This window comes from Canis lupus, chromosome 10 (genome assembly GCF_011100685.1).
Source record: "Canis lupus familiaris isolate Mischka breed German Shepherd chromosome 10, alternate assembly UU_Cfam_GSD_1.0, whole genome shotgun sequence".
Taxonomy (NCBI): Eukaryota; Metazoa; Chordata; class Mammalia; order Carnivora; family Canidae; genus Canis; species Canis lupus.
Window position 1 is genome coordinate 10686480 of NC_049231.1, and position 72089 is coordinate 10758568.

A 72089-nucleotide genomic window follows, 5' to 3' on the forward strand; every position below is an offset into this window, starting at 1 on the left:
GAGAAATATTAAAAACCTAACAGCCCCTCCCAAATTATAAAAATATTCTAACTTCTGGTAACTTGCAGTTTCATTTCACATATTTCAATGTTGATTTTCTTTGTTTTGTTTTGTTTTGTTTTAAGATTTTATTTATTTATTCATGAGAGAGAGAGAGAGAAAGAGAGAGAGAAGCAGAGACACAGGCGGAGGGAGAAGCAGGTTCCATGCAGGGAGCCCGATGTGGGACTCGATCCCAGGACTCCAGGATCACTCCCTGGGCCAAAGGCAGGTGGCTAAACCGCTGAGCCACCAGGGATCCCCCTCAATGTTGATTTTCAATGATTTTCAGTGTTTTATTTGGTGTATAAGAGTGAGACATGGATTCAATTTTTTCCTCACAAATGGCTCTCCAATTGCCAGAAGCTCATTTCTAGAAAAAACAAACAAACAAACAAACAAAAAACAAAAAAACACTTTATCCCCTGTGACTTGAAATCTTGGTGGGGTCAGAAGTGAAGACAAAGACATTTTATTCCTATTTTATAATTAGGAAATCCAAAGGCCAAAAGAATTAAATGATTTAAGATTACTAAAAACTACTAGGGAAGCTAGAGCTAAATTTTTGGTCAAAGTTCCCGCTCTCTCTCTCTCTCTCTCCCCCTGTGGGAGAAAAGAAAGTGTTTCTGTAGTTTGTTTCTAGTAACGAGTGGGTCATTGCACCCAGGAAAAATCTATAGGAAAAAAAAAAATGAACGGAAGATGATGACGTGGCCTGATATTTCACACTGATCATCCATCTTGGAGCAAAACACACCATCAGTAGCACTTTCTCCTTCCTACAGATTCTCAGAACCAATTCCGAAGTGATTTTGTGCCTTTTTCCTTATCTATACACTGTTTTGCCCAATGGTAAAATCTTAGAAAATCTGTAAATATATAAATAAACCATGATACCTTTTTAAACATTAAAGAAGAAAACTGCTGTCAAAAACCTTGACTTGTATATATAAAAAATAAGCAATCAAAAAAAATTAACCTATGAATTATTTTTTTTCTCCCAAGGACCATTATTCAAAACTCCCTAAGAAAAAAGAATTTTCCCCATGACCAACTTCTTACAGTCACAAACACATTACTGTCTTATTGTTAATCCTTAAAAATGTGTGTAGTAAGTCTGATGAGTTTGTTTACATCATTTACTTCAGGATCCCGGGCAGACTTCAATTGAAATGGTTAAAAAAAAAAAAAAAAAGCATCTTGAAAATGACCCTGCCCCAAGCTGAATGCAAAGTTTGTAGGGGCCACCAACTGAGCAGAAACTCAGATATTTGTGTATTTAGAAATACCACAGGCAGCTGAATTCACTGGCCATAGAACTGTGGCTGTGTGAAGATCATCATCTATTTGCACCTCTGTCCTCTGACTTAACTTTAAATCACAAAATGCAGGCATGCCTGGTGAGTTTTTGCTTGCTTTTTCTATTTGTTTAAACAACTTTCAAACCACATAAAAAATATTAAATTTAAAAGAAAAACTGCATATATACCACCACCCTTATAACATCACATTTTTATTTCTTTTTGTTTTTAATTCATTCAACCAATATCATGGAACACATTTTGTTTCGTATTCATTTCATAAAATTGTAATTATAGAATAAATAAATGTTTTGCTCATTTTCATTTAACGTTACTTTGAACATTACATTTTCTGCAGAGTTGTATTTTTTATTTGATCATAAATTCAGTGGTGATTAAGTAGTCCATTTCATTATAAGGTATAATTTGCTTAACTGTTTCCCTTTTCTGTTCATTTACATTGCTCTTAGGTTTTTGCTAATGTAAGAAATATCACAGTATGCATTAAGATATTGGCCCATACAAGTCATTTTTTGAATACTTAATTTAGAATGAATCTTTAGAAAGGCTATCAAAGGATTAAAAGTCATGCACATTTTCATAGCTCTCTTCCAAATTATTTCCCAAGGATAGATAGTAATTTGCAGAGCCACCACCAGAGTATGAGTATACCCATTCCCCTGGTAAATCCCGGACTTTGAATTTTAATATGAACTCTTGAAATTTTCATAAAATTCTTCATCAGCTGAGTTAATCATTTTTAATTACTGGCAGATTTGAATACCTTCCCAAATATTTATTTTCTAAACTTCTTCTTGAGTGAACTGTTGATGCCCTTTTTTCCATGTATCTATTGGAATATGACTGCAGTTCTTTAGTTGTGGGAGCTCTGCACACACCACAGAGCAGTTTCTCATGCATAGCCCTATTGATATCTTGGGCCAATTATTTCTATGGATCTGTCCTGTAATTATAGGATGCTGAGTAGGTCTCTATCAACTAGATGACAGTAGCAGTTTGTGACACTCAAAAATGTCTCCAGAAATCGCCAAATGTCCCCAGAAGGCAATTGCCCTAAGAACACTGTCATAGATCATGACAGGTATCACTGTCAATTACTAACCAGTCACTACAAGTCTAACACGGCTCCAAGTGTCTGTTCTTATGCACTCATGAGAACTCATGTTCTCATGCACACTCATGCATCCGCATCTCCAACATTGCTACAAGTCGGATACTATTAGCCTCAAGAAAAAGAAACTGAGACACTGATGAATTAAATACCTTGAACATGTTTACACATGGAGTAAAGGCAGGATATGGACCCAATGGTCTGACGTTAAAGCCCCTGCTTTACCCACCCCTCCTGGACCTTCTTCTTTCCCATTATCTACTGCCATTTTTCCATTTTAGCAAATTCTTTTTTTGTTGTTAGTTTGAATTTTATACCCAATTTTACTTAATCAAAATTGTCCATCTTTTTCTCTATGATTTCTTCTATTGCTTTAATTCTCTCAAAAGCATCTATCTCTTTGACATATCTGGGAATTATTCTCTTTAAAAAAAATTTAATGTTTTACTCTCCTATGTTGCATTTTGGCATATACCTCTAAACTTAATTTTTCTCCATATTGCTATCTACTTATTAGAACATTTAATAAAGTTTTCTATAATTTAAACTTGAGCACACATCTACTATTATAAACTAAATTGATTAGAATTTCTACTACATTCACTCAACAGATAATTTTAGCACTGATACACTGTTTAACTATTATTATTATAACATAATCTACTATCTGTTAGGATTGGTCTTTCCCATTATTTTTCATTGTCTTTGAAATATGCCTTGATGTTTTTCTTGCTAATTTCCAATGCAATTTAAAAACCATTTGGTCTAGTTCTGAAAAAAACGGTTAAAAATTTTGTTTGATGTTAAAGCTATTAACCTGATGAAAAATTGTCATCTTTACAGGATGAGGTCTTATCCAAATGTACTGGATTATTTTACAAAATAAAGAGAATAAATTAATGGTATTCACATAATACATGAACTGAAAATACGTATTATTCTACCCAGAAATTTAACGTCCAAAGTGAGTCAATACATAAATGCCATGACTTCAAAATTTGAGTTCCGAACTCTCATTTGCAAGTTGATATTTTAGACATCAAAATTTTTGTTATGAAGAAACAGCATTATATAAATGTTAATTGACTGGGTTGTTGGGTAGCCCCCCCAAAATAAATAAATAAAACAAAAACTCTCTTATTGTAAGGAAATACCCAAAGAAGACCATTACTCTATGAAAAGGGCACTCACTGAAATGAGTATTTAGAGGTTTCCAGAAATGAAAGTCACATTTTGAGACAGGGGAGCAGCTGGGATTCGGCTTCTATTGGCCCTGAAAACTCCGTGAACACGGCCTTAACCGGACATTTTAGAAACCTTCTCCCTCCAGAATCAAATCAAGGAGCAGAGTCCAATAAGGCTTCTGTTATACTCTCAGACTTTATTACCCCAGGGCACATACCTGGAGGTGTCTGTTATTCATAAGCTTTTTAATTGACTCGTATTGTATCTGTTATTCTCCAACTTCTCACCATTATGATTAGAGTAAATCCTTAAAATGAAGAGAGATTTTTACTGGAGCAACTATATCCCCCTTCACAGCCTGGTGAGAAGGGGCTGAGGGGCAGGTGAAGAACCTCTGGGGGCCGAGTGAAGAGTCGTCTCACAAAGATGGAAAAGTTGATGTGCCTCCTGGACCTGTGGCAAGCAAGAATAATAATACTTTCTAGGGTTGGGGCGAAGAGCAAACTAGTTAATATATGCAAACAACATGTAGAACAGAGCCTGGCACGTTAACTGGATCTTCATAAAGTTAGCTGGAGTTAATTAGGAGTAATTATGATGCCTTGAGGGAAGAAATATCTTCCTAATTCTCCCCCCTAATGTAACTGAAATTTGTACTCACCCTTTAAGCTGACCCAGAGGAACTGTGGCTTCTTAAGCTAGAGGAAAAGAAAGGCAAGATGAAGTCACACGTATTAATGTGCCCAGCTCTGTAGTAGGCACGGATAGTAGCTCATTAATTTTCTAGGTCTTTACCTCCCTAGAGTGCCTCATTTGATCTGATCTCTGAAACTTAGTGGGATCAGTCCTGACTGGCCTTTGATGGGGACTCAATCTTACAGGAAGGCTATATGGCTTAGTGGTTAAGTGCAGCTGCGTGGTCATCAGTAACTTGCTAAACCTCTCTGTCTAAATTTCTTCATCTGAAAAGTAGGGCTAACAATGGTCCCCACTTTATGGAGCTCTTGTTAGCAGTAAGTGAAACAATATATATGCCTCACCTACAGTCTGTAGCCATTAGGTTAGCTACTATTTTCAATATCATCATTCTTATAATTCCAGGAGTTGGAAATCATTACTTTCATTTTAAGAAAACAGAATAGGCACAGAAAAGTTAGATAAACTAGGTCACACAGCCATTAGGAAGATAAAGCTTGTATTTTATCCTTAGACTGATTTTAGAATCCAGGTTTTGCATTTTTATATTTTTCTTTTCTTTACTTGACATTTCCTTAAGAGAAGACTTGGAGGAAGACATGAGAGCTGTCTGCGGCTATTTTAAGGGTAAGCTCGCAGATGGGCAGGACTAGACTTTCCTTGTTGCCTTCAAAATCAGATCTGAATCCCAAGAGTATAGGCTGCAGAGAAGCTCTTTGGGGCTGACTATAAAGAGAAACGTTTTGCCAAGAGGGAAGAAATGCAAAAGCAGAGTGGTCTCTCTAAAGGGCTAGTAAATTCTGCTACTACCTCAACGTCTTAGCCTCTGGTGGCACGCAGACAGGTTAGATGTCAGCTTGTTGAGGATATGCCAGAAAAGATTCCTGTAACTATCTCCAGGGCACCCTGACCTCCTGTCCTCAGCACTATTTTGGGGACCAACATTCTACTACATGAATATATCCTCTTTCTTTTGTTACGGGGCAGATGGACTTCTTAGCCAGCCTCTAGAACCAAGGATGAATGAGGCTTCCCTGGCATCTGCAGGAAGAGACCAGCATTTATCCTTTGCTCACCTGGGATTATTTTCACACGCCTCCTACCAGATGACTGACCTATTATATCCAAATGTCTAAAGATCCTCTAGGTCATGCACAGAAGTTTTTTATTTATAGCTCTATCTCATCAGCACAGCTTCAGAACCCTTCCTGTCAGCTACTCTAGCTTTGACAAGATCTTAACTCCAGGGAACTCTCTGGAAGGATTCCACAGCTCGCAGGACCTGTCTACTCCTATACTTGGCTCTCTCTCAGCTCCTGCTCGCAGCAGACTCTGCTGTAGGTGCAGAAAACACTACTGGGGTGGGCAGAGCTGTTTTCAGGGAATGACCATCCCGAACCAAATGGGGCAGGAAGAGAATGACCCAGAGCACAGGTCATTTGCCCCCCAAAGCAACAAATAGTGCTTGAGCCTAGCCTCTCAGAAGGCATTTTATTGTTCACAGAATGTTTCCAGATATTTTCTCTCTTATTCCTCTGTACCTATCTATTATGATTAGATCAGACATATGTAAGAGAAAATTCAACCAACAATAACTTAATCAAAATAGGATAGTATTTTTATCTCAAGTAAATAGAAGCCTGCAAAGGCAAGGCTGAACTGGTGGCTCCACTGGTACCAGGAACCCAGGCTCTTCTTTTTCTGCTTCATCATTTACAATGAGTGGTTTCCATCCTCAAGGTGACCTCACAGCAACCTTAGGTCTCAGGAGTTCCGGTTATCATGAGATTGCTCAGGGTAGGAAGAAGAAGAAGGGTCTATCTCCCACTGAGCTACTTTCATTTAGAGATTTCCCATTGGCCACTCTAATCTGCAAAGAAAGCTAGGAAATGTATTTTGAATTTTTTTTTTCTTAATCTGGACACAAATCTAGCCTCATCAGCATACAGATCTATCGCTAAGGAAGTAGGGGAAAATGACAGCTGGGTAGAAAAACAATAACCTTCAATCAAAGAAATTAAGGCTAATTGAGATTAAATGACTTTGCCAAAGTAAAACGACTTGCTTCTTATATAGGTTTGTTGCTATACAACCCCCAGGGACCCAGTGGCATCATATTCTCTGTGAATGGAACCCTCCACACTTTACAGTGCAGTGATGAAGGGCACGACTTGTGCCTTCACATACAGTGACCTGACTCCTCCTCCTGCGCTTGGTGAAGTTTTATGTGTAAGACCTCTCACTGCCACCCCCCCGGAATCTCGCCTTCCCTACCCTAATCAGTGGGAGCTAATATTTATTGCTGCATATTCTCCTGGAGAAGTAAGGTCACTGTCCATCTCATGGAGGCCCTCTTCCTGCCCAGAGGCAGAGAGTCCTCCTCAAGTTTCTGCCTATCTGATCAGGGCCTTCCCTGATTAGGCGTGGAAATGGGAAGAGGATGCCGTCTTTTCACTTCTTCTAGTCGGGGAGTTTGCACTGCAGGCCTATTTTCATCAATATGTAGGAAAGTAAGTATATATTAAACACCAGTTTTTGAGGACCTCACTTGTTTATGAGAAGCTACCCTACTTTAGGCAGTACAGGGCTTTTGCTAATATTAATAAAGTAACACTTTGACTTTTATCCAAGTATGATCCTTGGGTGTATGTTCCATATGTAGAACCTTGAAGGATGGGAGGAAATAACTAAGAATACCACTTTATTACAAATAAAAGGAACTAAGTTTGGAATCATATATATTTTTTTTACTTAACGATTATATTGAACGGCTAACATAATAGAAAACTTTAAAGGTAAATAAATACATCCCCCAAACAGTTGTTATTCTGTCTTTTTTCCCTAAAAGTCAAATTGGGGAAAACAAGGGGGTGGGGGTACACTGGTTAATTAAAAATTTGGGTTTGGTTTATTGGAGGTTTCAGTGTAATAAGTTATAAATGCAATAAGCTGGGATCTCGCTTCCCCGATAGAATAGTGCATGGTATACTTCCCTAAATCTAGATTCCTACTTTCAAAGACATGATCACTACAGTCTGAAGTCAGAAAATGAGACCAGCAGATTGTCCTCGGGCCATCCGGGGGTCTGTCAGTAAACTGAAAGTAACTGAATGAGAGAGGAATCTCCAAGAGAGGCCAGGGGAGTGCCACCAGCCCACCACTACAGAGAATTTCAGAGCTAAGCCACTCACAGAAAGAAAAAAAGAAAAAAGAAAAAAAAAAAAAAAAAGCTCAACCACAGGGCGGATGTGATGCTTTTCACACCCAAGTCATTTATTTGAAAAGCAAAGGCAGTAAATTCTTGAAGCCTCCGCTATGTTAGGATTGCTCCAGAGGAAAAGAAAAAAAAAAAAAAATCAAGAAACACTGAGCTTCCCTTTCCAGTGTCTTCCTTGCTCACTTTTTCTCATAGGGAAACTCTTTATACCTTATTTCTTTTTGGCAACAGAAACCTATAAAATAAGACAGTTATTTTTAGCCTTTAGGAGTCTGCATTTAATTACGTTCACTGTTACCTCTACTGTGTGAAACCAGAACTCCCAAGGACATGAGTGTAAGTTCCACGTGGACCAATGGCAAGAGTATTAAATGGCCAACCTACCACTAAGGCTTGAGTTCTAGTAGCCTGTTAAATAAATGAAGAATAAGAGGTTCTAAGAAGAATTAGGCTAAGGCCCCTCAAAAGCTAATTTCAAATGAAAAACCAGAAATAGCCAAGTGTTCTTTGGTATGCCAATGCCATCAGGGTTTTACTGTGCCTCTTACCCTACTGCCTAAGAATTACTATGAAAAATCTTTAAGGTCATCCCAACCCTGGATCTTGTTTAGCAAGAGCAGAAGTTTGCTTACTTAACCAGTCTGAATAAGGGGTTAAACCTACTCAAAATATTTCTATTGAAAGCCGACTCGAATGAGAAGGCACTGGAAAAAGTTGTCCGGACAGGCTGTTTACCTGTCAAACTGTCACTGGACAGTTTTGAAACCATTCAACTCCTGCTGTAACCACACTGATGGGAATGGAAATTCTATACATTCAGTTAAATAATTTGCATACTGGAGCAGTAAGCAAATACTGGAACAGAGGTCCCGAGCTTAGGTCTCTTGCATTTCTCACACTCTTCTCTGAACCTGTCTCACTTATGGTCAATACCTCACAGCTTACTGCTTACTCATGCGGCCTCTACTGTTTGGGCCCCCAAGCCGACTGGAAGCTCCATACATGACAGGGACCATTGTTACAGCTGTCACAGATCCCCCACAATTCCAGAAGTGGCCATGCTTGCGAGCATTTATTCATCCATTTATTCAACTAATGTGCATTGGGTGCCGACTGTCAGGATCCATTGCACATACAGGCTATGGTCTGTATGAAGTCTCTACTCTTGTAGGGCTGAAATCTGAATGAGATGACAATATTTGTCACTGCTGAAAAAGACCAGCAGTGACAAATATGAGAGTCATGTGAAAGAGGAACTGAGTGGCTACACTGAACTGGGTGGTCAAGACCTCTATGAGGAGGTGACATCTAGATGGGGATCTGGTGAGCTGGGCATGTACAAAGGAACTAGCAGAGGCCCCTCGCGGCCAGGGCATACTGAGAGAGGAGGATGTGATAAGAGAGGAGGTGAGAGAACAGTAGGGAAGACTTTTCAGGGCTTGGGAACACAGACATGTGGATTTTATCCTTAGATGCAGCACAAGGTTTTACCCAAGAAAATTACATGATCTGATTTATTTTTTTAAGGAGAACTTACTATTTTTATGTTCACAAAATACACAACAGCACATACCTCACCCAGTCTGATAGCCAGTTCTTTAGCCTTTACCTTTTCCAACTTGGCAACGTGAGCCACAGACTTTGGACCTTGGACATTGCCTCCTCAGTAACAGCAGATCTCATCACATCTGTCACTGTAATCAATGATTACAATTGATTGTAATCAATGATTACAATTGAAGTTCTGATAGCTTCCACCTGCTTATGCAGCGCTCCCTTTTCCTCTGAGTTAGCCTGTGTAAAGGCAGCAGTGGTACAGGTCTCCCTGGGTACTAGGTGCCCCAGCCTGGTCTTTCCCTCGATAATGCAGGAAGGAATCCCCATCTTAGGACACAAGGGAAGGAGGCAGACACCAACTCAATGGGATCCGCAGCATGTGCAGTCCCTACCAGCTGAGCCTTTTGGGTTTCCACCATCCTACCATGGTGGTGACAGTACTATCCCGAGCCCAAAGGACAGGCGGCCTCTTTGGGAGAGACATTCTATTCTCTTTGCCAGCAGTTTTCTACTCAGCCCGGGCCAACAACCTCTGCTTCTTCTTCTTGGTCTGTATCTGTGAGTCCACTTAAGCGGCTGAGTAGCTCTTTGACAGTCCAAGGCCTGGGCGAATTGGCTAATCACAGGAGGTGCTTCTATATTATTTCCATTTTTTACTTAAATTCTAGGTAGTAGAGAGGTCAGGGCAACATTCTTCCCCTCAGCCTTCTTTCCTTTCAGCATCTTCGATGGCTGGAGTGCTGATTTACATTTTTTAAATGCTCTAGCTATTGTGTGTGAGGGAAAGCAAAAAATGAAACAAGGAGAGTAGGTTATTGTAATAATGGAATACGACATGGGTATACATGGGTATAGTCTAGAAGATTATGCTCAAAGGCAGCATTAACAGAGATGGAGAAATACAGATTGAGAAGTTTTAAGGGTATCATCAAGATGATTTTCTGATGCATCAGGCGTGAGGGAATGATGGAAGAAGGAAATCAAGGATTACTAAGATTTGTGGCTTAAGCAAATGAATAAATGACAATGTCTTTTACTGATGGATGAGGAACAGGAGTGTAGGAAGTGAGGCTGGAGGGGGAATCTAGAGTTTCCTTTAGTAGTGAGATGCTAACTGAAGATGTCCAGGATGAAAGTTCAACCAAGCAGTTGAATACAGGATTTTTTTTTAAGTTTTTTTTTTAATTTATTCATGAGAGACAGAGAGAGATAGAGATGCAGAGACACAGGCAGAGGGAGAAACAGGCTCCATGCAGGGAGCCTGATGTGGGACTCAATCCTGGAACCCCGGGGTCATGCCCTGAGCCAAAGGCAGACACTCAACTGCTGAGCCACCTAGGCATATTGAATACAGAATTCTTGAAAAAGGTCAAAGTGAAGTTGTATGTTCAGCCCAACCAGGGTACCTAAAACCATGGGACTGGATGAGATCTCACCTAATGGTTAAGTAGAGAAGCATGAGGGACCTGTTTAAAGGCTGAAGTCTCTTCTCGTTTCCGTTATTAATAGATAAACAAGTTAAATAAGAGGCCAAGGCAATGAGTTTTCACAACATCTACATTAAAAGGTAGAGTACGAGTATCCGATTTCCTACTCCTTTTAACAGAAAAGGACACTAATTAATGGGTGGCTGTTTGCTATCTTCATCAAGGCATTCAACATCAGAAACTCTGATCAAAGTCACTAAGTATGAGAAGAATGAAATTGTATATTCATTGGATTTCTGTTTCATTAAACATATGCATATGTTGCTCACAGTTCATAATTGGTCTTGAATAATCACATTATTTTAAATAGAAAACTGAGGGATCCCTGGGTGGCGCAGCGGTTTGGCGCCTGCCTTTGGCCCAGGGCGCGATCCTGGAGACCCGGGATCGAATCCCACGTCGGGCTCCCGGTGCATGGAGCCTGCTTCTCCCTCTGCCTGTGTCTCTGCCTCTCTCTCTCTCTGTGACTATCATAAATAAATAAAAATTTAAAAAAAAAATAAATAAATAAATAGAAAACTGAGGGGATCCCTGGGGAGCTCAGCGGTTTAGTGCCTGCCTCCAGCTCAGGGCATGATCCCGGGGTCCTGGGATCAAGTCCCACATCGGGCTCCCTGCATGGAGCCTGCTTCTCCCTCTGTGTCTCTGCCTCTCTCTCTCTCTCTGCCTCTCATGAATAAATAAAATCTTTAAATAAATAGAAAACTGAAATGACATCTGCCTAAGAAAAGCTAGTTCTGTAATTATCTTGACTTATGAAATACAATATTAAAAAGTTCACTGGAATTTTAATGTGGTTCCCTCAAATAAACTCTATTTGTACTAAGTATAAAAATGAAAGGAAGGCTTGAAAGAGTGGGATAATGGAGTCCTTCCTATGTGAGAAAGTAAAATGCTTCTTTTTAAAAAGCTTATTTTCTAATTGCATAATATAACATATTGTAATTATTTAAAAAACAAATATAAAACTAAAGTCCATCTTGATAACACCCCTCAACCTCAAGCCTGTCTAGAAGTCACCATTTCACCAGTTTTGTGTGAATTCCTTGAGTCTTCTGCTTGTGTGTGTGTTTGCACTCGTGTAGGTGTGTATGTGTATACGTGTGCATGTGTGGTAGAGGCAGTTGCTGCCCCACCCAGGTCCCCTTTTCTGCTGTTGCCAGAGCTAATAGGAACTCAGCCTCCCTTTTCTCTGGAGAATTGCCTGTAGCCAACCGATGCTGTGACTACTCCCCGTATCCCTTGCAGATGGAGGCACGTCACATTTGCTCAATAATGGACAGACACGAGGATGTAAGCGGCCTCAAGGTAGGACCCACTTTGGTGCAATCAGTGCTCCAGAGCATCCCTGCAGAATCACACAGTGGTCTCCACACAGGACCACAGTCACCTCCCCGTGTCCTAACCTGCATCGTTCACTCCTGGGAGCATTTTCTCCATGAGTTGCTTGAAGAAGAATCATTTCAGCCTCGGCTTCTACAACTAAAATAGCGTATGTCTATATATCCATATGTGAGTATGAGAGTAACTTTTACATAACGTCAAGATAATATCATTAGTTTTCTGAAGCAATAGTTTTCCTGAAAGGTTGTTGTGTCAATATGCATAGATTTATGGTTATCTTTCAACTGCATTATATTACATTGTGAAAAAAAGATTAACTTAGCAAAAACTTCAAAAATGTTTCAATGTGGTAAGTGAATGTTATCAGTTGCATTTCCTTGATTACCAGTAGTAGAGTCATCTATGTCATCATAGACATAGTCATAGACATAGACATAGTCATAGTCATCAGAGTCATCTATGTTTATACTCCACTTGCAACTCCTCCTCTGTGAATTATTTTCATATTCTTTCATTTAGATTGTCCTTTCCTTATAGATGACCATTGGCTCTTTATAAATTCTGAGTATTTTTCATTTGTCTATGGTATGTTAAAAATACTTCTTCTTACTTATCACAGTTTATTACGGACTTTTTGATATGGCCTTTTGTATTATTCAGAAGTTTGCTAATGTACTAAAAATTATATTTTATTCTTGACTCATTAATATATTTATTTTAAGAGGATCACTGTACCACAAAGACAAAAACACATCCTCCTAGATTTTCTTCTAATATTTTATAATTTTCAGCATTATTTAATTCACCTGAATTTTTTAATGAATGGTATTAGGTATTGATATGAAATTATGTCAATGAAATTATTGAATTTTCTTTTTTTTTTAAAGATTTTATTTATTTATTCATGAGAGACACAGAGACAGGCAGAGGGAGAAGCAGGCTCCTTGCAGGGAGCCCAACGTGGGATTCGATGCCGGGTCTCCAGGATCACGCCCTGGGCTGAAGGCGGTGCTAAACCCCTGGGCTGCCTCATTGTATTTTCTAAAATGGATAGTTAATTGTCCTTTATATACACAGGCTCATTACTAGACTCTCAATCCTATTCTATTGATATTTTGGTTTTTTTTTTTCCTACTTGAATATCATACTATTTTTACTACCACAGATTTGCTATGTATTTTGATTCCTGGTGGGAACCAAAATATGATCTCCTTTTTTTTGTTCATTTATGTTTCCATATTAATTTTAGAATTAGCTTATGACATTTCTTTTAGGATTTTGTGATTTTCTTGAATTCACAATGTAGTTGGGGTAGAAGTGATATCTTTTCCCACACACAGACACTGTGTATGTTTTTTATGTTTAATAAAAAACAGGTCTTCTTCAGTAATTTTATTAGTTTTTCCATAAATATATATTCATTATTGGGCTTATTCCTAGATATTTTATATTTTTTTTCTGTAACTGCAAATATTTTTTCTAATACATTTTTAATTGGTCATTGCTGGAATTTTTATATGTTGATTCATACCCCTTCTTAATCTCTCCAGTTTATTCTAGTAATGTTTTCACTGGTTCCCTAAGAGTTTCTATATAGACTATCAAACATATATAAATAATAATGTCTTGTATCTTTCTTGGTAACAATTTTGTCCCTTATCTATTTTTACCTTGTATTAGATTGCATAGGTCCTCCAGTACACTATCAACCAGTAACTATGATGCCTGGTATCTTGACATTGTTCTCACTATAACAGAAATGAGTTGAATGTGGTGTCCTTAAGCTTATGCTAATTGTAGGGTTTTAGTGTATTCTCTAAGAATTTTCTTCTGTTTCTAGTTGCTACGGAGTTTTTACTTAGAAAAATTGGATCAGTATTGAAGTTTAACAAATACTTATTTAATATTGATTAGATGGTTTTCCTTTTCTCATCTAGTTAACGTAAGGAATTTCTTTGGTAATTTTTTTCTTTTGATAAAAACGTTAATATAATTATTTATCAGCAATTTTTTTCAAGTCCTTACCATGGCATTTATGGTCTTTAAGTGATTACCCAAAACACTGCATTCCTAAAATGGTAATTATCTAACCCATGTAGATATGTATGTATGGGTCATTACTTGCCTTTTCTTATTTATTGCCTTATAGGAATTTTCCAAATTCCCTCTTGGAATAGGCACGAAGTTTACCACATGAAATGACTTCCCTGCAGGCAAGTGATCTGAAGAGAGCTTAAGTTATTAAGTTAACATTTTTACATAAAAATTTTAGTTTTAAATTTCCCATCAATTTATTAAAAAAAAATCTGTAAATTATATTTGCTTATTTGAGTAATGCTAACAAGTAATAACACCTAGAAGCAGCATAAACATGTTGCTAATCATGCTGAAGACAGCAAGAGAGGATTAATTTCAAGATCACTTAGAAATCTACATTCTTGGGGTGCCTACATGGCTCATCAGTTAAGCACCTGACTTCAGCTCAGGTCATGATTTAGGGTCCTGAGATCAAGCCCCATGTTGGGGCTCCCTCCTCAACAGGGAGCCTGCTTCTCCCTCTCCCTCCGCCATTCCCCTCACTTGTGCTCTCTGGCTCTCTCTCTCTCTGTCAAATAAATAAAATCTTTAAAAAAAAAAAAAGAAAGAAAGAAAGAAATCTACATTCCCAGCAGCTTAGCCTCTGGGAATGAGCAATTCTGATATACCTGGTAAACAATTTCCAATTTCATCCAAATGGGTTAGTGTCTACAATATCATTGTTAAGACATATGCCAGCCATACCGGAGTCTTTCTTCATTCCCCATCCACTGTATTGTTTTTCATTTCAGACGTTCTTTCTAAGAAACACCATTTTCTTACATCCTGAAATGCATCCTTTAGATATTTACTTAAGAGTGGTCTATTGGTGGTAAACTCTCTCGGCTTTTCTTTTTCACCTTTAGTATAAAACTATAATTTTGCTTTCTTTCTTGCATCACCTTAAAGATAATACTCCATTTCTCCTGGCTTCCATTGTTGCTCTTGAAAAGTCATCTTTAAGTCCAATTGTTGATAATTTGCAGGTAACTTGTCTTTTCTATTTGCCTTTAAGATATTTACATTAAACACTGGAATGCTCAGGCCCCTTCTCCTGTCACCCCCTTTTATGGATATTTCAGCCAGTCTCATGTCTATAAATACCACTTATGATGACCCCAAAATCATACCTCCAATCGAGACTTCTCTCTAGCTCCACAATGGCATACCCAACTGTCTAATGAACACCTCCTCTTGAAACATCTCAAACATAAAAATGCCTAAATCTGAGCACATGGATTTCACTCCTTTCCCCAAACATGTTCTTCCCTATCTCACTAAATGACAACACTACTTTTCCATTATCTTAAGAAAAAAAGTAATCATTTTCCTTAGACTCCTCCTTCAGTTCTTCAGAAATTTCATCAGCTCTACATTCAAAAATAATTTTTTTAAAGCTGTCCTTTCTTAAGATTTTATTTATTTATTCATGAGAGACACGCACAGAGAGAGGCAGAGACACAGCAGAGGGAGAAGTAGGCTCCATGCAGGGAGCCCAACGTGGGACTCAATCCCGGGTCTCCAGGGTCACACCCTGCACCGAAGGCAGGTGCTAAACCGCTGAGCTACCCAGGGATGCCCTCTACATTCAAAATTTATACAAAATTCAATCCCTTCTTGCCACCCACACTGCTCCAAGCAACCACCATGTTTTGCTTGGATCATCACAATAGCTTCCTAGATGTTCTCCCTGCTTTTATACTTGGCCTTCCTCCAATTCATCTATTCTTAACATAGTAACAAGAAAAATGTTGTTACCCTGTTATCTCTGAATCAGATAATAGCACATATCTACTTAAAAGCCTTCAATGGCTTTTCGTTTGTCTCTGAGTAAAAGCAAAGTCATTTCAATGGTCTACACAACACTTACATGATCTGGCCCTCTCTACCTCTCTGATTTTATCTTTATCTCTCTTCCTCTTAATCATTTGGATCTAACCACACTAACTTTCTTGCTATCCCTTCAGCACACAAAGCATATTTATGCCTTGGGGCCTCTGCATATGCATTTGTCTCTCAGATAAATCAAATGACTCACTCACCTCTTCCAGGCCTTTGCTCAATTTTCAGGCTCTCAGGGCCACTTCACCTGATAGCTAAATTTAAGATAACAATGACTACCCCTCCAAGCATTCTCTACCTCCCTTCTCTGCTTAGAGTCTTACATAGCATTTATCACCATCAGATATACTATACCTTTTATTTATTTTGTGTCTAATGCCCTCCCCTACCACACAAACACCAGAATATAAGATCCATGCAGGGAGGGTTTTGCTTTTCTTTCTATCTTTTGATTATTGTATCCTTAATACTATAAAATTGTCTGGCACATGGTAAGTATCCAACTCAGTAAGTATTTGTCCAAGGAATGAATGAATGTTTTGCAGTTTCTCTAAAATGTCTAATTATGTATTTTTAAAACTTAATCTTTTCTTGAATTCTGAATGCAAATATGTATTTTATCAACATTACCAGATGATTTGTATGAATATTAAAACATACATAGCACTTCTCTAAGATGTATGCCTATGAGTATTTAGTCCTGGGCCACAGAATATACATGCTTTATAAAACGATGCTGAACTGCTTTTCAAAGTCATTATGTTGCTTCCTCCAATAAAGTATTAATAAACATTCTAAGAGTATCATCAGACCTCTTCAATTTTGTCAAATTAGTTGTGAAATGGTATTTCATTATACTTCTAACTTGCCTTTTCAGATTACTGATGAGGTTAAGCACACTCTTTTTTCATAGGCTTATTCACCCCTTATGTCAAATACCTACTTTTTTATTGTGTTAATTTACTAAATGAGTAGTTATCTCCTTATCAATTTTAGTGCTTTATACATTTGAGATACTAATGTATTGTTGGTAATACTGTGGTTAGCAGCTGCTCCCCTGTTATAGTCTATCCTTTTACTTTCTTATAGACTCTCTGATGAACAGTTCTTAATTTTAATGTAGTTACACATATCATTCTCATCCTTAATATTTCATGTTTTTATTTTAGAAATTTAAGATTTTAAAAATTCTCCCATATCACACAGTGATAAAAGTTTCTCCTAACATTTTAAATCGATTTTTCATATTTAAGCCCTTAATTCATACAAGAAAAAAACATTATGTATAGTGTGAGCTAGGAATCCAACTTCTTTTGTAAGCAATAGTCCCAGCACCATTTCTTAAGCAACTCTATCTCTCCCCAATGATCTGAAATGCCAACTCTGTAATACCAAGTTTCCATATATTGCTGAATTTGTGGCTGGCCTCTCTTCACTGGCATTGGTCTTTTTGTTTTAGTATACACAAATCCTACACTGTCTTAATTATTATATGTTTATAAGTTATGAACTCTTATAACCCACCTCGCTGTTGTTCTTCAGCAGTGCTGTGATTTTTCTTGGCCCTAATTTTCCATGTTGTTCATTTTAGAATCTATTTGTCAAGGTCCATTGGAAAAAAAAATCTGTGAGATTTCAATTAATATTTTATTGATTCTATAGATTAATTTGGAAAAGATTGGTATCTCTAAAATGGTGAGTCTTCTTATCTATAAATGTTAAAAAACACAGTATATAATATCTCCATTTATTTAGGTCTAATATTTTTCAATATGAAAGTTTATAATTTGGGCAGCCTCAGCGGTCTAGCACCGCCTTCAGCCCAGGGCGTGATCCTGGAGAACCAGGATCAAGTCCCACATTGGGCAGCCTGCATGGAGCCTGCTTCTCCCTCTGCCTGCGTCTCTGCCTCTCTCTTTCTCTCTCTCTCTCCCTCTGTGTGTGTCTCTCATGAATAAATAAAATCTTTAAAAAAAAAAGAAAGTTTATAATTTTCTCACATAGGTTTTATGGATCTTTTTAATGGTCTTCATACCTCTTACTCATCTTTATCTTTCCTGGCCATCAATATCCAACAACTATAAAGTGAGTTTTACCACATTAAACCCGAGGCTCAAAAATCTGTGGTAACTACCTATTGCCTATAGGATCAAATGCAAACTTCACAGGCTGGGATTTAACTGGCTCTGTTTACCCAGCCATCATCACAACTTGCTAGGACTCTACATCATTTGTTTACTTATGGTGGAATTAGTGTAGGAATGAAGAGCCCATTTACATAATATAAATAAAATTAGAATCAAGCCTTGACTCCATTACTTACTAACTTATGGCTTAGACAGAGTGATTTAGTTCTTGGGGTCCTCTTTTATAAAACAAGGAAAGTATGGATACTCACAGCATAGGACATTGTAAACAATAAAAGAGACAGTGAATGGAAGTTATGTGGCACTTGTAACTTACTAGAATTGCTATTATTGTGTTAATGTTATTATTGACTAATTAAAAATTAACAGATAATAGCATGTCTTCTCTAAGTAAATAACCATCATCATACCTATATTAAACTATCTTTTGCTTATTAAAGTGTCTTTCTGCTTTTTTTCTTTCCATACATTTTTAAACTTAGAGCAGAATCTGGAAGAGGAAATGGTCATACTCTAGATGGTGTGTCCCCCACACTGGGCTAGTGGTGAAGAGAGGAAACTAGAAATATGTAGGCCTAGGGTTTGGAGACCAAGCTAGCTTATAAATAACTCCTGATATACAGGCAACCAGCATCCCAAAATCATAATTACAAAAGCACACGCATAACAAATGCAGATGCAGTCCAAGCTGATTTCAACATGTAAAGGAAGCCAAGAGTAACCCATTGGTCACCAGAATGCAGGAATCACCTGACAATCATAATGCTAAGAGCCAGGTAAGTGGTGATATTGCTAGGACCTTCTTGAGTGCTTTATCCAGTGTTGAGGGCTGCTAATGGCCAGCCAAGTTGCTAAACTCCCTTCCAAAAAGGGCTGGGTTCAGAGTAGGGCTCCCAAAAAAGGAAATCGGTGTACCATCTTTCTTTAAAGTGACAAGAATTCAGCCATTCAGATCAAACAATCCTAGCAAGGGTAGACAAAAGACTGCAGCTTCTGTAAGTACTAAAGTTTGTTATTCTCTTGCTTAGCATTTGACTATGAAAAAAAAAATGATTAGTGAAGCCCCAACACTATTTTCTTTTTAATAATAACTTTAGCCACATAGTAGTAAACTCCCTATTTTGATGATATATGACATGACATATCATGTGAAATTATGTCAGTCTGACAATGGTATGCCTTAGGAAATCCGTCCATTTGTAATAGGAATTCCTACCAGATGCAAAACTTGAATCCTAAGGAAAGAGGACTTGTAAGAGCTAATCAAGCTCCTGGAGTTCTGGATCACCAGTCATAGAAGGAACCTTGAGCCATGTGGCAGGGAGGCAAGGCAGACTAGGATCAAGGAAGAAGCTTCAGTGTGCCGTCTGGGTTCACTTACCATGAGGTCAAGTAAACTTATTACTCAAAGACTATGAAAGTATGCAGGGCTCATCTCTGATACACGGATATACTAGTACAGTGGATACAGGGTCTGCTTAGCAAAATAAAAACATTCTTTTAATAGATAATGATGAAGTCACTGGTTTTGACATTTAAGACAGATACTATTAACAGGGTAAGTGAAAACTTGTAGGTGGATATTTGTTCATTTGCTTTTTCTCTCTATTGCTTAAGATTGTTTAAGAGGACACTGAGCACAATGGAGGATCAGAGGAATGATTTGTAGAGAATCCTGAGGAGGCCAGAGATGGAACTAAGGGCACACAGAAGAGGATGAGCCCTAAACAGAAGGGAAGAAACCCCAATGTCACAAGGGCTAATTAAGCATCACTTTATAAATCATTCTCACCACTAAGACTAGGGACGAAAAGTAGCTGATCAAGAATTGCAGCAGTATTATACAATGATGGCATTCTATCTTGGGTATAGATGGTGATAATTTCTCCTATTTGTCTGGAATTCAGCAGACAAACTCAACCAGAAATGCATTCTTGGTCCTTAGTTGATAACTTAAAACCACGTATGAATAGTGCTGGGGCAACAGGTCAGCCACGTGCAACAGGATGAAACAAGACCACTATTTTACACCAAACACAAAAATTAACTCAAGATCTGAATGTAAGATCTGAAATTATAAATTTCCTACAAGGAAACATGGGCAGTAACCTCCTTGACATTGGTCTTAGTGATGTGTTTGTGAATCTGACTCCAAAGGCAAGGAAAACAAAAACAAACAAACAGCTCATCAAACTAGAAAGTTTCTGCACAGTGATGGCAACTATAAGCAAAACGAAGATGGAACCTACTGAATGAGAGAAGATATTTCCAAATCATATATCTGGTAAGTAGTTAATATCCTGCATATATAAAGAACTTATGCAATTAAAAAATTAAAAAAAAACAATAAACAATTAAAAATAGGCAGAAGATCTGAATAGAGATATCTTTAAAGAAGACATACAGATGGCCAACAGACAAATGAGAAGACATTCATCTTCACTAATTATCAGGGAAGTGCAAATCTAAACCATAATGAGATATCACCTCATACCCGTTAGAATGGCTATAATAAAAAAGACAAGAACTAACAAGTGTTGGAGAGATTGTGAGAAAAGAGAACCCTCACACACTGTTGATGGGAATGTCAATTGGTGCAGCCTCTATGGAAAACAGTATTCAGATTCCTCACACAGATCTACCATATGATCCAACTATTCCACTTCTGGGTATTTATACAATGAAGAATGCATAAATATTAATTCCAAATGGTACATGCAAGCCCTACATTTATCGCAGCATGGTTTACGATAGCCAAGATATGAAAACAACCTAAATGTCCCTGAACAGATGAATGGATAAAGAGGATCTGGTATATATATATATATATATATATATATATATATATATATATAATGAAATACTATTCATTCTTTAAAAAGAATGAAATCTTGCCATTTGTGACATGAATGGACCTTGAGTATATTATACTAAGTGAAATAAGTCAGATGGAGAAAGACAAATATTGCATATTCTCACTTATATGTGGAATCTAAACAAACAAATAATACAATACAGAAACAAGCTCACGGACACAGAAAACAGGTTGATGGTTACCAGAGGGGAAGCAGATTGGTGGGGAGTGGGCAAAATGGGTGAAGAGGCTCAATTATATGGCAGTGGATGGTAACCAGACTTTTGGTAATGACTATTTTATAATGCACACAGATACCAAATTATGTTATACACTTGAAATTATATAATGTTATATGACAATTTTATCTCAATTTTAAACAACATACATTTGAAAAACAGATGAGTTTCATAACATTCTTGCTAAAATATCTGTAAACAGAGTCAAAGTCAACGGTCTAACCCCACCACAGAGGTTAGGGATTTTCCTCTGTACCTTACTTTGACCATTTATCAGTAACATGATAACCTCAAGAAAAAAAAAAAAAAAAGGAGAGTGAGTTTAAAAATCCCACCAGAACTTTGGTTTTCTTCATAGTTTACCTGACCTCCGTATTATTTCAATGACAGCCATTTAGTGACAATAGCCAGGGTGGTGGCTGATAATTTTTCCCTCCTGCAAGTTAAAGCCAAAGCACTGTGGTGGGACCCACTGAGAAGTTTGCTTCCTGTCAGTGCACAGTTTGCTATGAGCAACCCTTGCTCTGGGCTGCCCGGGCCTGTGGTCTGAACTGTGTGACACTAACATTCAATTACGGTAAAAAGTCTATTTAATAACTGACATTTCCAGTAACTTCTTGTGCATTCAATAAGCCTTGAGGCTAATTAGAAAAGTTCCAGAGGATACTAAGAAATACTTTATTGACAAATAATTTACACTCCTTTCCTGATTTATTCTGACCAAAAATATTAAGGATTCTCCTTGTAGTTACTTAAGACATAGCTGGGATAGATGTGGTGGGGCTTTAGTATTTAAACCCTGGGAATTAAGGAACCTAGAACTATTTTTGTTGGGCAGAAAATACTTTGGGCTGCTGAATCCAGGTCTAGAGAAGCATGAGAACACCCTTTAGGTTTCCCATGGTCTAGTGACAAATATACATCCTCTGGTCCTTATATGCACTTTAATCGAACCACAATGGTTCCTAGTAACATTCTGATCTCCAGTCATAGGCATAGCTCAAAACAAAGAGAATTTGAGGAGCTCCCAGTTAAGGTAATCACTAGGATTTGCTTCTTTTGGGAACCAAGGTAAGTTTTTCCACAACCTTATCAGGTTCTAGATATAAGTATTCATCTGGTTAACAAAACAATTAGATATACCTTTCCTGATACTCTGAGTTTTCTTAGAAAGTTTGAATCATTTTTCTTTTCTTTTAAAGATCTTAGGGTGGGGGGAATATCTCTTCTCTTTCAGTTTTGATGGAGTTAGTCAGGGCGTAAAGATTAAATCAGAACTGGCCACAGGAACCCAGGGTTCTTGGTTTCAAAAATCAAGTGTCAAGCTGGAAGACTGGGTGGGAGAAATTTAACACATGCTCATCCACTTTTCTATTCTTCTCCAGAGATATAGAGCTAATAACTTTAAATGAAAACACCCACTAGATGCATAAAATTTTGTGGATAAATCTGTGGAGTTTAAATATTACTTTTGCCTGATAGGTTGGGAATAGCGTATTATATTACATCACTTCACAGTTCACTATCAAATATATTGCTTCATTTGATGTGCAAACATTCCTATTAGGTAACCAAGGTACATATTTCCAAATTCATTCACAGATTGGGAAAAAAAACAAAACAACAAAAACGAAAGAGTTTAGTGACCCGACCAAGGTTAGGAGTTGGAAACTAAGCAATAAGGAGTGTATCATAAGATTTAGTCTCTTCTGACTATTCCAAAAATGGGAGATGTAATCTTAGGGATTATGTAATTTTTAAAAACTTGAAATATCTTTTCAGTAAACCATCTTTTGTATCAAGAAAAATCTCCAAATCTAACTTCTTAAAAGGACAGGCTAAACTGGTCTATGCTCTACATGGGTACAGCTATCCTCAGCACAACCCCTATACTACACTGAAATTTTCTCAACAAAATCTGTGATGACCTTCTAGTTGCCCAATTCAATAAATCACCTGACTTTACTCACAATTTTCTGACCTAACCTTCAGTTGAACCCATGGTACCATGTTCACATTCACGAAATTTCCTTCTTCTCTTTTTCTCAGCACCATTGTCTCTGTGTTTTCCTAGGCTAGGTATGCTGGAGCAACTGAAAAATCATTGGATTTGGAGTATTATCTGGGTTACAAATCCAGTCCTTCCACCTCCTAGCTTGGGGTCTCGGGAAAATAGACCTTAACAAGCCTTAATAAAAAATAATTAGTATTACCACTACGAAAGGGCAGTTTAGAGATCAGAGATAGCCTATGAAAGCAGGCAGAGCCCAGCCCATTAGAAAGCCCTCAGTGGATGGAGGCACCTCCTCAGACTCTTTTTGTTGAGCTCTTTCAGTGACCACACAGTAATACCAGGGTGCTGATACATTTCACATCTCTGCTCTTTTCACTCTGTATACCAGAGCTGCTCAATGGGACTTTCTCTGAAGACTAAACTTTCTATAGTCTATGTGTGTCTAATACAGTAGCCACAAGCCACAGGCAGTCTTTGAACACTTGAAGCATGGCTAGTACAACTGAGAAGCTGAATTTTTAATTTTATTTATTTTGAACTAATTCAAGATCAAATTTAAATAATCACATGTGACTAGTGGCTCCCATATTGGACAATGCAGCTGTATACTTTTTCCCTTAGTAGCTTCATTCCACTCCATGACTTCGGCCACTACCCCATACACAAAAGAGTTCCAGCTTGCTGTATTTATTTTGGGGGTGGGGAGGCAGAGGGAGAGAGAGAACCTTAAGTAGGCTCCATGCCTAGTGTGTAGCCTGAAGTAGGGCTCTATCTCACAACTCTAAGATCATGACCTGAGCCGAAATCAAGAGTCAGACACTTAACTGACTGAGCCACCCAGGTGCCCCGATTGCCAGCTTTCTTCCAGCCTTCCAGCCTTTCTGCCATAACAGGGCATCTCAGAGGCACTTACTATTCATCATGTTCACAATGGAATTCATCAAATCTTCCTTCAAACTTGATCCTCCTCTTGGGTCCCAAATTCAAATCAATAGCACCACAGTCCAGCATCCAGTTCAGTCCAGATAAGTGTTGCAGTCATGAGCCAGGAGTTACTATATGGAGTCCTTTTCTCCACCCAAATTCTATGCCTATCAGCCCATAATCATCTGTACATGTTAAATATCCTTCTCTCTCCATCTGTGCTGTCAGAGGCTTAATACAAGCCCTCATTATTTCTGACTGAGATATTATGATGGAGTTCTAATTAGTTGACTTGTTTCCAGTCACACCCTTCACCCCGCACTCAATCAGCTTGGTTGTGAGAGTGTTCATTCACTCACTTGATCTTGTCTGGAATTTACCCAAAATCTTCCAGTGGTCCGTCACAGATTCACAGTGGTCTGACCCCTGGAAGTTCTCCAGGTTCATGTCCGATTACACATCCCAAAAGGAAAAGAGAGAGAAAGGGGCTGAAAGCCTATTCAAAGAAATAATGGTTAGACACTGGGAACATATAGTTTTACAGGTAAATCCTATCATAATTTTAAGAAAAAGTAACTAGAATACTAATTAAACTATGCCAGAGCACAGAGAAGGAAGAAAAGCTTCTAAATTATTTCTGTAAAAATCAGCAAAGTGAAGCCAAATCTAACAAAACTCCTATAGACAAAAACAAAAACAAAAACAAAAAAACTAGACGCAATATTACTTATGGCTATTAGGCAAAAAAAATAGTGAATGTTGGAAAATATTCTGCAGCACATTAAATAATATACCACAAAAAAGTGATCATTATTATTATAACACTACAGTTCTAAACATCAATGGGTGTAGGAAAGAATGGTTCTACTCCACGACTCCACATATTGATCAAACTGTGGTCACTTCATTGTGGTCCAATCTCAATGAGAGAAATAACTGCATTGTTATTCTATCTGTTCTCAGCCCATTATTATTAAAAAATAACTTTTGGATGGGGTCCCCCGCAGTGGAGTGGCTAAGAGCACTGCTCAGGATTCAGAGACTAACATCATGGTCTGTGTAACCTCTGGCTATTATGTCCCTAATATACTTTCCACTCAAACTCCTGATACAAAGTCCTCCTATCTCCCTTCCATAAGAATTACAGTTTGGTTACTATGGGCAACTTCTCCTCACCTACTATTCACACACAATTGATGATTAGAATGTAAGAGCTGCTATCTTAGCCTGAAACTTCATTTTCTGGATTGAGAAAAGGAAAAGTATAGGTATTTTTAACAGTATGAGAGAAAAGAAGGCATAAACTCTTTTTCTTACCTTCCCCTCAACCTTCCTTATTTCTTTTTGTTTCTCTCTCTACCTCCGTGTTTTTCCTTTTTTCTATCACTCTGACAGGTGATACAAATGTTATCATTTTTCAAGGTCACTTGTGGAATAAAATTTCTAGAGAGAAATCAAACCATGTTTTATGCCTAGACTCAATGAGATCAGCACTGGTAGAAACTCAGTATGCACGTGAGGCTAGCCAAATCTGCTAAAATGATATATAGAGGTTTTTTTACTTATGATCCAAGCTCCCTCCCTCAAAGTCACAGACAGCCTTGGTGCTGCCCAACCTTAGAAAGGACAGACTAAAAGTCTTGTACAAGGAAATTTATAAAACTTCCTACTGGTGTTCCAAGTATAAACATTATATCAAGTGTTCTCTCAGATAGGGATTTATGACAGGATTTTGTTAATCTTGAAATATTATGGTATTTCCATGAGCCTATCACCCTTGCTTGTTGAGCCAAACTGATATTTATGAATTAAATTCTTTAGATTATATTGTAGTTGAAGATCAGACTGGTATATATAAAACTTTAAAATACTTTTTATTGGAAGCAATCTTAAAATGCTAAAGAAATAAGTAGACATTTAAAAAATGTTTATTGAAAGTGGAAGGAACAAGGAACTCATGTTTGTGCCAATAATAATGCCTAACATTTATTTAAGCACATTACATAGATTATCTTATTTGATCTCATAGGTCTGATTGGGGTAAAACCTTAGCATCCAAAATTTGCAGGTAAGAAAGCTGAAATTGAGAGAAGTTAAGAAACTCACCTGAAGTCACCCAATTGGGAAGTGATGGGCTGGAATCCAAACCCATGCACACTTATCCGTGGCACAGCTTATGAGCTCAGGTTTGAATTCTTGGGTTGGAGGAGATGCTAATGCCATCTACATCATAGAAGACATGCAGCCTGGCAAGCTTTAGCTTCCTTATCTTTGTCATATCACCCTTAAATGTATCTATGTATGTGCTTACTGATCATGTACGCACCTCCTTCTCCACTGCTGTCCATGGAGCTAATCCTTAAATATGTGCACTTGACCCATCTCCTCCTCTACTTGGTATTTCTCCATAACCTCCTATACCTTTATCTTCACTGTCTTCTTTTCCAATGACTCTCCCTTGAATTATAAAGTGTGAGTTATAGTCATTTTGAAGGGAAACAGGCTTCTCTCTCTATTGACTGTATAATCTCTTCCATTCTATTTATGGCCACACTTCAAGAAATAATAGCTTGCATTCCTTTTCTCTACTTTTTGACTACCGACCCACTCTCAACTCTTCTTCGGTATCAGCCTTTACAAGTCCTCTAAAATTGTTCTTAATAAAATCTAACATTATCTTCTATTCACTTTCATAGTCCAATAGATTTCAGGCCTTATCTCATGTCTGTAGAAATACCTGACACCATCCTTCCTTCTTGACATCTTCTCATCTCTTTCCTTCAATGACACCTCTCATTCTTCCCTTCTCTGCCTCCTTAGCTGTCCATTCTTCTCAGATGTTAGAGTCTCTAGGGTTCTTTTTTTTCTGAAAAAAAAATTATTGAGGAATAATTGACATACAATATCCTGTTAGTTTCATATGCACAACATAGTGATTCCACATTTATATACATTATGAACTGATCACCACAATAAGTGTAGTTATCATCCATAGCCAAAGTTAATATATTACTGACTGTATTCCCCATGCTGTACATCCCACCCCCTATTATTTATTATTAATCTAGAATTCTATTCTTAAACACCTCTTCCTAATCAACATGTTCTCCAAGGATGACTTCTTTCTCATGGAAAATTTCCAATGGTCTCTGGCCTCACTGCCATAATGTTCCAAGAGCTACTCAAACAACATGGATCAAACTAAATTAATTGTCCCCTGGATCAATTTCTCATACATTCTCTATAGTTTAATTATATAATAATCCTCTATTAGAAGCCAAAAACTGGAGTCAACATTGATTTTTTTTTCTCTTTTACTCCCTAGTCCATATGGGAATTTTGTATGCCTCTTTCTCTCCCCAATGACGCATTTTGCCTCAAGGCTTTATCTGCACTACTGCAAAAGCCCATTGTTTATTTTCCTGAACTTCTATGTCACGCTTCTTAAATCAACTCTGCATGTGATCAGAAGTGATACTTCTAAAACATAAATATTACTGTGTGTAATAGGTTGAATAATGGCATCCCCAAAGTTGTCCACATTCTAATCCCTAATGCCCATAAATATTTTTTGGGTTTTGTTTTGTTGTTGTTGTTGTTTTGTTTTGTTTTGTTTGAGAAAGAGTGTGCACATGAGGGGTGGGGGAAGGGCAGAGGGAGAAGGAGAGAGAATCCTAAGCAGGCTCCATGCTCAGAGCAGAGCTAGACGTGGGACTAGATCTCACAAACCTGAGATCGTGACCTGAGGCAAAATCAAGAGTCAGACACTTAACCATCTCAGTCCCTTAGACCCCCCCTTAAATGTTACTTTATAAGGAAAAAGAGACTTTACAGATGTGACTGAGTTAAAGATGGTGAGATGGGGAGATTATCCTGTATTATCTGCAAGCACACAATGTAATCACAAGAGTCCCAATAAGAAGGAGGTGAAAAGGTCCAAGTGTGTAGTGTGAGATGTGATAGAACCAAAAGGTTAGAGTGATGTAAATAATGGTCATGAACCAAGGAATACAGGCAGACTCTGGAAGCTGAAAAGAGCAAGAAGACAGATTCTTCCCTAGAACTTCCAGAGGAAATGCAGCCCTGCTGACACTTTGATTTTAGCCTAGTGAGACTGATTTTGTACTTCTTACTTCCATAACTGTAAGATAAAAGATTTGTTTTATCTTAAGCCATTAAAATATTTAAAAAATTTTTAAGATTTATTTGAAAGGAAACACTTATGCATGAGCAAGGGGAGGGGCAGAAGGAGACAGAGAATCTCAAGCAAGCTCCATTCTCAGCATGGAGCCCAAAGCAGGGCTGGATCTCACAACCCATAAGATCACACCCTGAGTTAGGCGCTTAACTGACAGAGCCACTCAGGCATCCCAATAATACCAAGATTTTTAGGAGTGACTGGATGGCTCAGTTGATAAATATACAACTTGATCTAGGGGTTGTAAGTTCAAGTCCTACATCGGGTGCAGATGTTACTTAAAAATAAAATCTTTTAAAAAATGTATATCAAGATTTCTTACAGCAGCCATAGAAAATACATTTAAAAAACTATTTGGAAATTGAGGGATTCTCATTTCCTACAGGATAAATTCCAGGAAGACATTTTTAGCCTTTCTGGTTTTGCCCTCTAGGGAAACTTCTACTGATAGGAACCAAATTTCTTTTCAAAAGTTGATCCACATGGTCTGACAAAGAATTTTGTGCAACTTGTATGTATGAAAGTTTGGGAGGAGACATAATTTAGACACCAAAATGTTAGGGGTTGGTGAATATGAACAATGGCACAGAATACTTCAGTAGCCAAGATGTACTCACTACAATCACATGAGAAAAAAAATATATTTTGCCATTTACTAAGTAATTTTACTGTATCAATTCTTGGACTTTTGGATGTTGTCCCTTTTAACTGAATGTCTTCTCATTTTTTGCCTGAACTCCCTCCTACTTATTCTTCAAGATTCAGCTTAATCATCATCTCTACTGTAAATGGATTTTCACTGACATACCCTGGCACAGTCACTCATTTTCTCTGTGTTCCTAACTGTACATTTAATATGCTCTTTTACCATATCCTTCTCTGAATGCTAATAATGGAATGATCTATTTATGAATCATCCTTCCCATTAGACTACTTGCTTCTATGGTAGTATCCCAACATGGCTCTCAATGAACCTCAAATTCTGGTGTTCCTATCTTTGTGTAGTTCCCTCTCACAATGAGCCTTGGTTGACATATACCAGTGATATGCCATAGCCAGCTTGTGTGAGCTCTCAGGAATCAACTGTGCTCATCTCTTCCCAATTCTGTGTTCAATGGTGTTACCCTGGCTTGAAATCAGCAAAGGTGGAATTATTTACACTAGAAAAATCAGCAAATGTTACAAATTAGTGGAAGTTTTTTGTTTGGTGGGAGAGTCAATTACCCAATATACCTCTGCTTTTGATTCACAGTAACAAATAGAATGCAATGGAAAAGATTTTGTGTAAATGCTTGACTTAATTTCAAAGAGGATTAGAGGCTTCTACACCCACCCCTTGAACACTGATTTTTGCCACCTCATATCAGTTACCTGATAGACGGACATTTGAACAGGTCCATGTGAAGAAGAAGCCTTGAGATTATATAGAAAAAGAGAAAAGCCCACTTATCCTAGCATTCCAAGTAAGTCTCTGGATGGCTCCAGTCACAGCCACCATTTCACTACAACCACAAGAGACATCAACAAAGATCAGAAGAACCACCAGGTCACCTATAGAATTATTTAAAAAGATAAATAGTTCCTATTGTTTTAAGCCATCAAATTTGAGAATGAGTGATTAGAACTATTATTAAATTAAATGAACAGTTTCCCATGTCAAGAGCCATATGTCCATCTGTGTATCCACAATATCTAAACAAGTACCCAATGAGTACATGCTGGATAGAGTGGATACTGTCTCCTTTTTTTTTCTTCAGTACTTCCATAAAGTAGTACATACCCATCTATTTCATTACAATGAAGAAATATACCCTTCATAATAATATAATACTATATAATAATAATTAATGAAAGCAAATTAGTTCCTAACAAAGATAGATCCTTCCTGGACAAAACACTATAACTCCTTTCAAAACTCCACTGAAATGGCCTTCTAAAACGGACTAAAATGTCTAGCTTCTCATCTCCTGGTAAGTATCAAAGGTCTCTACTCTTCTACTTGACTTTCTTAAGGGTTTTCCTCCCATGATGACACCAAGGCAAGATTCCTGGAAGGAGGAAATACCTGAGATATCTGAGGTATGTAAAAAGAAAGCCTGTAATTTTGGTCTCAGGTGTGGTAGTAATCTAGTTTCTACTTCTGACTATGTGGTGCATGGCAAATGACAAAATCTTATTTTGAACTCTGAACTTCTATCTTTTTTCCACAATAAAATCTGTTTTTCTTTTACCTATTTAGTATTTTGTAACTTCCTATACTTTCTCCTCCTTTCCTTTGTTCTGGTCTCTTGTTTTTCATCCCTACATATGTTCCCTCTTTTATACGTTGCTATGCTCCCTAGCCCTGTAAATTATCTATTAAAAATTAATCATTTTGCAAAATGCATTACACATATCCCATTAATCCTTTTCTCACGCCCATGTGCTAGGTATTATTATTTGCAATGTATAGATAAGGCTCACAGAGGTACGTAACTGGTTCAAAATCTCAGCCAACAGTAGAGCCAGATGTGCAGCTGGTTCCAAATGTCCTCAGATCTGCACAGCTATAAAATACAAGAAGTGGGAGATTGGGGGAAGGGGTTAAATACAGTTAATGTATACCTTTAAAAAAAAGAAGGAAATTAAAGAAAACAAGCAAATATATATTTTGCATGAAGAAACACAGAAACTTGTTAAACACTGTACAGATAGACTTACTAAGAAAAGACGTTTTCATTTCCACTTCTAATCTGGGGGTATATAAGGAAACTATTCTCTTTTTCTTAGAACCCTTACTCTGCAGGATCAAAATGAGCAAACGGTGACCACGTAAGTGAGAAAGTAAATTAAGATGTGCTTATAGTTGCATTCTTGTGACTGACATAAAACTCTGTACCACAGCCACTCCTTAGAAACCAGCTCATGGGATCAGACATACAGGCAAGCCCACTTCTAAATTCTGCATCTAGAGACCACAGTGTAGAACATACTTGTGAATTCCTCTGTACCCAACCTAGCTGCCACTTCACCATCGCAAAAGGGAACTGCCAACAGTTTCTGTCAAACTCACTGCTGTGGACTCCACAGCTGGCACAGACCTGGTCTACAGTCATAGGTGTCCAAGTCATACAAATGGTCTGGACTTGATGAAGAGGTGGGGATCAGAACTCTTTGGTAAGCTACGTTACCATCAAATGTTGCGACACAAGAAATGAGCCCAAAAATGTTTCAGGAAGGTACAGTTTTATCTTTGCAATCCATTTGCATGTGGTAGTTAAATATTAAGGCAAAAGCAATGTAAAAAATTACATAAAATTATAAAGCACTTATGAATAATAATGTCCTAAGTACTTGAATACTTATTACATGTCAGGAACTTCATACACCTCATCTCACTCCATCATTGCAATACATCGGTGCAGCTGGTACTACTACCCTTTTCCCAGGAGGTAATCGGGCTCTGAGATGTTTAGTGTCTTTCTTAATTGCTAGCTAGTTAAGTGGGAGAATCAGGACATGAACCCTAGTCACTTGGTTAAAGAGGCAGAATGATATGGTGATTTAAGAAGCAGGACTCTGAACCCAGACTGCTACCTAAAAATTCCACACTAGCTATATGACTTTGTTGAAGTTACTGTGCCTCAGTTTCCTCATCTGTAAAATGGGGATCATAATAGCTTCTATGACATGATACTATTTTGTTACTGTTCGGATTGAGTTAATATATATAAATGTGTAAATATGTGTTATATAATATACATAGTATACACAGCACCTGACATACACACTATCAAGCATTGCCAATTATTACTGATTCCCAATCCACTGTTTTATATCTACCACCATGTCCCCTTGTGTGCGTGTGTGTGTGCATGTGTTGGGGTTCTAAAATCTGGAATGGAGGTGGAAGGTAGCACTGAGAGAGAGGAAAGGACTGGAGATGGCAGCAGAGAGCTTCTGGCAGGTATGTTTAGGCTCTGACTCAATCACTGACTCAAAGAAGCTTGATGCAGCTCTTTGAAGGCAGGAGAGTAAGGAAGCCCTAAGTTCTATAGTCCTATTTTGAGACTAAATCAGTATAACATCTTCACCCAACCAAGAAATAGAGATTCCAATGTGGATGGTGTAGCTCTTACCTGAGGCTGTTCAACCCATTCACAGCTGATCAAAATAAAATCTCCAGAAGCTCTGAAAAACCTAATTACAATTCAGGTCATAAAGCTAATAATTTTCTGACCTCCCAAGTTCAAGATCTGCTCTATCTTGAATACTTTACCCACTTATATTTATAGAAATCTTTGTCTATATTGCTTTACTAATTTGTTATATAAAAAGTAGAATTAAGAAAAAGGATTTAACACTTTAAGCATACCATGCATATTGCCAAACTGCTTTCCAGAAAAGCTATGCCAAATTACACTCGTTCAGCCACTCCCATCTACCACTTAGTATCATGACTCAAAAAGGAAAAATCTTTGCTAGTGTTAAAGAAGAAACCTGGTTGATTTAACTTGCATTTCTTTTATTACTACTAATGTCAATTTTTTTTCTATTTGGAAGCTATTTGTATTATTTTTTTAACTATTTTTTTTGTCTTTAGTAAGCTTTTCTGCTGGGAGATTCTATTTTATTTAATAATTTATGCAAGATCTTTTTCTAGGGTAACAACATTGTTTCTTCGTTAGTTTGGTGGAAAATACTTTCCCAGTAATTCATCTGCATGTTAATTTATTTACCTTTTAATTTTTTTAACAGAAGTTTGGAGTCCTTCTCATAGGAATTCAGAAATAATTTTATACATTCCTATATCAAACTGAGGTATTTAAGAAATATACCACTCTTATTTTCTTTATATACAGAAAGGTCAGTTTTATCAGAATACAAGCTCTTCAAAAAAAGAGATCCGACCTATTCACTCACCACTGTGTTCCCAGCACTTATAACTGTTCTTAGCACGTGGCAGGAGTTCTACTTATTGAAGAACTAAGTGCACTGCTATCTTGCAATTTGCATGAAATCAGCAAATCAAACTCCCAAAGACTTTGCAAAAATAAAACAATTATTGCTGACATGCAAAATCTGCAGTGACAATGCCTGGGTTACTGGCTAAAATACATGTCATTATTAGAATATTAGAGTGCATAAAACTTGGAGCTTTTGGGTTTTTTGTATTTCTAATTTTTTCACCACATAAATGAAAATTCTGCATGTTACCTGAGATTTCCCTTATGAAAGTAGTTCAAAAATATACCTCCTCTTCCTCTTGATCTCCACTGTCATCACTTTAGGCTAAGCCTGCATCATCCTAACTTGGACTCTTGCAATGACCTCTCAACTAGTTCTCCACTTCCTCTTTTGATCTCTTTCAATATCTTTTTCTATACAGCTTGGAACATAAGCATCTCAAACCATCAATCTGATTATGACATTCCCTTACTTTCATTGCTTCCCACTGTTTTTAAGATAAAATTTAAAATCCCAAACCCCACACAATCTGGTGTAGCTCCATTTGGGGAAACCCAACCCCACCTGCTCTTGCTGTGCTCAGCCATGCAGTAGTAGCCATTTCAGTTTTCTGAACAGGTCTGACTCATTTCACCTGGGCCTCCCCACTGTCTGCTGCTTCTATCCAGGTGGCTCTTACACCCCCCTGCTTGGCCAGGTCCCAGTCATGTGGTCACTTTCTGAGCATCACCTTCCCCAATGACCCACCATACTCCAAGCTACATTAGGTCTTAGATTCTTCCCATACATGTGCTACATTGTACTTGCGCAGCATTGTTCACAGTCTGTAATTACATATTTACTCCTGGAATTCTTTGCTTTTCCTCTCTCTCTGACATAGGGTTTGGTCTGTTTTGCTCATCATTGTACCACTACTACCTGCCACAGAGTCTGGCACCTATATGACACTCAACAAATACAAGACGAGCAAATGAATGAAGGAGAACAGCTCAAGGCCATCATCTGCCAGGAAGCCTTCCTCACTGATGCGGAGGCTACAGGATACTTCCCTTTTTGAATAGCCAACAGCTTTCTTGTTTATTTTGTCCCAAATGACTTCTTATGTTGTAATACATAATGTTTCTCATTTTCATTTTTCTAAGTCTGCTTATTTTCTCAGCTAGTGTCTCCCCTTCCCCCTCCAACCCTGGCCTCAGAGCTGGTTCTCAAACACCCTTGGCTCACCCTTATCAGAGACCTGTTTGCTGTTCTCATTCAAAACACTCCTCCCCTACATATTCGAATGATTCCTTCCCAGTTCATTCAGCCTCAAAGGTCATCTCTTCAGGGAGACTGCCTCTCCAACAACTGATCTTACCTAACTGTTCCTCGCAGCTTTCATCACTACCTCCCATTATGGTACACATTTACACACTTGTCTATTATCTGCCTCATCAGAACACAGAATAAGAGAATTTGTTTAGTTTCTACTGTATACCTGGCATATAGTATTGATTATATACTGGCATATGAATACTTATTAAATGTCTGCTCTGAATACCAGCTCCATCCAGAGTCCAAAGCTTCCTCATTTTCCAGATCAAAATGAGGATGAATAGTTTCAGCTGGCTTCAGAAGCTAACTCAACCTTCACTTCAGGGTCCCATCTCAGGGAAGGGAGTAGTCATTTCTTTACTGATTGTTTCTGATGCAAAGAGGCAACTGATGCAAGGAGAGGAGAAAGTTGATGAAAAAGAAGGTGGAGAATAGAGGAAAAATCAAGTCAAGTGAATGGGAGTGAAAGGGAAAATACTGGAATTGTAAGGATATGAAACTTTTCAACAGCTACACGACAACCAGAAAGTCAAAGTTTGAATTGATCTTCCTTTGATAAATGCAATCTCTCTGTTTTGGCAAATCAGAGATCAAATCAGTGTGGTGCTCATGTATTTGATGAGATATGACATGTAGAGATGTAATTAGAAGAAACTAAACAAATACAAGAGAGAGAGAATTTAGGTCATATAAAAAAGAAGTTAGATGCTAATTTGGGCCAAAATATCTATCAAAGTCTCACAAAAAGAGTGAGAAAATAACAAAATCCTTTGTTAAACATAACTGCTACATTATAAATGGGCTGATCTGTCCAGAGCTCTTGGAAGGATGTTTCTACACTGAAAACTACCCCCAAATCTATAACTTTAGTTTTGTATATAGAATATATAAATAAAGTATAAGGCGTGATAAGGCGTTACTACAATACAGCAGTAAGAACTGTGATAAATTAGAATGAGTAGGTGGTTTTCTGCTGTTTGACTGTTTGACTCAGAAAGCAAGTGCTGGAACAGTTCTTTGTACTTGATCACCTGATATAAGACTGGAATTATGCTTGCAGTTTAATATTCACTTCTTGGGGAGAAAACAGCTATGTCTATAAAAATATCAAGTACAATTTTAGAATCTATGGTTATCTGAAATAAGCTAGCTCCCACCACGAGCCATTTAACTAACTTACATATCCAAAAATGAACTCTTATCAGCAGTAAGGACTTCAGGTTCTCATTTTCTTCCTTGATAAACAAAAAAATCCAGGCAATGAAAAGCTCAAAATAAAACAGAAAAAGTTTTTAAAAACTGAGAAAAAATTTCCTTTGTTTTTTTTCATATTTTTTTTATTGGTGTTCAATTTACCAACATACAGAATAACCCCCAGTGCCCGTCACCCAATCACTCCCACCCCCCGCCCTCCTCCCCTTCTACCACCCCTAGTTCGTTTCCCAGAGTTAGCAGTCTTTACGTTATGTCTCCCTTTCTGATATTTCCCACACATTTCTTCTCCCTTCCCTTATATTCCCTTTCACTATTATTTATATTCCCCACATGAATGAGACCATATAATGTTTGTCCTTCTCCGATTGACTTACTTCACTCAGCATAATACCCTCCAGTTCCATCCACGTTGAAGCAAATGGTGGGTATTTGTCATTTCTAATGGCTGAGGAATATTCCATTGTATACATAAACCACATCTTCTTTATCCACTCATCTTTCGATGGACACCGACAGTTGATAGTTACATTACAAATCAAAACTTAGAAAAGGAAAAGAATTATGTATAAAGTCAAACTCATAACTGAAGAAAATGCAAATCATGCAGTAGGAAAATAAACAATGTATTATGTATCACCAGCATCTACACATTTATGTTTTCATCCATCTTTCTCTCTGAATAGCCCAGCCATCATTAGTAAAAAACGATAGTTTACATGAATTATTTTATATACATTCCCAACAAATATTCAATGTAAAGTGGAAAACTCTTTTTTTATGCAACAAACTCAGAGCACATCATTTTACCTCTGTTCTAACTGGAGAAGCCCATGCAGTAGGATTCATAGTCTTTTTCATCACTTTCTGGAGCTCCAAAGTTTTATCACAGACATCTTCTCTCCTATTGCTTCTCCCTTGCTAAAATGAAACTTACTAGACCAAAGAAAGAGAAAAGAATGCAGGAGATCAAAGGGTAAATTTTTTTCTTCGCTGACCTTTTAAAATGAAGCAAAATGAAATTTTGCTTGTGAATAGCATTCATGACCCCCACCCCCCATGATTTAAAAAGTGGAAAGCAGAAGAGTGAAAAAAATTCCAGTGGTAAAGCCTACAAAATGCATTGCTGAAATTACGTTATCATTTTATTAATTAGATTCTATTCAGCAGAATGCAGCATTTCCACCCCAGAGGTTGATGTCACTGTGAATTCTTGGAAGAGAAAGCAGGATCAGAGTATTTGAAAGATATTTATGGCTCTATCATGATTTTGCGTAAGTTTGGAGGAGAAAAACTCAGACGATTTTATGATCGTCTGGTTATTTTATAATCAATGTTTGAAGATGTTGTTATGCACTGTATTATCCACTTGGGTTACTGTCACAGCCCTGGAAGGCTTAAACAACAGAAATTTATTTCTCAAGCTCTGAAGGCTAGGGAGTCCAACATCAAGGTGCTAGCAAGGTTGGCTTCATTCTGAGGCCTCTTCTCTTTATTTGTAAGTGGTGGCCATCTTTCCATGTGCTCACATGACCTCTTCTTTGTGTGTGCACAGAGACAGAGAGATAGATCCCTGGTATTTCTTCTTATAAGAGCAATAATCCCATGAGACCAGGGTCCTATCCTCATGATCTCATCCAACCCTAATTATCTCCCAAAGATCTCATCTTCAAATACCATTACACTGGGGGTAAGAGCTTCAACATATGAGTTTGGGAGGGGGACATAAATCTTCAATCTGTAACATGCACATGTCATTTTGTTCTTTCAGTCATCAAATAATATACATTCTAAGGATAAAAAAATCCAGGGTCCAAATAATTTAGATGACAAAAAAATATGTATACATAAATGTTGAGTTCAGTTCCATACAATTTAATAAACCTCATTTAAGTGATGAGTATATTCATTTTACAGGTGTCACACTTGAGAACCACAGAACTGAAGTCTTGCTCCAGATCACAGAGCTGAATGATAATAAATAAGATCAGTCTGCTGACTCCAGTACTCTTTTCAATAAACTCACATCATCTCTAACTGGCATGAATACATTTCCACATGTCAGTCAATAGAACATGTCATAACCTTGGGTCATATTATAGTTTGAGACGTAAGCCCTAGGCTGTATACTCCTGACCTCTGGGAGTCTGGTGGCTCACCTTGAGCAGAGAAAGAGGTTGAGAACCTAATCCCTATCCCAAGACACCATAGAGGGTTGCACTGACAGACATCCTCGGTGCAGATGAAGAGGGCTTTGAGCAAGTTCCTTAAAACTTTTTGCAGGCACATAGCTGCTGCTGGAAGGTCCAGACAAGTTTACCTTGAGGAGCATAGAAAACCCATAGTTCCAAAGAACCCAGAAACCCTTTTAAATGGAGATAAACTCCATCAGGGCTAACTGGCCCTGGGAGGAGTTCCTCAGAGCCTCTGATGTGACTGAAGAATGTAAAGGAGCTGATGTGTCCGAAGAATCCCAAGCAATGCTACAGAAGGCACTGGCAAGGCCAGAAATGAGGTAGAGCCACCGCAGCAGATGCCTGGTTGGACGAGCCACCTGAAGACACTTATCTCAATTCTTTTTTTCAGAACACCAGTCTTAATTGCACTTAATTATGGAATTACATGGTCAAAATCTGCATTCCCAGACAGATTATAACGCCACAAGGTCAGGAACAATTTATAATCTTCACATTTTCCCCCAACACCTAGATCAGCATCTAGTCTATAGTAACTGCTCAAAAAATAGTTGTTCAACTAAGGAAAAGGAGTATCTACTAGCTTTGCTAATGTCTTCAGGATAAAGATTAATAAGGCATGGAAGCTAAAAAGAGGAAACAGAAACTTTTAGCTTTCCATTACATTCTTCCTGGAGCAACCTGTCTCAAAATATAATGTTGGAAGCCCTGAAATGAGTGAAAGCTTGAATAATTACAACAATAACAACAAAACTTTAATTTACATGTGTATAGCATTTTATTCTTCCAAATAACATATTATTATTACTTAGTTTTCATGATATTCCCATTTTAAAATGAAGAGGCTGAAAATGAACTTCGGGTAGGTTATAATTTGTCCTGTATCACACAGCTATTGAAGGACAGAGCCAGGATCCTTTTTCTTTTTTTTTTTTTTTTTAAGATTTTATTCATTTATTCATGAAAGGGAGACAGAGGCAGAGACACAGGCAGAGGGAGAAGCAGGCTCCATGCAGGGAGCCTGACGTGGGACTCTATCCGGGGTGGGACTCGATCCAGGGTCTCCAGGATCACACCCTGGGCTGAAGGCAGCGCTAAACCCCTGAGCCACCCAGGCTGCCCCAGAGCCAGGATCCAAATCCAGGTCAAACAATCCCTTCTCTGCTATTCTTTCTACTTTAACTACATTAAAATAACAAAAATAGTAGTAAATGCTGATTCTGAAGTAAATGAGGGAAAGAACCATTTTAAAATTAGCAAACTGCTGTCTTCTAGAAATTTTAATTCATCTTTGTGTCAGACAGTCCCCTTATTCTGGGAAAAGAATAAGAAAAAAGAAATACTTGAGGGAGGTTCTGCTGTTATGCAGATAGGAAGCACACATCCACCAACCTTGCTTGGGGAAGACCCAAATGCAGTGAAACATCCCTAATGTCAACGCTACCTTTACTCACTCCATATTTACTGAGTACTTCTGAGTGCTGGTCATCATTCAAAATGGGACACTGTGTACCATATAATGTCACCTGGGAGTGTCTTAACAAATCTTTAGTCCTGCAAATTATGTTTCAGAGAAAGAAGTGTTTCCTCCTAGGTAACCATGCTATCTGCCCCCACCCCCTGCCTTTTTTGAAGATTTTATTTATTTATTCATGAAAGACACGGAGAAGCAGAGACACAGGCAGGGGGAGAAGCAGGCTCCCTGCGGGGAGCTCAGTGTAGAACTAAATCCCAGGACCCTGGGATCACACCCTGAGCCAAAGGCAGATGCTCAACCACTGAGCCACCCTGGCACCCCTCTGTCTGCCCTATTAAACCTATATCCTATTTGGGCCTATCCTATTTGGGCCTCCGTGCAGAGTGGGATGTGTCAAATCCCACAGCTCTTTGTAAAGAGCTAGGATGCTAGGAAGAAGTGTGTGCTTGAATCTCCCTTCTGTCCTGCTGAAGGAAAGACCGTGGAAAGGACACTGGTGGGGTATGGGACCCTGTGACCCAGGGTAGTGTACAGAATCCAAATGAAACTTTAAGGAAAGCCCAGAAGCTGGGAGGCACTAATGTGTGATCTAGGTGTTCTGATGATTTGGGGGAGCTGAAGGTTAAACCTACACCAAAGGGGTAGGTTTTTCCTTTAAGGAAACGGATACTCCCAGTTGGATACTCCCTATGGACAGACGTTTATTCCAGTACAGAGAGTATAGTCAACATGGTGGCTTCACGCAGAATGTGGGAAAGTCTGCTTCCTGTCTCTGGGGCCTAGGGGAATTTTGCAGGGTTTCCATTGCTTGGGACCTTCCTATAGATGGGGTGATGGGGAGGAACTGGTCTATGTGTTAGGTGGTGGCCAACTGGAAGCTAAGCAATTTTGAGGGCTCTAAGAAAAGCCACAAGTACAAGAGTGGTTATTTAAATTTTACTACTTATGTGTTTGGTCTCAGTTTTATTACAGGGAATTTTGGAAGGGCCTGCCCTAGAGTTCATACACACTGGCAAATGGGAGCACAGGGATCAAGGGGGAGAGTGTGAGGATGGTTCCCAAGAGATGACAGGGTGACCAGAGCAGCCCAGCCCCAAGTGTTGGTGATTGCAGAGGGGGAAAACCAGGGACCTAGAGGAGGGAGGTGGGGAGCAAGTGTCATGGGGAGTGCTCAGTGTAGTCAGAGAACAGTTCAGGCAGGGGGCGCTAATATCTAACATTTGGTCCAAAAAAGAGGGTAGCCCTCCACACTTTAGTAATTTAAGCAGTTAAAATTTTTTAATTAAAAAGATGTCTCTATTTTATTTTATTTATTTTTAGATGTCTCTATTTTAGAATCATATTGATGAAGCCTCAGACATGTGGGTGCAAACCCTCTGCCCCTAACTGCTCTCCCACCTCAGATTGCACAAGGGCAATAGGCCCATGGAAAAAAGATTCCCATAACTCTGAGACAGAATCAGCAAAAGACTTCACAGACAATTAAGTGTCATGTCTGAAATACTAAATTATGCCACTGGAGTAATTCCCTCACCCTCAGCTGTCTCTCCTTGCTAACTATTTTCTCTATGGAGCCAGGATTCTCTGATAGACTCTGTCTTAAGGAATCTGGGCCTCCCCAGAGGCAGGGCCCAGTCCCACCCAAGGCAGCCCACCTGCTTCTCCCTCCAGAGCAAGAGGTCACCTTCAGAACATCTTTGAGCAGGAATTAACCACCTGAAGAAATGAAAAGGACTCATCTATTCAGCACATGTAAAAAGATTATAGTCCCTTCTTCACATGCCTAATTTAATCACAATTTAGTGCACATTTTCAGAGTAAATGGACAAACACTCATCTTCTATTTTGTGTATATGTATGTACAGATATCCTGGAAGAGATACAGAACTCACACTTGCAGAATATTAAGCACAGCCCACTAGTTTCTGTTTAAAGGAAACTAACCTTTCATTAGCACTTCATAATTAATAACCTAAACTTATTTTTTTAAAGATTTTATTTATTTATTCATGACAGACGGCGGGGGGGCGCAGAGATACAGGCAGAGGAAGAAGCAGGCTCCATGCAGGGAGCCCGATGCGGGACTCGATCCCAGGTCTCCAGGATCACACCCTGGGCCGAAGGCAGGCGCCAAACCGCTGAGCCACCCAGGGATCCCCTAGAACCTAAACTTAAATCAGACCTGGGTTTCAATCTCATGCTCCACCATGGAGGCCCTAGTATCCTCAGGACCGTTCTTATTCCCAGCCTCAGCTGCTCTGACCACAAAATGGACCTGACAATTAGATCTGCCTCAGGGGGTGATGGTAAGGAGTCAATTATTTAACGTACAGGAAACATCTAGAGACATGCCTGGCACCTGGTAAATACCCGAAATTTTTACTATTTATATAATCAGTATTTCTAAAATGTTGCCGGAATTCAGGTGCTACCTACTGGGGCATCCCAAAGGAAAGGAAGGCACTACTAGGTAGGACTTTGAACGGTACCATAACTGTGCTTCCACTTCATCACTTGCCGCTTCCTTCTACTGCTTTTTTAGTAGCATGCTGGAAAATCAACCACAGTACACTAACACCCACACCCCAGCAGCTCTCTAAATCAGTTGTTCTTAAATGAGTCAGCATACACCCAAGCCATTCATCGGATGTCCACAGGCCGCAGGTTCCCAAACAAACTGCTAACATGTGCTGGGCCGTATGCCACAGAGGCCAGGGGGCGTGGGGACACGGGTCCACACCTCCCCAGCTCCGGGTTCAGGGTTCTTCAGGTGCAGACACGGAGCCTCCATCCGCAAAAAGGCAAGAGTGGCTTAGGAACCTTTCGCCGGGGCGGCCGGGAGGAAGCACCTGCTGCCCACGTTCTGCCTCCAGGTCCCACCAACATTCAGCACCACTAACTTCACGCGATTGGCTGAGCTATATATAAAAAGTCTCAAAAAAAAAAAAAGTCTCTCTCTACTCCTCTGTCTATTTTTCTCCTTCAGTAACTAAACCTAACACTTGTGAAAATGTTTCATTTTGTTTTCCTTGAATAAAACTGAGCTCACTCTTGTTTTCCATGCACAAAGGTTACAGTAACAGGAGCACCTTATCTCCAGTTCCTTAGGAGGAGTCTGGGAAGCTCAGGAAGCAGGGGTGAAGCAAGACTATGCAGCCAAGAGTGATGAAATCAGGTTTCAGAATGAGTTCAGAAAATGTGACTTAAACTAACAAGGCACTTTTGGGATGTTAACGATCTCTGTTGAGGTTTTCCAAAAAAAAATGATTCTACACACTGAGGACAGAAAGACACTGCTTACCTACATTTAGAAAGACAGAGAGCGAGAGATCCTAGTTGATCATGCTTAAAATGAGCCATCAGTGTAAGTAACGTGCTTGCCAAAACGCGGCAGGCACCGTCCCAGCACTACCACCGCAGCACCGGGTTCCCCGCTTAAGGACCAGACAAACTAGATCTGTCTCTTCTTCCTCACTTCCCGTTCAGCCTACTACTCGCTGAGTTCCGCACCACCTCCGCCCCAACCTCTCAAATGGTGACTGCCAAGTCACCAGTGACCACAAATTGGCAAATCAGTGGACTTGTTTCCAGTCTTAAAACCCTCCCCCTTTCGGTATTTGACATGGCTGACCACGCCTCTCTTCCTCTGGCTTCTCTGAGGCTGTTCCATCCTTCCTCCTGACACCCTGGCCACCTGTTAGCCCCCTCCTTTCTGTCCTTCAGTGCTACCTGTAACTGAAGCCTTGGTCCTTGACCCTGTTCTCTACACATACCACCTAGTGACCTCAGCTATTCCCACAACCTCAGGAGGATAAGAAACCTCCCATCTAGCAGTCCAGGCCAGACCCTGAGCACTTGATATATCCCCGCACCCTGGAGAGCCAACCAGGCTCTTCCTACTTCTCCAGGCTTGGTTCTCCTTTTCTTCCTGTCCCTGTACCCTTATCTTAACAAAGAGCACCACCATCCACCCAGTGGCCCAAATCAGAATCCTCAAGATTTTCAGATTCTCCCAATCTCTTACCTACCATATTGAATCAATAATAAAAATCCTGTTCCTTAACTTGTTCTCTATTTACCTCTTCCTCCCCTCCCTTTTGATTTATATGAGAGAGGAGGCTTCTTTTATCAGGCTTCTCTTACGGACTTATCCCCTCAGGCCTAGAAAGATCATCTCTTAGGTTGCCAGCCTCCAACTACATCATTCAAAGTCTCTTCTCCTGAAAATAGCTCTATTTTCTATATAGTACTTTAGAAAAAAAAAAAAGTGATTAAAATTTTTTTAAAGAATGTAGGACTAATGCAGATAGGGAAAGAATAAGGAATAATTTCTATTCCTTGATCTTAAGGCATCTAGTAGGAACTATCTAATATTAAGAACTTCTCAATAAAAGAATGACCATTATTTATTCATTCTTTCTTTCCACAAATATACACTGACCCTTCATTTTGTGGTAGGTGTTCTTCTGAATGCAAGATGGTCGAGCTGGGATAGGGTGGATGATAGATGATGAAGAACTCAGTAAATGAGGTAATATCATAGTAGTAAGAGTTATGCAGAGTGTAACAAGAGTGACAAGAAGCTACTTTACACTGGAAAGTCAGGCAAGGTCTCTCTAAGGGAATGCTATGTAAACTGAGACCCGAATAGTGAGAAGGAGGCAGCCACGGGAGGACCAGGAGAAAGAGCACTGCATGCCAAGGAAACTGTATCAAGGTCTTGGGCATAAATAGCAGGGCCAGTTGGAGAAAGAAAGAGAAGGCAGCTATAGTTGGAACTTTGTGAGCAAAGGGCACAACTGGGTCACATATCAGATATCCATAAACAGGGGAGTTTTTATTATTACCACTTAAAAGCTAAGGAAATGGAAGTTAAGAAAAATTTACTTCATGCAGTGAGAAAGGAAGACCAGATTTTTCTTTGTGGTATCTCTGATTCCAAAACATGTTGCTTTCACAGAGGGGACAATTCAAATAAACCCAAGATGTGTGACATTCTGGAAAATTTTCACATCAGTCTAGCCCCAAAGTCTGCCCCAATTTCAACCCTTTATCACAGTGATAATTCATTTCCCCTGATCTTTTTATAAACAAGGGAGGCTTTTATGACACCTCATATCAACGAAGTCACTGAAATGTGTGAAACTTGGGATGCCCCGGGGTTACAAAAATAAGTCTAGTGTTTGTACGTTTTAAAAAACATATTTGTGTTTTCTGAGTAAAAAAAGTAATATGTGAATGTTTAAATTAAAGCAAATACAGGCGTACATAAGAAAAACAGCCCATGAACCTACTCTTTAAATTGGCTTCTGCCTAGGGTTTATAAATATAGTTTTGTTTTGTTGTATTTATTATTTAAATTCATGTGATTTTAAACATGCTTGAGGGTATTAAGGATAATATAATAACGATACCATTACCCAGGTCAAGGAACATTATCAATACAATGAAGCTTTCTGCATTTCCAACTCCACTGGTACTTCTTCCTTCCCAGCAGAAATAATCAATACTTTTAATTGGATATTTGTTAGTCCACTTGCTCTTTCATTCTTGTGTTCATTTTTTATATACTTTTTCCCAAATGGAAGAAGAGTTGAAGCAAAATAACTGACACATTGGTGAAGGTCAAATGAGGAGTAGTGGAACAGTGTGAAGCCTGTGGGAGTCCCAGGAATAACTGTGTGCCATCTGGAAGGTTCTTTCTCCATGAAGACCAATGGGTATCCACAGAAAAGACAAAATGGTATATTCTGAAACTGTTATACACTGCTCATGAGAATGCAAAGTACAACCAGTTTCTTACAAATGTAAACACACAGCAGGGTATCTGGGTGGTTCAGTCAGTTAAGTGTCTGTCTTCTGCTTAGGACATAATCTCAGGATCCTAGGATTGAGCAGCTCCCTGCTCAGCAAGGAGTCTGCTTCTCCCTCTCCCTCTGCTCCTCCCTTGGCTCATGTACACACTCTCTCTCAAGCTGAAATAAAATCTTTAAAAAAAAATTTAAATACACACCAATCCTATCATCCAACAATCCACTTTTAGGTATCTACTTAGGAAAAATGAAAACTTGTGTTCCCACAAAAGCTGCATGTACATATCTATAACAGCTTTATTCATAAGCTCCCAAAATTGGAAATAACCCAGATTTTTTTTTAAGATTTTATTTATTTAGTCACAAGAGACACAGACAGAGAGAGAGAGTCAGAGACACAGGCAGAAGGAGAAGCAGGCTCCATGCACGGAGTCCAACACGGGACTCGATCCTGGGTCTCCAGGACCACACTCCGAACCGAAGGCAGGCTCTAAATCACTGAGCCACCAGGGATCCCCCTCAGATGTTTTTTATTGTAAATGGATAGACTGTGGTACGTGTATTCAGTGAAATGCCATTTAGCTATAAAAAGCAATGAACTATTCATAATGACATAAATAAATCTTAAATGCATTTTGCTAAGTGAAAGAAGCCAGTATGAAAAGGCTACATATAATTCCATTTGTATAATGCTCTGGAACTACAGGGAAGGGAAACAAATAAGTGGCCACTGGGCACTGATTCACCAGAGGAGGGGACGACCACAAAGGAACAGCACAGGGAACTGGGACGCTAATGGAACAGAATGCAAATGTGGTAAAGGAAATAGAACTCTATGCATTTGGCAAATATCCATTGAACTGTACATCACTGAATAAATTCTACGTTCCATAAACTAAAACCAATCAGTGAGGAGGTGGGAAAGATGCAATGCAGACTGTGAATATTACAAATGATTAAGATAACCACACAGAAGGAGGATGGAGTAAAAAGTAGCTGATGGAAGTAACTTTGGAAAACACTGTTCTGCTAGATACTCTAACACTCGAAACAAAAAGAATTTAAAGATTGTACTCTGATAAATTTGTTCCTTCCAAGGGTATAGACTTGCAATTCTAAAACTACTTGTATATTAGGTGAATAATAATACAAACACATTGCAGATAATGGAAGGAAGATTTCTTGGATAAAAAAGAAGTGTCAAGGCTACATTATGACTAACAGTATTATTTTTTATATGTATACAGATAGAAACAGAAACATATACCTATGTGCATGCATAAGTAAGCGTCCCTACTTATATTTGCTACTCCCATTCATTAAAAGAAACTAGAAACAGTGATACTTGGCCTACCAGCAACCAGACCGCGGGTTCTAAATATCATTCTCCTAGAAAAGGGATGTAGCCCTGGCTGACTCCAGTGCTGGGGCAGAAAAAAAAAAAAAACGTAAATGATACTAAAGCATCTGGGTTGCCAGAAAATAAGGAAATGGTAAAACAAAACCAAGCAAAACAAAAACAAAACAAAACAAAAACAACAACAAAACATATTAAAAGGGCACCGCAGGAGACAACCTGAAATAGCTCCTAATGGCCAAAGTTAGAGCAACAATAGCAAAATAAATGATGATACTATAGGATCATAAGCCAAACAATAAAATAAGTATCCATGAGTCTATACTGAAATACAACTAAATTAGTAAATAAATGGTGGAGACAGACCAACTCTTCTGTAGAAAAGAATTTTAATTAATAAAGAATTCATACATATGGAAGGAATAAGGGAAATTAAGCATCATTAGAACATCACACTAATAACTACCAGAGACAACATTCACTGACAGAAGCTAAAGTAAATCACAAAACTACTGCATGATTGTAGTTTTAACACGAATTAAAACCAATACTGACGACGTTTAAAAGTTTTAAGCTGGGGATCCCTGGGTGGCTCAGCGGTTTGGTGCCTGCCTTCAGCCCAGGGTGTGATCCTGGAGACCTGGGATCCAGTCCCACGTCGGGCTCCCTGCATGGAGCCTGCTTCTCCATCTGCCTGTGTCTCTGCCTCTCTCTCTCTGTGTATCTTTCATGAATAAATAAAATCTTAAAAAAAAAAAAAGAAAGAAAAATAGACAAAAGGTAAAGTCAGATGGTTCCCAGAAAAATAATGAAAATAGCATTAACATGACCACAACAACAAGCTCAGTCACACAATAAAAATGCAAATTAAAACTACTGGAAGGGCAGCCTGGGTGGCTCAGCAGTTTAGCGCTGCCTTCCGCCCAGCGTGATCCTGGAGTCCCGGGATCGAGTCCCACGTCAGGCTCCCTGCATGGAGCCTGCTTCTCCCTCTGCCTATGTCTCTCATGAATAAATTTAAAAATTTATTTAAAAAAAAAGATAAGATGTGCACACCAGAGAGAGAAAATATATCTACATGTATTTTGCTTATTTCAAACTGGAGCCAAAGTAAAACCATTCCCACCAACAGACCATCGGGGTGTCGAAGTGCTAAGGGGGAGAACAAGGGAATGTTGGGGCATCACCTCTGGCTGGTGTTTTGTCTTTTTTTTTATTATCTTATTTTGGATTGAGAAAACGGTAACAACAATGAGGCAGTGTGAGTAGAAAAGGAAACCTTGAAAACTCTGTTTCTTACAGACGTGAGAGTGGCGAGGATGCTTTTTACATGGCACAGAAATCCGTCTCCCAGAAGGCTCACCACAGTCCCAGGAGCCCCCTGCACCCGGGCCTTAGAGCCGCCTTGGGCCTGAGCTGCTGTCTTTGGAGAAGCTCCCCTTCTGAGCTGGACTCAGCAGAAACAATGAGCTCAAATTTATTTATTTACTTTTTTTTTTTTAAAGATATTATTTATTTATTCATGAGAGACACAGAGAGAGAGAGAGAGGCAGAGACACAGGCAGAGGGAGAAGCAGGCTCCCTGCAGGGAGGCCAACCAGGACTTGATCCCGTGACCCCGGGGTCATGCCCTGGGCCCAAGGCAGGCGCTCATCCCCTGGGCCTCCCAGGCGCCCCAATGAGCTCAAATTTAGAAGCGAAACAGGAGTCACGACCTGAGGTGTCCATTCACACATCACCTGCCTCCCAATACTGGGACAATGATCATCTTATTTGAAGTGAGGTCAAACATACCCGCGTGTCTATTTACACGTAGATCCCATGCATGGTTGTCGACTGGCTTGTTGGAAGAGAAGTAGTCCCACCTTCCCATATGGGAATCATGGCTGTTCCGGAAGGACCCCTTACCTTTTAGAGATACAGATTTACACCTAAAATGATAAGAGTCGCTGGGACTCATGCCAAAAGGCGACGAGAGGGAAGATAAAAGAGTGAAATCCATGAAGAGGCGTCGATCCTGGTCGAGGTGAGCGAGCACGCGCCCACGCGTGCCACGTGTCTACTTCCGTCCCCGTTCGAAAGTTTTCGTGATAAAAAAAAAAAGTTTACAAAGAAATACAGATTTTTTCTTTTTTTTAAACATTTTACACAGAGACACAGAGAGAGGCAGAGACACAGGCAGAGGGAGAAGCGGGATCCATGTCAGAGCGTGAGGTGGGACTCGATCCCACGACTCCAGGGTCACGACCTGGGCGGAACGTGGCACCGAGGGATCCCCGAAATACAGATTTTTCTATAATTCGATATACCTGACACCAAAGACCCCTCAGCTGACAGACACTCCAGAGACAACAGTACCTGTGGAGGAGGAAGGGCAGAGGTAGACGAAACCACGGCGCCACGAGAAAGACTCCCCACCCTCACGAACGCAGCAATGCTACTCCCTCGACGTGAGGCCTGGGAGGAAGACGCACCGAGGGAAACAGCGAGGACCTTACCTCTGAAAAGCAGGAGACGACGTTAGGGGGCGGGAGTCGGGAGCCACGGTGGCCTCGCGGGGAGGGTCACGTGACCCCGGCCGCCCGCGCTCAAGATGGCGGCGCGCTGGGCTGCGCCAGGCAGTGCGCGCCCCGCGCTTCCCACTCCGTCACCCACAGCTGGTGCGGAGCCCCGCGGCCGGAGCGGATGCTGCGCGCGCAGCCGTGGGATGACGCGTCGGCCAGGCTAACGTTGTCCCACCACCACCGCCACCACCACGCTGGTCTTGGATAAATGAATACCTGGCGCGCTGTGTTGACTTGGAGGAATGTTCTGGAATTTCTGATGTAGTGTATTGCCCTTAAACTCGCTCCTTTGCTCCGAAAGGATTGCCTCGGGCAGCCCGGGTGGCTCAGCTGTTTAGCGGCGCCTCGGGCCCAGGCGTGATCCTGGAGACCCCGGATCGGGTCCCGTGTTGGGCTCCCTGCATGGAGCCTGCTTCTCCCTCTGCCTGTGTCTGTCTCTCTCTCTCTGATGAATAAATAAATAAAATCTTAAAAAAAAAAAAACTCACTTGTGAAACGATTGCCTCGTGTAACTTATAATGGGTCTTAATAGGTTCATAGGGAAGCAGAAGTTCCGACAGGCCCTGGAGATGCAAAGTGGAAAGCTCAGGTCTCCCTTGTCCCTCTGGTTTCTACCTGGTTTCACTCCCCCAAGACAATGGTTTTCATTATTGTTGGGTTTTAGTTGTTTTGTTTGTTGGTTGGTTTTTTTTTTTTTTTTAATAATTCTAAGCAAGTGCTTGTTATTTTGAGTTATCTCATGGATTGGCCGACTTTAAATAGGAGTTTGGACTCCCTTTTTGGGAGTATAGATAAAGACCTTTACCTACCTTCCTTCCCCCTACTGGTTTTTCCTAGTGATGCTTGTTTTTACTTCTTTAACAGTCATATTCCTGTTTTTGACAATATAGATATTTCTTGATCCATCTTTTTTTTTTTTTTGACATTTTATTTATTCATGAGAGACACACATAGAGAAGCAGAGACACAGGTAAAGGGAGAAGCAGGCTCCCTATAGGGAGCCTAACATGGGACTCTATCCTGGGTCTCCAGGATCACGCCCTGGGCTGCAGGCGGCGCTAAACCGCTGAGCCACCTGGGCTGCCCTCGATCCATCTTTGACTCGCATTTGTAAAATAAGATCATTTACTTGCCTTGCTTCACATTGCTATCCAACCTGTTACCTACAATTCTGCTTCCTAATGGCTGCAGATTGTAATGTGTACAATGTGTTATATACAAGAAGTGAGTTTTTCAGAGGTTTGTCCACAGATTGGTTCCAATTCATGTTCAAAATATTATAGTTATTGTTGGGCAGCCCAGATGGCTCAGGGTTGAGCATATGCCTTCAGCCCAGGGCGCGACCCAGAGGTTCCAGGATCGAGTCCCTCGTAGGGCTCCCTGCATGGAGCCTGCTTCTCCCTCTGCCTGTGTCTCTGTCTCTCTATCTGTGGCTGTGTCTTTCATGAATAAATGAATGAATGAATGAATGAATGAATGAATGAATAAAATTACAGTTATTGTATTATAGTCAACTATTCATCAACAAATAATGGGGTTGAACCCAAAGAGAGATGTAACTCTGTGTCACTAATTGAGCTGCTTGATGAAACAAGCACAAATTGGTTCTCACTTCTTTCAGCTCTATGGTTACTTCGTTTAATTTTCTTCATATGATTTTTTTTCATATTACATTTTGATTTGTGTTGACAATGAGATGATCTTTCTTTTTACTCTAGTTTCTTAATGTTACTGTTACTAAAAATTGACTTTCTTTCCCGAGCATTCTCTCATAGCCTAGGACTTTCTGTTCATATATGGACTAATTTGTCTCTAGCTTGCTTTACAACTGTGATACTGGATTTTTTTTTCTTGGTATTCTTGATTAAATCCCCAGTTTATTGGATCCCATGGCTACCTTTTCCCCAGATTTCCATTTTGCTTTGCCAGAGTCTGTCTCAAATAATGTTCTTTTTTTTTTAATTTATTTTTTATTGGTGTTCAATTTACTAACATACAGAATAACCCCCAGTGCCCGTCACCCATTCACTCCCACCCCCCGCCCTCCTCCCCTTCTACCACCCCTAGTTCGTTTCCCAGAGTTAGCAGTCTTTACGTTCTGTCTCCCTTTCTGATATTTCCCACACATTTCTTCCCCCTTCCCTTATATTCCCTTTCACTATTATTTATATTCCCCAAATGAATGAGAACATATAATGTTTGTCCTTCTCCGACTGGCTTACTTCACTCAGCATAATACCCTCCAGTTCCATCCACGTTGAAGCAAATGGTGGGTATTTGTCATTTCTAATAGCTGAGTAATGTTGGTGGGAATGTGAACTGGTGCAGCCACTCTGGAAAACTGTGTGGAGGTTCCTTAAACAGTTAAAAATATACCTGCCCTACGACCCAGCAATTGCACTGTTGGGGATTTACCCCAAAGATACAAATGCAATGAAACGCCGGGACACCTGCACCCCGATGTTTATAGCAGCAATGGCCACGATAGCCAAACTGTGGAAGGAGCCTCGGTGTCCAACGAAAGAGGAATGGATAAAGAAGATGTGGTTTATGTATACAATGGAATATTACTCAGCTATTAGAAATGTCAAATAATGTTCTTCAGAAAAGATGTGTAGAAAGTAAATTTTCTGAAATCTGGCATCTTCCAGAATATCACTACTCTGTCTCCACATTGCATTTATTGTTTGACTAGACATACAATTCTATACTTAAAAATTATTTTTCAGAACTTCATGTCTGGTAGTTGGTGAGCAGTCTGGTGCCACTCTGATTCTCATTCCTCTGTAGTGTTTTGTTTTGTTTTTTCTTGAAACCTCTGGAAGATCATGCAACCTGTCTTTTATCTCATGTTTCCTGGAATTTCATGTGTGTCTGCATGTAGAATTCCTAAAATTCAAAATGCTGGCAACTCAGTGGGTTATTTTAATGCAAAGCCATATTATTGATCAGATATAGGCAACTGTCTTATATTGTCCCTCTGATGATGGCTTTCTCTCTTATTTCTTTCTTGACTCTTCTGAAAGTGCTATTAAATTTATGTTGGACTTCCCAGATTGCCCTTCAAGTTTTTTTAACTTTGTTTCATCTTTCCCATCTTCTTCATCATTTTGTTTTATGTTATAAGAGATTTCCTTGAAGTTTTCTTCTGGCATTTCTTTCATTTTATTTTTAATTTTAGCTTTTAAATTTATTAAATTTTATAAGTACAATTTTGTAATCTTTGAAAATTTTACAAATATGGTACCTTCTCGGATTGTTCTGAGGGCACTCATTGAAAATGTATAAAGTTCTTTTCTGGTCCCTGGAGTCAGCTCTTCTGTTTGATCACCTTGGTCTTTATTTGTACTCCTGATTTCCTGAAATAACGGGCACTTCTTTGTGCATTTTCAAATTTACAGTTGAGGGGTCAGGTTGATTACTGTAAGTGGCTGGCATGGGTTCCTCTCTAGACCTCAATATGTTATCTACTCAGCCATCTATTCCCTAGAATTTTCCAATTCCAAGTGCTTTGTGTGGGGCCAGGAGTATCCCCCAACTGCCTTTAATTTAGGTGCATAGTCTGAGAGCCGGCCTAAATGCTCCACCAATTTCACATGTCATCCTCATACCAGCATACCATGCTCTCCTCTCACATGAGATTATTTGAAAGAGTATTCTCCAAATTCAACAAGAGGATAAACCCTCTCACTGCATCCATGATGGATGAAGGCTGATATGTGCTATATGCCCTTCAGAGCTTCCAATTATATTTTTTGATTTTTGATCTACTTCACATTCCTGTTCTTTGTATGCGCTGGGGGTGAACGTCTACCACCTACACTGTGGCCTTTCATGTGTTCTGGGCTGTGTCCACTTAGCTCTTTCTTATCTCATTGCGATTCTATTTACCTCTTATCATCAGAAATATGTCAGATGCTCACATCTGATGTCTTTCACCATGTCTTTTCAACACCTTATCAGTGTGGTCATGAATGTATTCACTCTTGTTCTGAAAGGGCAAGATGGTAAATGTGGAGGTTGGTCAGAACCAAAAGCCCAAATATCTTTCCACTATCTTCCAAATGTACCAATGAAACTGAATTAGGATAATGGTATCAGATAATTCACAAAAGTATGATCTCACATTATGAATTTTCAGTAGAAGAAAGAGCACACACATATAAAACAGAACTCATCCCATTGTCAAGTAGCCTAAACTACTTCTTAACTGCAGGAAGAAGAGAACAATATGATTTTAACTGGCAAGAGTTCAAAATGAAGATTGCTGAAGCTAATAACTCCACAACAACATTCAGAATATAAAAGAGAAACTGAGAGATTTGTATAGCATATGTACCAATACTAAAATGAAGAAGCTCAGCAGAGACTTAGACTTTGATATCTTTAAAACAGGATCTGGAGCGGATTGTCCCAAGAGTCCTATTAAGTAATCTATTAGATTGAGCAAATATAACAGGCAGACAACAGGGTCCAGAAAATCATGAGGCTGCACTTCAGATGGAAGACAAAGTCACAACATAGCAATGTGGTTTAATAATCAACCAGAGAAATGAGACATGCCATGAAGGAAATAAATAAATGAAAGTAAAGGAGAGTACTTTGAGTGGCTTGTTTTTAGGGAGTGTGATCTAGGAGGGCAAATTCGAAAGGCTGATGTATAAAATAAGATCTAAAGGATAGCAAGAAATCATCTTTGGAATAGACAGAAGGACGAGATTTCCGGACAGAGAAATATCAAAATCAAACACAGATTTCATGCTGTAGGAAGGGGTGATGTGCAAGAATCTGGGGTACAGTGAACAAAAGAGAGGACAATAGCAGATGACACTATTGAGACCAAAAGAAGGTCGGAAGTTTGAAGACTGCTGTAAGCCATGGTAAAGAATTTGGACTTTAACTGCAACAGAAATCTAAGTGTTAGACCGGGGGAGTGACAAGATCTGATCTGATCTACAAAGGTCCCTCAGGCTGCTATATATTTTTAAAAATGACTTGTGATACAGCGACTAGGTAGGAAGGGAGTGGGTGTGGAAGCACAGACAACTGGGGTCACGGTCCGGGGAAAAGATGATGGTGGCTTGACTGGAGGGTAGTCATGAAGACAGAAAGAAGTGGACAGACTAACGATGCATTTTGTGAGTAGAAAGAGCCAGACTTGTTAATGAACAAGATAATGGTATTTAGTAAAAAGGAAGCATTAAGAATGATGGCTAGATTTGCATATAGATGAACAGAGAATGGTGCTACTTGCTAAAATGAGGCTAATACAAAAAGTAAAAGATGGTGTAGGTGGGGTGAGTTTGGGTTCAAGGATTCCATTTTGAACATAGCAAATCTGAAATGTCTGTTAGACATCTACATGGAGAAGTGAAGTAAGCCATCAACTTTTGAATCTAGGACTCATAAGAAATATGAACCTAGAGAAATAAATCTAGAGTCATCAACATAGAAGACACAATGGTCAGAAAACAGAATGTTAGACCTTGAAATTAGGAAAACGTTCCAGTTGCTTGCAAGGACAAGGTCAAAGTTATGACCATGGGAGTAAGTGACTGCGGTGGCACGACAGACAAGAATATCAGAAGAGAGGACGTTAAGGAAATGAGGCAGTGAGAAATAAAGAGGATCCCTACCAACCCCTCCTCCAGGCTCAGAGGTACGAGGGCTGTGAGAGAGAAAACAGTCACTTTTGAGACAGTTTCACAGAAGAGATATTTTTCAGCCGGAAGGCAGGTTTCAGGTAGAAAGCAAGAAACACTCATAAAAGAGGCTGAAGATACGGGGGATGTTTTTGATGGTTCACTTCAGGGTCCATAGGGCGCAGAGAAAGGCTTTCAGGAGGTGGGGAAGGATGCGGCACAGGGTAAGAAAGAAAGCAGAGGGGAGCAGTTCCCTGAGGCTTTCAGGGATTAGAGTTTGAGGGTTAAGGATGTACTGAGAAGCCAGAAAAGCATCATTTTTCTCTTTCCTTTTTACCTTTGTACATGCTGCTCTATCTGGCTGCATAACCCCAGCCACAGCAGAATGGAGATGTAATACTTTGTTATTAAACACCCACCACATGAAGAAAAAAAAAAAAAAAACCCACCACATGAAGTGTAAAAAAAAAAAAAAGCGAAACTTCCTATTGAGTCATTAGCTGCCAATCTAGAGTCCTCCAAAATTTAACAAGGTGGGATTCTTCAATCTCAGCTTTTAAAGCCACTTTACTTGGCTGCCCCTCATGAAGTCTATCCTTCGCTTGTTTTGAACACTCTCTTCTCTTCTCTGAGCTCTCTCTATTATTCATTTCCCTCCCTTCCTTTCCAAAGAGGGGATGGGGAGAGTCATTGAAGGAGCTTCTGTACTACAATCAGACTTCTCCTACTGCCAAAATAGATGTTTGTCTTAGTCTGTTTGGAGGACTGTAGCAAACTACATAGACTAGGTGGTATATGAACAACACAAGTTTCTTTCTCACAGTTCTGGAGGCTGGGAAGACCAAGATCAAGCACCATCAGATTCAGTGTCTGGTAAGAACCTGCTTCCTGTTTCATAGAGAACCGTCCTTTTGCTATAATCTCACATGTCAGAAGGTGTGAGGGGCCTCTCAGAGGTCTTTTTTATGAGGGCTCGGATCCAGTCATAAGGGCTCTAAACTTATAACCTAATTACCACCCAATGGCCCTCCCTCCAAATACCATCAACACTGCAGGTTAGGATTTCAACATAGGAGTTTTGGAGGGACACAAGCATTCAGCCTATAACCACTTCCTCTTTGATGTGCGCTCTTGAAAGTTATCATACTACAAGAATCTCCATCTCTATCCTCACCTTGAATTGCTATAAAAATGCCCTTTCGTTATCCTGAATTTGGGATGTGCCAAATTTCAGGAGGAGAGGAGACAAAATCTATAGTCCTACAACTGGAAGGTTATTCCTCTTCTGTCTCACCTCATTAGCTCTTCCAGTGGCACATCTTCCACGGGCATCTCCATCAGACCTTACTGTGATCTTGCAATTATGTTGTTTGTCTGCTTTTACGTTAGATTAGATTAGGAGTTCTTTCAGGGCACAGATGGTCTTTTAGAAGTATCCATATCACCAGTGCATATGGCAATGCTTGGTTATGTAGGTGCTCTAGAAATTTTTGTTGAATACATAAAACTAGTTTATTTCCAGAGAAGTTGAAATCCAGTTGCAGGATTATGGTGGCAGAAATTGAATTTAAGAGTGTTTTTTTTTTTTTTTTAAGATTCATTTATTTATTAGAGAGAGAGAGAGAGAGAGCAAGAGCTGGAGGGACAATGGAGAAGAGGAAAGAATCTCAAACAGACTCCACTCAGAGGCCAATGCGGGGCTTGATCTCACAACCCTGAGTCTGGGATGTGAGCAGAAACCAAGAGTCGGACACTTAACCAACTGTGCCACCCCAAGGTATGTGCTGAAGAGATAATACTTTGATTAACATCAAACCTTTTTTTTTTTTCAAGAACTATATTAGGAAGAGAAAGTTAGTGATAAATGACTATTTTACAAGAAAGAATTGCTTAGGGAAGAAATATGAGGTCCATTATTTCATAAAAGAAAACTTGAATAACTATTTTTATCGTATGGCATCTCTGTCATTCTGACAGGTCTTTGTCAAATATTTTACCAGAAACTGAGTCATACAGGGTCTTATCAGCACCACCCTGTCTTCTAGTGAGAGGGAAGGAAAAGATTCCTTAGGAGAAAAAAAAGGTTTGCAGACACTGTGAGATCTCAATGATTTGTGAATTAAAGAGGCTACTATTAAAATGTGGCTCTAAAAAAATAAGATAAAATAAAATGCAGCTCTCCTAGAGCAATGTTACTCTGTCCGTGACACTTGAACTGTCACTTTGTAGGAACCTTACATTTACACATTTGCTTGTCTGCTTTTCCATTAAATTGGGAGTACCTTCAGGGCAGGAATGACCTCTCACAAGCATCAATAACCCAATGCATATAACAGTGCTTGGTTATGGAAGTGCTCTGTAAACTTTGTTGAATAGATGAAAACCTAGTTCATTTTTTAGGGGCCTAAATCTAGTTGTAGGGTATGGTGGCAGTATTTGGATTTGATTGAATTCAACTGTGAAGTTCATAAAGGGTTATATCTTGCTGGTGGAACTGCCCTGGGCTATAGGCCTCTTAAGATTGTCTTTTCCTCAAATGAATCCTCCTACAGTGTTTACCTTAATCCTGTTTGTTACACAAAGGCACATTTGTTGAATATCTTCCTTATACAGTACAAGAAATGTATGAGAGTTGTTCCTGTCCCACAAAACTTGATAATTTGTTTAGGAGATAAAATACAGAGTAGCACAGATAGCATAAAATCCAATGCATCGTAGACCGTGCATCTCATTTAAAATGCTTCCCGTAGAGAGTGTGCAGCTTTACACATAAGCAGACTGATTCTGTGACTGGTGCCTTGTATATAATGGGATGTGTAAAAATGCCCCCACTCCCTGAAGCTACAGGCCCTGAAGCTCCTCCCTTAGAATTTTATTATTTTAGAATGCCATTGACACTCAGGAATATTCCTTGAAAACATTAACATCCTTAGACTAAGACACTCAAAGACCTGCATTTAATCCAGCTTCTTAGGGAAAAAAAAAAGGGGGGGCCTCTCAGACTTCTTCCCACCCGGTCATCAGGTGGGAGCATTACAGAACCAGTAAAAGGTGTGATAGGGGAAACAAGAAGGCTGCACGCTAGATATGAGGTCTTGTAGATGGAGGAGAGCAGGTCCAAGTAAAACCTGGAACTGAGGAACCCTTGATAAACAAAGGGCTTTGAGGTCAGAACAGGCCAAGGTGTCAGGAAGGAGACTCACAAAGACAAAGTGAGTGGGCACAGGATACTTGTTTCCTGCTCCCCAAGGCATTTTCTTCCCTGCCCCCCTAGTTTTACCATTCTTCTGAGTCCAAGCCCATGAAGCCCTGCTTAAGACCCTTAAGACTCAGTTACCCAAGGTTTCTGCTGTCCCTCAACTCCCCCAAGAAGACTTACTTGTGTTTATGATTCCTATTCCTCTGCATGGATTGCGTCAATACCCTCCTGCTGCTGGGGTTCCCGCAATACCTGTCCACGCGGCTTCCCCTCGTCACGTCAGAGGCCATGCCAAGGAGCTGCAGGCCCCAGGAGTGCAGGGGCAGATGGGGCGGGTTATGCAAAGGTCGTATCACAGCAGAATAAATAGTTACGGGCCCTACTTTCCTGACTCTGGCCCTGTAGACCGTCTCTGCTCACAGCTGCTGTCTGGGCTAAGGGCTAAGGGCTTCTTTGCGATGCAAGGAGACTCACTTCATCTTCGTTAAGTGTGTTTCCAGGATTTGCTGCCCAGACACAGGCCCTCAGCCAGTGCCAGAATCTTCTAGCTCCTGGCTAATTTCCCTTTTTCTCCTGCAGTGTGTCCTAGTGGAGAGTGTGATTTCTGGATCCAGGCTCCCAGTGGTTGAGCCTTGGCTCCACTACTTCCCAGCTGAGGGGTCTTGGGCCTCAGTTTCCTCATCTGCAAAAAGGGAACAGTAATAATACCCCTCTCAGAGCTACATGTGAAGAGCTACCTGTGAAGAGGTTGGCACCATTTCTGGCCCACATGCTCAAATAGTAAACACAAAGTAAATGTTTGCTACCGTTATTACCTCCTCGATTACTCCAATTAATCACCCAGCCAACAAGCGCTAATGAAAAAGCTCCTCTGTGCCTACCAGCAGGCCGGGAATAAAACACTCCACTAAAATGAAAAATGGTAATGATAAAATTGTGACTTTCAGTCATGAGGGCTTATTTTGTGTCAGGCACTGTGCTCAAAAGTTCTAGTGACTTGCGTTCTCTTCTCCGCTCTTCCAAACCAACAAGGAGGTGGGGGAGTGGGATGTCCTCTTAGCATCTCATTTTGCAGACTCTGCACAGTCCCACTTGCTCCCCTGAACTGCAGTCTTTCCAGACCTGGGAGCAATCCATTTCACCCAGTGGCATTGTCTTGGCCCTGCCTTACGCCATCTAGCCCTCCTACATTTAGTCTCGAATCTTCTACCAGACTGCCTTCCTGTCTCCCCTACCACTCCCATCTAATAAATCTAAATACGGCCTCTCATTTCACTTCTGAGAAGCCGTTTCCTGTCATCTCTTCAAAGACTACCTCTTTCCCACTGACGGTCTCTAATGAGGAGCAGAAAGCAAACATGTAGCCCTCCTTGTCAGCAGAATCAGGAGACTGCTCTTCCTCCAGCCACACCTGAAGTCCCTGCATTGCCAGGAGCAAGTCCCTTCATGTTTTACTGTTTTGGAGGTGTTACTGGTTTGCTGAGCGGTATGAAAATTAGTTTTTGACACCAATGTCCTGGTCTAGTCTTCAAGATAGGAAAAAGATGAAAATAAATATGTTTCCACATTTTGGGGTAGAAACCCCAGTCTGTGGTTTCCCTGGCACTGTCATGCCATTCAGAACCTCAAGCCATTCAGCCTCCTAGGCTGCACTTTTCCTCATTTGCTAACCTGGTCTTCAAAAAACAAAGAGCAAAAAACCCTGGTTTCCTTCATAGCGCTTGATTTTGATTTTACTGAAACTTGTGTGGTTAAAAACATTCTTATACTAATAGCTATGTGACCTTTAAGATATTTGGCAGGAAAAAAAATCTCATAAAAGTAGAGCCTTGTTTCCCAACTCAGGGTCTTTTCACTTCAGAAATGGAGACCCAGGAAGCTACCTTTTCCTTGTCTGCGTCCTGAAGCTGCTCCTCATGCCTCTTGTGTCCTCTTGCCAATTCTAGAAGGGCTCTGGGTCCCTATCCCATCACGGAAATGGTAGTGATGGGTCAATAACAAATTGTCTGGCTTTTTCTGTGCCCTGCAATGTGAGCTCCTGGGAAATGGGCAGGAAACAGCAACCCTGGAGCAGCAGCCACAGACTCAACTGTAAAAGCTGAGACAGAAGTTAAACCAGAACTACATGAGACAGTTTATCACTTTTGGATATACACACTGGTTAAAAATGTAATAACTTGAAGTCCTTGGAAAAATGCCAAGTCCCAGGTGTTGCGACCACTGTTCGAAAGTTGTATGGACATTTTGAGAGATTACAGTTGTTCATGGTGTGATTCCTTTGTGTTGCCACCTTCTCTGTACCTGCTTTGCTTTTCTGATTCATCCACAGTGGTTGTGAGTCAGGAATTAAAATTAAGCAGAAAACACACTGAGGGAAACAGTCATTGCCTTTAACTATATTTTGATAAGCCATCTTCCCAGATGTTACTTCATAAATTGATGAGGGTCATATTGTCCTGTTGTCATAATACCTGGGCACACTTGCCACACTTGCAGACTCATTGGGTTCTGGGGTCTGGCCCCTTCAGTATGCCCACTTCAACCCCAGTGTGGTAGCCTAAAGAAATTGACAGTGGGGATTTCCTAACTCCTGAACCAGAGTTTCCAGCATGTCATTTTCCAATTATGCAGCATTTTCTACTTGGGTCATAGTGCCTTGACTGAATGACAAAAACAAAAATAGCTAAGACTCAGTTACCCAAGATTTCTGGTGTCCCTCAGCTCACCCAAGAAGAGTTACTTGTGATCATGATTCCTATTCCTCTGATGTTTTCAATGTCTTGTACCTTCACTGTATATTACTTGGTGCAAAGTACTGTCAGTGAATGAAAAAAACTGAAGGGAAAATATTTGAAATGATCTTATCCAACCTATTGGGAGATTAATTATATACCATGATTAGAAACAAGAGAAACACAAAGCTGCAAAATTATGGCTTCACACGTGTACAGATCTAGAAGGCTCTCTAAAATTCAATTAGTTCAATGCTCCTAGGGCTAAATGACTAGTACCAACCTACCCCTGCCAAGGTAACTTTGGAGATGTACAGGGGTAACTTTGACTGTCACAATGATTCTAGAGGTTTTACTGGCATTCCACAGGTGAAGAAGCCAAGGATGTTAGAAGTCTTGCAATGCATGGAACAGTTCTGTGCAATGAAGAATTGCCCCATTTCCCATGCAACTTACATACATTATCTTCCCTAATTTGCACAATGATCCCATAGATACTACTTTAATCCCCATCTGACAAACTTTATCAGACTTTATCCTTCCTAATTGCTTGTTACTCTCTACCTCTAGAATTAATTATCCTGTTTCAATATATTCAGACAGTACTTCTCTTTCAATTCCTTTGGCCTGCTCACATCCCTGGGAGGCACATAAAGACCCTCTCTAGAGACCTTCGCTACAACATCAAAGATAACTTACCACGTAAGGTAGTGAGCAATCATTCTGGACACCCATAGGCTCCCAGAAAGGCTCAAAGATTAATTACTCGTGCTATTTTCAAACAGAATGGAAAACATTTATAAAATCTGAGAAAATCCCTTGAAAGTTCATGTAAAGCTCATATTGTGTGAAGATAGTTGAGCCATTATCCTATTGGGATATACTGAGGACACCTTTATGATGCTCTAGGAACATTGTTTCCACTTCCCGCTTCTTTTTAAGTCAGGAGGTAAAATCTCATGAGATACAAATGATTCTTTATTTTTCCTCCACCAAAATAAATCATTTCTATTTTCTTTACTGCAGGTATATGTGAATAGTAGGCTATGCTTAATAGGCTTTCTGTTCTTGGCAAACGGTAGGATGTAAGTAATAATAATAAACAAATAAGTAATAGGCCTGAAGGTAAATAGTTTTCCTAAGAGGATATATATTAGGACAAATACTAAGCTCTATTTGGTTTAAACAAGAAATATTGCAGTCTTTGAATGAATTCCAATGGAAGAATTTTCTCCTTTCCTGGGCTTTTGGAAGCAGCACAGTATCAAGGTGTTTAATGACCCCCCATGGTCAAGTATCAATGATGTAAAAACTACATAAGTTTAAGAAAGAGAAATAAGAATGGAATCTGCTTTCCCACATAATTTTAATGACTAATCATTGTAACTAAACTGCACTGGGCAATTGCTATATTAGCAATTAGTGAAAGTCTCCCATTGAATTGATTTGTCCTCTATTTACCCCTCTCATGAGGTGCAAACTTGATTGGACACTCACCTTAGAAACAAACGAGTTTGCTTTTCCCTTGAGTCAGCTTACTTCACTTCCCCATGTTTGAAGTCTGTTCTGCTGAGGCTTCTTTTGTCATCTGCTCTTCAAAGCAAAAGACAACTCTTACCTCACCAATCTGAGATAAAGTAGGACCACCCACATGATCACACAACCTGCTCCTCTTTATTTATTTAACATTAAAAAAAAATGTTTCCATAATATTATATTGGCTCATTTTTGCTGCACTTGAAGGCCTAAATTATAGATCATTAGGTGCTAGGTCTCTATTAGATAGATGCCTTACTCACCAATAGATACTAGATAGATAGATAGATAGATAGATAGATAGATAGATAGATAGATAGATATTAGGTAGATACTTACTCACCAATAGATAGATGCCTTAAGTTTTAGAAAGATTTCCAGCCGTCTACGCAAAATCCTCAGAACACCTGAGCACCATTAGTAAAGACTCAGAAGTAATAGGTTTGCATGCCCAGGCAATCCAGGCCCCAGTGAATATGCTAATAACTAGTGCTTCCTGAAGTCAACAAGCTCACCTTCTTAATGCTAATGATGTGCAAATGAAAATGGTAAGTGTATGTATCTGCTAGTGGGTGTCCCCAAGCAGGATGGATGATAAGAGACAGACTTATAAACATTGCTTTGAATTCTACCAAAAACATACTCCAGCCCATGAAAACCTCTCCAAGCATAAGAATAAGCATATTTCTATCCATAATTCTGCTCTTGTTTGTTATCCTTTGATTTTTCTATCTAGACTAATAAATGTCTTGATGCATCCGTAGCAGTATGTGTAAATTATATGGACATAGAGAAATTTGTTTCCATTAATCATTATTTTTCCCAGGGTCAAAGAGCAAATACATTATTCCTATTCTTACACGCTCGCATATTGTACTATTCTTTAACTGCTCCAGTGACAAGGAGTAAGAAGAATGTCAACCATATTTGTTTAAATATGAAACGAAATCATATACTAGGGTTTATGAGACATCAACAGATTTTTCTAGAATGAAATAGAGTGGGTTTCCCAGAATCCTTTGTGAAAATCAAGAACAACATCCCTCTGAAAGGTGTTATTTGTTTGATTCTAGGTGATGTATGGTTACTCTGCTCAAATAGAAGTTGGCTGACCTGTAGGTAAAAGCTGTTCTGGTCCAATGATTTTCTCAGGTTCTTAGTTATCCCAGAGCTCACCACTTTTCCACCACCATTTTATTTCTAGTTTTCCCTTCTCCTTCCAGCTCAGGCAGTCCTTGGTTGGTCTCAGGGTTGGGGTAAGCCTTGTTCTTCTAATTCATGATGTTTTCTCTATAGAGTTGTTTGCCTACATCATAAATGTTTTTTCTTTTTTTAACTTTTTAACATCCTAGGCTTTTGAAACTCAAGTAGACACTGGTTTTTCTCCATTTTTCCATGGTTACATCACGTCTCTGTGACAAGAAGCACAGAATGGTCTTTTTCATCGGGAGGGAACATTCGAGGTCAGACAAATACAGAGAAAACAATCAAGTTAAAGATTCAAAACAATTATACAATACATTCTTGTAATATGAAACACAAAACCTTTTTAAAGGCATCTTTTATCAGTAAGAGCTGGCAAGTTTTAAAGAATTAGACTTTGTTTCAGCCTCAAAGAAACAAAAAATTTTAAAAACCTGCTATATTTCCTCATCTCCTATAGTTCATGAGTCTTAGCCCCCAAAATATTACAGGGCTCCTTCCAGGAATTGTGTTAGCATCCCACTACCTCATTTTTATACAGGACTTTGTACTTGACAGTCACAAACATTACATCATTTGATTCTCCGATATCTTTTGAGTTAGGGTCACACAGCTGATGCCTGATGGTGCCAGATCTTCAAAAATACTTGGTATTTCTGAAAATTGAGTGCTCCGAGAAGAGTCATAACCTCAATCATATAGTTTTTATCCCAGTATGGCTACTGATTTCACACACTTGTCTTTACAATTCATGTTTCTTTTGCCATTTAAAGACCACTGACAGTCCCCTATCTTGGCCTTTCCCTGCTTCCAGTATGTTCAGTCTCAGCCCATGCATACCCTGGGGCCTGAGCCAATACTGATACAGGCAGGACATAATCGTCTTGTTATTTTTACAGCCACAGGACCTTAGCAGGAATCTGATGCAATGGAAAAGCTCTGACACTCTTTCAAACTCCCAAGCCCAAGACACCCTGCCCGCCTTCGTCTTCCTGAATTGTTGCAGTGCGCTTGACCAGATAGATATTCAGGTCAGCATCTCATCCTCTCACCCTTGTGCCAGCCTCCCTGCTCAGGACTAGATGCTACCATGGAGACCCAGGTCAACCGTCAGGGGCCCAGCCCTTTACAGACAGATCTCTAAAAATCACACTCACTACATCTGCCTCTAGGTTTGAATTACGATATAGACACCCCTCCCTTTCCCTCAAACCACCATGTCACAGCCTCTCGCTGACTTCCACAATGCTCTGCACCCAAGTCTCTGAAGCAAAGTCAGCTTTAACAAGCCTTGTATACCCCAGTCCCACTCCTCCCTGACGACACTCAGACATGAGGCCTGACAGAACTTACATATCAGCCTAAGTGATAATACATGATGCCAATGAGAACACAACTAAAACAAAGTCAACAGCTTCTGATTGCTTTCTTTGACTACTTGCTTTCTTTCTTTTTTCTTCTTCTAGAAGTAAAAATCTTTTCAGATCAAGGAAAACTAGAGAGAACCCGTTACCCTGGGAAAGCTGATAACAGTGATTCACTGATAGTCAACAGAAGTAGCAATAATAATAATATATACTATAGACACAGCATCGTCTCTCTTCTAGGCACATTACATTCAGTTTTTAAAATGTAATCCTCACAAGGGCCTTATAATCCCCATTTGACAAATGAAAGAAATGAGTCTTGAATACAATAAATGACATTCCTAAAGTTTCACACCTGATGAAATCTAGATCTAATGGAATCCTGCACAAAGGCTCTCAACTACAGTACACAGTCAGTAGTTGCTTATTGATATTATTTTATGCCAGCCTATTACACATCCCAGGGGGTGGCCATACCCAGGATGCCCCTGGTTCTCTGATATTGGTTCTCTGATAATGACTTTACATCTGCCCCTCGGATGCTGATGTCACTTTCACCTTTGATCCCTTATCACAATATGCCTAAAGAATCCTTGTCATGAGGCTGCCAGATTCTTATTCTAGGTAAAGATAGCAGGATAAGAAATTCTTACCATTGTCTTTTATCTTATGAGCATGACAGGGTTCAGGATATGCCATCCCAAAATATGGCTCCTCCATGTATTGAATATTTCAAGCCGAAGGAATTTGAGAAATTTGTACAGAATTTGGGAAATTTCTATACCTTCTCTTTTTTACATTTTTAATTTTTTAAAAATATTTTATTTATTTATTCATCAGAGACACAGAGAGAGAGAGAGGCAGAGACAAAAGCAGAGGGAGAAGCAGGCTCCGTGCAGGGAGCCCAACGTGGGACTCCATCCCAGGTGTCCAGGATCATGCCCTGGGCTGAAGGTGGCGCTAAACCACTGAGCTACTGGGGCTGCCCGATTTTTAATTTTTTTTAAACTGAGTACAGTTGACACATGATGTTGCATTAGTTTCAGGTGTACAATTTAGTGATTTGACAAGTTGCTACATCAGGTTTTGTTCCACCACAAGTATAGCTGCCAACTGTCCCATTACATCACTATTACAATATCATTGACTGTATTCCTTATGTACTTCTTTTTAACTTATGTCATTTAAAATCAATTAGTTAATATATACTGTATCATTAGTTTCTAATGTAGAGTTCAGTGATTGATCAGTTGTGTAGAACACCCATTGCTCATTACAGCACCTGCCCTCCTTAATGCCCATCACCCAGTTACCTCATTCCCCTGCCCTCCTCCCCTCTTCCAACCTTCAGTTCATCTCCTATAGTTACGAGTCTCTTATGGTTTGTCTCCCTCTCTAATTTCATCTTCTTTTATTTTGCCCTCCCTTCCCATATGATCCTCTGCTTTGTTTCTTAAATTCCACATGAGTGAAACCATGTGATACTTGTCTTTCTCTGATTGACTTATTTCACTTAGCAAAACACCCTCCAGTTCCATCCATGTAGATGTAAATAGTAAGATTTTATCTTTTTAATTATATTCCATTGAGTGATATTCCATTGTATATATATACATACCACATCTTCTTTATTCATCTGTCCATGGACATCTGGGCTCTTTCCATAGTCTGGCTCTTGTGGACATCGCTGCTATAAACACTGGGGTGCAGGTGCCCCTTTGGATCACAATGTTTGTGTCCTTTGGGTAAATACCTGGTAATGTAATGCAATTGCTGAGTCATAGGGCAGCTCTATTTTTAGCTTCTTGAGGAACCTCCGCACTGTTCTCCAGAGTGGCTGCACCTGTTTGCATTCCCCGCAACAGTGTACAAGGGTTCCCCTTTCTCTGCATCCTCGCCAGCATCTGTTGTTTCCTGACTTGTTAATTTTAGCCATTCTGACAGGTGTGAGGTGGGATCTCATTGTGGTTTTGATTTGTGTTTCCCTGATGCCAAGTGATATGGAGCATTTTTTCATGTGTCTGTAGGCCATTTGTATGTCTTCTTTGGAGAAATATCTGTTCATGTCTTCTGCCCATTTCTTGACTGATTATTTTGAGGAGGCAGGTGTTGAATTTGGTAAGTTCTTTATAGATCTTGGATACTAGCCCTTTATCTGATAAGATCCTGGGTCTCCAGGATCAGGCCCTGGGCTGGAGGTGGCACTAAACCACTGAGCCATCCGGGCTCCCCAAAGCTTTTTATCTTGGTGAAGTCTCAATAGTTCATTTTTGCCTTTGTTTCCCTTGCCTTTGGAGACATGTCTAGCAAGAAGTTGCTGCAGCCAAGGTCAAAGAGGTTGCTGCCTCTGTTGTCCTCTAGGATTTTGATGGATTCCTGTCTCACATTTAGGTCTTTTTTTTTTATTTTTTTTTATTTATTTATGATAGTCACACAGAGAGAGAGAGAGGCAGAGACATAGGCAGAGGGAAAAGCAGGCTCCATGCACAGGGAGCCCGACGTGGGATTCGATTCCGGGTCTCCAGGATCGCGCCCTGGGCTAAAGGCAGGCGCTAAACTGCTGCGCCACCCAGGGATCCCTCACATTTAGGTCTTTCATCCATTTTGAGTTTATCTTTGTGTCTGCTGTAAGAAAATGATCTAAAAAAATGAAAGAAAAAGAAAGAAGAAAGAAAGAAAGAAAGGAAGGAAGGAAGGAAGGAAGGAAGGAAGGAAGGAAGGAAGGAAGGAAGGAAGGAAGGAAGGAAGGAAGGAAGGAAGAAAGGAAGGAAGGAAGGAAGGAAATGGTCTAGTTTCATTCTTCTGCATGTGGCTGTCCAATTTTCCCAACACCATTTATTGAAGACATTGTCTTTTTTCCATTGGATATTCTTTCCTGTTTTGTCAAAGATTAGTTGACCATAAAGTTGAGGTTCCATTTCTAGTTTTCTCTTCTGTTCTATTGATCTATGTCTGCTTTTGTGCCAGTACCATACTGTCTTGATGATTGCAGCTTTGTAATATAGTTTGAAATCTAGAATTGTGATGCCGCTATCTTTGGTTTTCTTTCTCAATATTCCTTTGGCTGTTTGGGGTCTTTCTAGGTTCCATATAAATTTTAGGATTATTTGTTCCAGTTCTGTGAAAAATGTCGATGGTATTTTGATAGGGATTGCATTGAATGCGTAGCTTGCTCTGGGTAGCATAAACATTTTAACAATATTTGTTCTTCCATGAACATAGAATGTTTTTCCATTTCTTTGTGCCTTCCTCAACTTCTTTCATAAACGTTCTGGAGTTTTCAGAGTACAGATCTTTTACTTCTTTGGTTAGCTTGATTCCTAGGTATCTTATGGTTTTTTATGCAGTTGTAAACGAGACCGATTCCTTAATTTCTCTTTCTTCTATCTCATTGTTGGTGTATAGAAATGAAACTGAGGGATGCCTGGGTAGCTCAGTGGTTGAGCATCTGCCTTTAGCTCAGGGTGTGAACCCAGGATTCTGGGATTGAGTCCCGCATCAGCCTCCCCAGAGGGAGCCTGCTTCTCCCTCTGCCTATGTCTCTGCCTCTCTCTCTGTGTCTCTCATGAATAAATAAATAAAATCTTAAAAATAAAAAAATAAATGCAATTTATTTCTGTCTTTATGCACTTTTTTTATTTACCTGACTTACTCATTCCATGACTGGAGGCCTGTATGTTCTCTCCCCTTCACCCATTTTGCCCACCATGCCCACTTCTGGCAATCATCAATTTGTTCTCTGTATTTGTAGTTCTGATTCCATTTTTGAGGTTTTTATTCATTTTTTTTTTTTTAGATTTCATTTATGAGTAGAGTCCTATGGTATATGTCTTTCTCAGTCTGACTTATTGACAGAGTAGAGTCCTATGGTATATGTCTTTCTCAGTCTGTATTATTAACATAATACACTCTAGCTCTATCTGTCTCAGATGACACAATCTCATCCCTTTTATGACAGTGTAATATTCCATTGTGTATATATATCACATTTTCTTTGTACATTCACCTATTCATAGTAACTTGACTTGCTCCCATGTTTTGGCTATTGTGAATAATGCTACAGTGAACATAAAGGTGTATATATCTTTAATTAGTGTTTCATTGTTCCTGAGTAAATACCCAATAGTGGGATTATTGGATCATATAGTATTTCTATTTTAAATTTTTTTAAGAAACTCCATACTGCTTCCCATAGTGGCCATACCAACTTACCTTCACAACAACAGTGCACAAGGATTCCTTCTTTTTTCCCCATATCCTCACCAACACTTATTTCCTGTGTTATTTATCTTAGCCATTCTATCAAGTGTGAGATAATATTTCATTGTAGTTATGATTTACATTTCCCTGTTGAAAAGTGATATTGAACATCTTTTCATGTGTCTGTTGGCTGTGTGTCTTCTTTGGAGAAATGTCTGTTCATGCCTTCTGCCCATTTTTAAATTGGATTATTTGGTTTTTGAGTGTTGAGTTTTTATAAGTTCTTTATGTATTTTGGATAGTAACTCTTTATCAGTATGGCCTTTGCAAATATCTTCTTCCATTCAGTGGGCTGTCTTTGTTTTATTGATAGTTTTAACTCTTCTTTAAAAGTCTGGTAAAATTCACGTGAGAATTTATCTTTTCCTGAACATTTATTTGGGTTTTTGTTTTTTTGTTTTTTTGTTTGTTTTGTTGTTGTTGTTTGGTTGGTTGGTTTTTTTTGTTTTTTAATTATCCATTCAATATCATTACTTGTAATAAGTTTGGTTGGATTTTCTATTTCTTTCTGGTTCAGATTTGGAAGATTATGTTTCTAGGAATTTATTTATTACTACTAGGTTGTCTGGTTTGTTGGCACATAATTTTTCATTATATTTTCTTATAATTCTTTGTATTTCTATTGTGTCAGTTGTTACTGGTCCTCTCTTATATCTGGTTTTCTTTATTTGGGTCCTTTCTCTCTTTTTTTTTTTTTTTCTTGATGAGTCCAGCTAAGGGTTTGTCAATTTTATATTGATGAACTTTAGTGTCCCTGGAGCTGGTGTGGGCTTGAGGACTCCCACCTGGCCAAAATATCAAGCTCACTGAGACAACTGGACCCACTTGTTACATTATCCAGACTCTGCTCTGGTCTAGGCTTTTGAGGTGGGGTGAGGACAGAAACCATATCAGTCTCCAGTCCCTCTGACCAGGAGAGCTTTCCCACAGCTCCTCCACCACTTGACAGAGTCCTAAGGTTGTCTCTTTTCTATGTTAGTTGTTATTAAACCAGTTGTTTTAAAACCTGTTTTCTATGTTAGTTAGTTTTTTTTGTGCCCAAGGACTAACAGATCTGCTCCCAGTACCTCAGCACTACCCCTTCCCACTGCTGCCTGTTCCCTTCGTTAGTGTTTCCAGCTCTCTTGCTATTCTTTCTCTCTTTGGTTGTTCAGTAGCTGTTCAGTCAGCACTTCCTGTTCTTCAGGAAGCATTATTCTGTTAATAGGAATAATTTGATGTGTTCTGTGGCTGGGGTGAGTTCAAGTTCTTCCTAGGCCATCTAGAACCAGAACAATATGCTTTTCTCTTGTTGATCTGTCTTTTTAAAAAAATAAAATAAAAAAAGGAACAAGGAGTCAACAATTTAGAAGAGTAAAGAAAGAAGTTATTTTTTCCTTCTTTATGAGCTCTCAGATGCCAATTACATTACAGATAAGCCAAGATTACCTCAATTCTCTTCAATTCTTTCAATCAGCTATCCATTCAGAGTAATTACTGATGATGTCTAGCACCCAAAATTATCATCAAAAATTCTAAGGGGGGTGCGCCTGGGTGGCTCAGATGGTTGAGCCTCTACCTTCAGCTCAGTCACGATCCTGGGGTTCTGGGATCCAACCCCATGTCCGGCTCCCTGCTCAGCGGGGAGCCTGCTTCTCCCTCTCCCTCTCCCCTCATGTTCTCTCTCAATGCCTGTCTCAAGTGAATAAATAAAATATTAAAAAAAAAATTCTAAGGGGATCCTTGGGTGGCTCAGCGGTTTAGCGCCTGCCTTCTGCCCAGAGCGATCCTGGAGTCCGGGGATCGAGTCCCACGTTGGGCTCCCTGCATGGAGCCTGCTTCTCCCTCTGCCTGTGTCTCTGCCTCTCTCTCTCTCTCTCTCTTTCTCTCTCTCTGTCTCTCTGTCTCTAATGAATAAATTAAAAAAATCTTTTTAAAAAATTCTAAAAAGGTAGTAAAACTAAAAAGGAAAACCATACTCTTTTTAGTAAGTTGGTACAATGACTCTTTTATGGGGAAATCTGATTTTGCTTATGATTGATAAGCCTTAGACTGGAAGCTGAGCCCCAGGGAAAGGATTCCATGCCAGTCAAACTTTAAGAAAGAGAAAAAAAAAAACTCTCTATAATAAGAGTGAGGAACTGAAAGTTCCTGCAAGGAAATACTGGTTGGTAAAGAAACTGGTTCTGCATAGAGGAAAGAGGAAAATCCTTAATGCCCTGCAGTAGTGCAGTTAAGGAAAAACTGGAAAACAGAAATCTTCTAAATATGTGATAGTTTTTCTTGCTCTAGAATGCCCTATGAAACCTTTAGAATGTATCCTGAATTAATAAATATTAATGCATTTGTGTTATTTTGAGGAGCTAAGCTCTATGTCTGGGTTAGAATATGTCAGAAATAGACCCCACACATCAATACAGGAGTGAGAGATCATAGGATACCCATGACGTCTATGTCATAGTGAGAACTGAGACAATTTGAAGCCACATAGTTTAACTAGTGGGAATGAGACCTGAAACCACCTGGGTCAAGTGATTTAACAATTTGTTCCAGGGAATTCTTTTCTAGGAAAGTAAGGTTATAAACCAGTAAATAATTCCATTGTTTGCTTTAGGAAATTATCAAAAATCAACTTAGGACAAACAACCTTCTCAGGAAAATAGATTGCTCACTTGAGTAAACAGATAATCAAATAACTGCTTACATATGAAGACTTCCTTCAAGAACTATTAAAGAAAACTACAGGTTCAAATGGCATCATTTAGGGTAAGGCCTCAAGTCAGTAAACTGGGATTTAATACTTAACCTAACTTTAATTCCAACTCCCTAAAAATGTACTCTTCACTGGTCAGTCAGGAATTATTTGGTCAGCACCAATAAAGTAATATGTCACATGGGACCTCTTCATCCCCCAAAGGAAGATAAAATAATCTTATTTTATTAGTAGGAAGATAATCTACCTACTACCGTTTCTCTTCAAACAGAGGTGATCTCACTTGAAATAATCTTTTTTCTCTACTTATGATTCCCTTATCTTGCC

The 72089-nt window shown here is 39.4% G+C and overlaps 1 long non-coding RNA gene across 10 annotated transcripts; it reads right to left on the reverse strand.

The window, feature by feature from the left end:
- Nucleotides 1-233: 233 nt before the first annotated feature.
- Nucleotides 234-49174, reverse strand: LOC102151964. 10 transcript variants are annotated; one of them, XR_005365369.1, is made up of 10 exons: nucleotides 49066-49174; nucleotides 36536-36661; nucleotides 36103-36269; nucleotides 35694-35748; nucleotides 30729-30798; nucleotides 26381-26920; nucleotides 25372-25497; nucleotides 24414-24550; nucleotides 4319-4355; nucleotides 449-4110 (listed from the first exon to the last, which is right to left on the reverse strand). It is a non-coding gene; the product is annotated as an uncharacterized LOC102151964 (long non-coding RNA). The 10 variants fall into 10 exon arrangements; XR_005365367.1 differs by lacking the exons at nucleotides 35694-35748; nucleotides 36103-36269 and adding an exon at nucleotides 234-412 and having other exon boundaries at nucleotides 3875-4110; XR_005365370.1 differs by lacking the exons at nucleotides 35694-35748; nucleotides 36103-36269 and having other exon boundaries at nucleotides 26381-26511; nucleotides 26792-26920.
- Nucleotides 49175-72089: the final 22915 nt, after the last annotated feature.